The 70,640-nt window shown below is 46.5% G+C and overlaps 1 protein-coding gene, 10 non-coding genes and 1 pseudogene across 11 annotated transcripts; all 12 read left to right on the top strand.

Annotated features, from left to right (window-relative positions):
- The first annotated feature begins 4,332 nt into the window (after positions 1–4,332).
- LOC119733603 lies at positions 4,333–4,525 on the top strand. Its single transcript, XR_005271941.1, has one exon. It is a non-coding gene; the product is annotated as a U2 spliceosomal RNA (small nuclear RNA).
- Positions 4,526–10,285: 5,760 nt separating this feature from the next.
- LOC119733516 lies at positions 10,286–10,470 on the top strand. Its single transcript, XR_005271883.1, has one exon. It is a non-coding gene; the product is annotated as a U2 spliceosomal RNA (small nuclear RNA).
- A 5,759-nt stretch (positions 10,471–16,229) lies between these two features.
- LOC119733515 lies at positions 16,230–16,414 on the top strand. Its single transcript, XR_005271882.1, has one exon. It is a non-coding gene; the product is annotated as a U2 spliceosomal RNA (small nuclear RNA).
- A 5,757-nt stretch (positions 16,415–22,171) lies between these two features.
- LOC119733514 lies at positions 22,172–22,356 on the top strand. The gene has a single exon (XR_005271881.1). It is a non-coding gene; the product is annotated as a U2 spliceosomal RNA (small nuclear RNA).
- Positions 22,357–28,116: 5,760 nt separating this feature from the next.
- Positions 28,117–28,301, top strand: LOC119733513. Its single transcript, XR_005271880.1, has one exon. It is a non-coding gene; the product is annotated as a U2 spliceosomal RNA (small nuclear RNA).
- Positions 28,302–34,061: 5,760 nt separating this feature from the next.
- Positions 34,062–34,246, top strand: LOC119733512. Its single transcript, XR_005271879.1, has one exon. It is a non-coding gene; the product is annotated as a U2 spliceosomal RNA (small nuclear RNA).
- An 11,540-nt stretch (positions 34,247–45,786) lies between these two features.
- LOC119733602 lies at positions 45,787–45,979 on the top strand. The gene has a single exon (XR_005271940.1). It is a non-coding gene; the product is annotated as a U2 spliceosomal RNA (small nuclear RNA).
- A 5,762-nt stretch (positions 45,980–51,741) lies between these two features.
- LOC119733511 lies at positions 51,742–51,926 on the top strand. Its single transcript, XR_005271878.1, has one exon. It is a non-coding gene; the product is annotated as a U2 spliceosomal RNA (small nuclear RNA).
- A 5,760-nt stretch (positions 51,927–57,686) lies between these two features.
- Positions 57,687–57,871, top strand: LOC119733510. The gene has a single exon (XR_005271877.1). It is a non-coding gene; the product is annotated as a U2 spliceosomal RNA (small nuclear RNA).
- A 5,368-nt stretch (positions 57,872–63,239) lies between these two features.
- Positions 63,240–65,602, top strand: LOC119733384. Its single transcript, XM_038206964.1, has one exon. It carries the CDS (start codon positions 63,997–63,999, stop codon positions 65,518–65,520), a length of 1,524 nt encoding a protein of 507 aa, XP_038062892.1. The 5' UTR covers positions 63,240–63,996; the 3' UTR covers positions 65,521–65,602.
- LOC119733558 lies at positions 63,242–63,454 on the top strand (annotated as a pseudogene).
- Positions 65,603–69,913: 4,311 nt separating the features above from the next.
- Positions 69,914–70,098, top strand: LOC119733485. The gene has a single exon (XR_005271854.1). It is a non-coding gene; the product is annotated as a U2 spliceosomal RNA (small nuclear RNA).
- The last annotated feature ends 542 nt before the right edge of the window (positions 70,099–70,640 follow it).

Here is a 70,640-nt window from a genome sequence, read left to right as displayed (position 1 = left end):
AGGCGGCTGCAATAGATAGGGCGGTGGGTTTTTTACCCGTTAGAGGGAAGAGGAAGATGAAGAAGAGGGCTCGTCATCCCTCTTCTGGCTCCGATTCTCCCTCTTCGGGTGCAGTCCCCAAAAAAATCTCGGGGAAATGTCTCTCAGACTCATCCGAGTCTGAGATGAAAGTGGATGAGCCTACAAAGTCATCCAAAACTAGTGCTGTCCCCCGCACAACACCTTTGGGGGACACACAAACTAGCCGGTCCGAGCCCCAGGGCCCGGATACGGACAAGCGGGTGGGGGACAGTAGTTCTCCCCCCGCTGCCACTCTAGACTCGGGTGGTAAACCGAAAGGTGATCCACCCGAGTAATATGTTCACTTCAGCACACCATGGTCAATTTGCTTTCATTGAACGTCAATGGAATGCGTGACCCCGTGAAGAGGAGACGCGTTTTTAGTCTTTGCGGGAGTATGATATTTCCTGTCTTCAGGAGTGTCATATTTCTGGCAATGACGATTTAGTTTCTTGGCAGGCGGAGTGGAGGGGGAAGATTTTTGCCAGTTTTGGCACATCTTCTTCCTGCGGGACCGTCATCCTTCTGCCTGCCAAAAGTCCTTTTGAATTTTCTGATCTTTCCATCGATTCTGATGGAAGGATCGTTTCAGGAATTTTGCGCGGTCCGGGGGGAGGAAAGGGTGTGCGATTGTGCACAGTTTATGCCCCGACTGACCCCAGGTCGCGTCGTCTCTTCTTCACGGAGTTGTCTTGTTTCTTGACGGGTAGTTGTCCTGTTATTTTAGCAGGAGACTTCAACTGTGTCCTGGATTTAGAGCTTGACCGCCGTGGTTCAGATTCCACATCTTGTGGGATCGGCGCCGCGGAGCTCGGTCACCTCATTTCCGACTTTTCTTTTAAGGACTGCTGGCGGTCTTTCCATGGCGAAATGCGGCAAACACGATCACTAGCCGGCTGGATCGTATTTACACATCCAGTTCGGTGGGTGTCGTGTCTTGCGGGCATTCGCCATGCTATTTCAGTGACCATGACTGTGTTGATTTGAAATTTAATTTCCCGGAGATTGCCGGCGCCGGTCGGGGTTTTTGGAAATGTAATGTTTCCGTCCTGGCCGACGCTGGCTTTCAAACGGATTTTCGAAAGGCTTATGCGGGCTGGCGGACTCTCAAGGAGGGGTACGGAAACGAACTCCTCTGGTGGGAGGACGTCAAGTCCCGCATTAAGCGATTTATTATTTCCTTTTCTTGCCGCTTGGTAAGAAATAGACGACGGCGCAGGGAGTCACTTGTGGCTGCCCTGCGCTCAGTCGTTTCCGCCCTCAATTCCGGGCAATGTAACCCTGAGGTTCTTGCTCGGCACGAGGAAATTAGAAACGAGCTTGCTAAACTGGACGACTTTGAAGCGGAGGGGGCTCGGATCCGTGCGCGGGTTCGTGACCTCGAGGAAGGGGAGAAGCCGTCCAGGTATTTTTACCAGCTCGAAACCTCTCAGGCTCGGAAGAAAACTATTTCTTCCGTTTATAGTCCTGGAGGGGACATTGTTTCCTCTCCGGAAGAAATCTCGACAGTTTATAGAGATTTTTATCTCGATTTGTTTTCGGCCGAGCCTGTGGAGGTTGAATCGCAGTCTCCGTTTCTAGACTCTCTGTCCAATGTTTTGGACGAAGCGAGCCGCATTGACTTGGACAGCCCACTTGGGCTGCCTGAGCTCGATGTGGCTCTACGTAGTATGGCCAACGGTAAGACTCCTGGTGGGGACGGCCTGCCCAAGGAATTCTACGTGAAGTTCTGGGATTTGGTCGGTCCCGACCTTCTCGGGGTCTTCCGTTGTGCCTTTTCTTTAAATAGTCTAGGTGATTCCCAGCGATTGGGAATCATCACACTTTTAAAGAAGGGTGGGGATCCGCTTGATCCTAGGAACAAGCGTCCTATATCCCTTCTTAATGTTGACTACAAGATCCTGTCGAAGGCCTTGTGCCTCCGCCTTGGTCGGGTGTTGCCCGACATTGTCGGTCAGTTTCAAACTTGTGGCGTCAAGGGGAGGTCCATCCATGATAATATCAGACTCCTTCGGGATCTGGTAGCATTCGTGGATGGGAAGAACCTTGACTGCCTTGTTATTTCCCTAGACCAGCAGAAGGCCTTTGACAGGGTCAATTGGGATTTTCTTTTTAAAGTCCTCGACCGTTTTGGTTTTGGACCTAATTTTAGGCACTGGATAGAGCTGTTGTACACAAACATATCCAGTGCCGTTTTAACTAATGGTTCTCTTTCAGAACCCTTTTTAGTCACGAGGGGAGTGAGGCAGGGTTGCCCCCTCTCCCCTCTTTTATACGTGCTTTTTATCGAGCCTTTTGCTCAGACTGTCATTAAAGATAGCCGTCTTGCCGGTCTGACAATCCCTGGGGCCAGTGGCCTCGAATGCAGGGTTCTGCAGTACGCAGACGATACAACCTGCATAGTTCGGGATTTCAGATCGGTGAGGCGGTTGTTTGGCATCATCGATGCATTTTCTCGTGCGAGCGGGTCTCGCCTTAACTTCGCCAAGTCGAAAGGCTTGGTTTTTGGCTCATGGCCCGACTGCCTTCCCGACGAGGTCCCTATCCAGTGGACCAGAGACCCGATTAAAATCAACGGTGTCTGGGTTGGCGGTGGGGACATGGGCCCTATGAATTGGAGAGAGCGGATCCCCAATCTGCAGTCCACTTTGGACATGTGGAAAGGGAGAATGCTCTCTCTTTTAGGCAAGGTGTTGCTGGTCAACACCTTGATTTTAACTCCGTTGTTTTTCTTGGCCCCGGTTTATCCTCTGCCGGTTTCGGTAGAGAGGGTTATTAACCGGGCCATTTTTTCGTTTATTTGGTCTGGCAAGACTGAACTTGTAAAAAGGTCAGTCCTTGTCCAGACTTTAGCTAATGGTGGCCTTGGGGTCACCAATATTCGTCACAAATGTGACGCTTTCTTTGTCAGTGGGTTTAGGGTTTTGTTGAGTGACGATGGTCCTCCTTGGAGATTTTTTTCTCTGTACTGGGCGGCCTCGTCACTCCTTGGGGTTCTCCCCCGTAACATCTGGAGGAATGATACCCCACACGCCCTCCAACCCACTGGGTTTTATCGCCATTTTTGCAGGCTGGTCCTGCTTGTATCTACAATTTCGCCGGATATTGACTGGGGGCCAATTACGGTCCGACAACTGTATGACCTGTTGTCAGGTCAGCAGCCGGTCCAGTGTCCGGCGGTTAGGTGCGATGATTTTCTTCATCTTTTTAAATTGTGTCACTCCTCCAATTTGAGTAACCGCTTGCGCGACTTGAATTGGAGGGTGATATGGGGGGCCTTGAAAACTTCCCAACGTTTAGGCCATTGGGGCATTGGTGACGGCCAGTGTCCTCGGGTTGGCTGTGCCGCTCCCGAGTCACTGGGCCACGTTTTCTGGGACTGCCCTTTTGTTTACATTTTGTGGGCATGGGTCGAACACATTGGTGGTAAAGCCCTAGCCCGCTATTTTTCCCTGACCCGTTCCTGCGTTTTGTATGGGTCAGGGCTAGAGACCAGGCCAGACTCTCTTCTGGTCTGGTATTTGATTAGCACGGTGAAGTGGTTGGTTTGGTGTTCGCGCTGTGAGACATTGTATGATGGCTCACGGCCGGATGCCGACCACGTGCTTCACCGTGTCAAGGCTGCGGTCAAGAACCGCATTCGTTTAGACTTCGTCCGGCTGGACCGGGCCAAGTTCCGCACCATCTGGTGCGTGCGGGGAGCGGTATGTTTCATCAGAGACGACCAACTTGTCTTTAGGTTGTGATTTTGTTTTTTTGCACTATTACAGCCTTGAGACTTTCGCTCCTTGTTTATCTCGGGCCCCTTAGGTCCTTTTTTTGTGGGAGCCTTTTGCTCCTTGTTTTTTGGGACCCTTTAGGTCCCCTTTTTGTGGGAGTTCTTTTGCTCCTGGTTTTGGGGCCCCTTAGGCCTTTTTTTACTAAGCTTGGCTTTTTGCTGGCTTTTGTTGTTTAAGGACCGTTTCGGTTCCTTAGGTCGGACCTGTGAGCGTTTTCGCTCTGTTGGTTAGGACCCTTTAGGTCTTTTTAGTGCATGTTTGCTCGCATGAGCGTTGTTGAGTCCGGAAGTTTCATGGTATAGTTTTCTGTTTGTATATTTTCCTGCCAGTCAGTTAGGGTCGTACCCTACCATGGTAATGCGTGGGTAGCGTGGCTACACAGACTGCATGTCTTGTCTTTGTCAAGTGTCTGTTTGTTCTTGATAGTAGGTAAAAGGGTAGGGAGGCTCGTAGCCTCACTTACTAAGGTGTAGTGTGACTACCCTATCCTGGGATCTTCTTTAGGAGGATCCCGAAACCAAAAAATTAGTATCTGTTCTTTTCAGCTTAATATCTGAAACGCTGTTCATTGAACAGCCAGTATATTAAACTGATTTTTGGATTTGGGCCGTGGAATAGAGGCTTGCCTCGTCCCGGCCACGGGTTGGCCCGGTATAGCAGTACATCCGGGATTCGGCCCACTCCCTTCGGGGAACATAAATTAATACAAAAACAGGTTCTGACTACGGTGCCCCGTCGTTAAAGGTTCGTTTTCTTTTGACGTTTTGGTGACAGGGCTTTCACATTGAATTACGGTAAATATTAGTAAGTGTGTAAAGTCTTGTTAAATTATGATGTTGGCGTTTCCATTGATTTCCGTTCAAGGTGTAAAAAAAAAAAAAAAAAAAAAAAAGGCTTGGCCACGACCCCTCTGTGTCTGGTTATAAATGTATTGTTTGAGTCTCGTTGCAATATGTTTCTAGGCATCTTCTTCCTTTTCTTATTTGTTATCCCTTTTCCCCCTTGTTTTGCTTCTGATTTGTTTGTTTCCCAGGATGAGTGCTCCTGCCACGATTGGTCGCCAGAGGGCGCCGTAACAGTTGATGGCTTCGCATGCTCATATCGCGTCCGCGCATGTCCTATAAGTTGCCTCGCCGGGGCTGGGATGGCCATTGAATCATCTACAACCGACTGAGGAGACACAAACATGTCTGGCCGTGGCAAAGGAGGAAAGGGACTAGGCAAAGGGGGTGCCAAGCGACACCGCAAGGTTCTCCGAGATAACATCCAGGGAATCACTAAACCAGCCATTCGTCGGCTGGCCCGCCGCGGAGGAGTCAAGCGTATCTCCGGGCTCATCTACGAAGAAACCCGCGGAGTCCTCAAGGTTTTCCTGGAGAACGTTATCCGCGATGCAGTCACCTACTGCGAGCACGCCAAGAGGAAGACTGTCACTGCAATGGACGTGGTGTATGCGCTGAAGAGACAGGGACGCACGCTGTACGGCTTCGGCGGCTAGACACCATATTCAAAAATCAAACCGAACGGCTCTTTTCAGAGCCACCACTATTTCAAAAAAGAGATTGAATCTTGATTTTACTCGATTTCACTTGTCCTTGTCATGTGTGTTCTTAGAGTTGCTTTTCCCCTCCCTATTTCCACTGTAAAACATGTCTGGTCTCCATTTTTTGTCAAAGTCGATTAAGTAATAATTACTGGGTGCTCGTCTCAGGATATAGCGGGGAACGTATAGAGGGATCCGTGACATTTTGTTCGCGAATGGGTGTGTGTGATTATTGTCTTTATTACAAAACAAACATAAACAGCAGCCAGGGAAATCCGTATGTTTGTCACTTTTCTTTTAGGGGGTGGGGGAGGGGGTGTTTATTGGGGTTCAATTAATCCCAAGTAGGGGGTGGGAGAAATATTGTAGTCACAACGATCCCAAATGGATTCTGTTGCCGAGGGCTCATAATACTATAGGCTCGGAAAAGCAGCATTTTCGATTGAAATTTAACGTCTATACTTTTTCAACGTACGGAAATCGTGATCACTGAAGCGTCTCCGCTTGGCCCCCGAAGCACCCAATCGGAAGATAGCCCATTGTTAGGCTTCCAACCTAGGATGCTATGCGCCGGCCTTAAGAGGCGGGGTCCGTTCGCTCAATCTGCACTCAGTTGTGATCACCGTTCATCAAACCATACCCTTGACCATGGCGCGCACCAAGCAGACGGCAAGAAAGAGCACCGGGGGGAAAGCCCCCAGGAAGCAGTTGGCCACCAAGGCGGCCCGCAAGAGCGCACCGGCGACTGGCGGTGTCAAGAAACCCCATCGGTACCGACCGGGAACCGTCGCCCTCCGTGAGATTCGCCGCTACCAGAAGAGCACCGAACTGCTGATCCGAAAGCTGCCATTCCAGAGACTTGTGCGTGAAATTGCACAGGATTTCAAAACTGAACTGCGATTCCAGAGTTCTGCCGTCATGGCATTGCAAGAAGCGAGCGAAGCTTACCTCGTCGGCCTCTTCGAAGACACCAACCTGTGCGCCATTCACGCCAAGAGGGTCACCATCATGCCCAAGGACATCCAGTTGGCCCGCCGAATTCGGGGTGAACGAGCTTGAGCACGTTGTGTGCGCAAAAAGAAATAAAACTAACGGCTCTTTTCAGAGCCACTACTTCTTCAAAGAGAGATTAAGTCCAATCCCTGAGTTTTCCTTCAAATAAAGAATAAAGGGCCGTTGATTTTTTTCCGAATTATTATTGTTGATATTCTGTCCAAATACATTCCACTTTTTGGGTTCTATACGTATGCCTCATCCGAAACGTGTTCCAGGCAAAATTGAATTGTTATGGGCATGGTAATAATGATATATATTTCCTATCTGTTTTGACAATTACAGGTACTCGTTCTCTTATTTTCGTCGGTTTTGCGTTACATTGTATGATTCATTATAAATGGATGGTGCATAAGGGGGAAACAACATTTAAAGAAGTATTGGTGCACTACGACATATTAATTCGCCCTCCGCTGGAGATGACTTTATTATTTCCCAGAAATTCAGTAGACAATAATATTTAAGAAGGACACTTATACACGTGTCAGTCTGAGAAAAAGGCTAAAAATACCCTTGCCGGGGGGGGGGGGGGGGGGGGGGTCGTGCCGTGCGTGCATTGTATAACTATGCACGCATACCGCTTTCTTCACGCATGGGTTAGCGGTCACTGGCGGGAAAGTGGACGATGCATGGGTGGTCAGAATCCAAGCTGTGCACAATAAAAGCCGGCCAAGACGTGCTGGTCTTTCATTCGATCTCACGATCCGATACATTCCAAGTCCTCCAATATGGCTCCCAAAGTTAGCGGAAAAGGTCAGAAGAAGGCCGGAAATACTAAGGGTCCGGTTAGCGCAAACAAAAAGAGGCACCGGCGTCGCAAGGAGAGCTACGGCATCTACATCTACAAAGTGATGAAACAGGTGCACCCCGACACCGGAATCTCGAGCAAGGCAATGAGCATCATGAACAGCTTTGTCAACGACGTGTTTGAGCGCATCGCCAGCGAATCTTCTCGCCTCGCTCTCTACAACAAGAAGTCCACCATCACAAGCCGTGAAGTGCAGACAGCAGTACGCCTACTTCTTCCCGGGGAGCTTGCTAAGCATGCAGTCAGCGAAGGCACCAAGGCCGTCACCAAGTACACGACTTCAAAATAGAAATTTTGAAGGCTTCAAAACCAAACGGCTCTTTTCAGAGCCAACACAGTTTCCAAAAAGAGATTTGCCAGTCAGCTCAGTTCGCCCGATCAGCCCATTTCTTAGGTTTTACAACTAACCTTTTTTTATTCTGTTGTGTCCCTTTCACTCTCTCTCTTTTTTTTTAATATGCTTTTACCCTTCGTGAGGCGAGGGGAGGTAATGCGATTAAAGTTAATCCCTGAGTCTTGTCGTCGTCGTAAACACATAATTTAATTTATGCCACAGCCTTTTTCAATTGGTCATTTCTTTCAATCTCCGGACGAGTGCTTGCATTTTGTTGAGTGGGTTACTATTAAAAAATAAATTAGGATTTCGTCTGTGGGATGTTACAAATATCTAGCAAGAAACCGAGGCCAGTTTTAACCGCCGCGTGAGAGCAACGAATCACTGCCATTGTGCGGAGGCTGGTCGAAAGATCATGGGACTTCTTCGGCGGAATAACAATAAAACGTCTTAAAATGGAGGTAAGAATGTTGCATGTTTCTGTGTTTTATCTAGTGATTCCATTACTTTGAACGACGATGACACAGTTGTAATTTTTTGTTCCCTCGTCCCCCGCGTCCAAAATGGATGCGGTGCACCCAACCGTGCGACGGGCACGCCCGTGTCGCGTGATTGGCTACTTGGCACGCTTCAGCCAATCCACCAGAACGCTATAACTAGTGTTGTGTTTTCCAAGTGGGTTCATTCACACACCACCTTTACTGCAGAGTACATTCATCTTCTGTCACTATACTGTCAAGATGACTGGGCGAGGAAAGAGCGGCAAAGCAAGAAGCAAGGCCAAGAGCAGGTCCTCCAGGGCGGGACTCCAGTTCCCCGTGGGTCGTGTTCACAGATTTCTGCGTAAGGGCAACTACGCCCAGCGTGTCGGTGCCGGTGCACCGGTCTACCTTGCGGCAGTGATGGAGTACCTTACCGCGGAGATCTTGGAACTGGCCGGAAACGCTGCACGAGACAACAAGAAGACGAGAATTAATCCCCGCCATCTGCAGCTTGCTATACGCAACGACGAGGAGTTGAACAAGTTGATGAGCGGAGTTACCATCGCGCAGGGTGGTGTCCTTCCCAACATCCAGCAAGTTCTTCTGCCCAAGAAGACCGCCAAAGTGTCAAAGTAAAGAAAAGAACTTACTTTGCATCCACAAACCCAAAAGGCTCTTTTCAGAGCCACCACAACCTTCAAAAAAGAGATTTGTCGCTGCCTGTCTAACTCCACCTCTACCTTCACTCATAGCCGAAATCAATTTCTCTAATTTTTTTTATAAACAATAGAACACTGTTCCAGATAGAATTCCCACTGTGTCCTTTAACTTAATCATTATGCAAAATTTTACGCACTGCGTATGTGACCGGCCGGCCGGCTGAGTACATTAGCCATACATGTATGTATATGCATTGTCTTAAATGTTGCCTCATGTAGAATGTGAATGACTTATTCACCAAAGGTTACAAAAATGGACAAATAATGGTGCGTTGACATTTGTTTCCCGTTTGTTTCTTTTCTTTCTTTCTCTCTCTTCAATTAACTCCCCGCGGGACCGCATTGATATTGATACATAAGTATTATAAGCGCAAATGAAAACGGTATGACGAATGTTTTCTTTTCTTTCGAATTTTCTTCTTATAACTTCATGACGAAATAAACAATAAATCAATGAAATAAAATAGTAATTATTACAAAAAGGGGAAATAAGTAAGTGAAAAAATAACAAAACAAAACAATAACCAAGCAATTAAAGGAAAGCGGCAGGCTGGGACTCGAACCCACGGTCTATTACTTTCTACATGTGCTCTCTAACCACTCGGCCACGGAGCTTACTGACAAACTGAAGTATTTCCCCGCCCCTAATGTGGGACCCATTGGCAGGCCCTGAGAAATACCCAGATGGGAAACGCCGAGGCGCGATGACCGGGAGTGTTGAAGGGCGCCATCTATTGATATGCTTGTCCCGGTACATCGTACGTACGGCATTTAGTGCCGACGCTCTCGCTCACTGATGCATTGATCCCATTTTTTGTCTGGATTAATTTTTTCAACAAGATTTTGGGTGAAATATGATCGAGGTGTATGAAAATGCATGATAGAAATATTTTTAAGAATGTATATGTCTCTGTTAATCTGAGAAAGCCGGAGATTTCTTGCTCATCTCTCTCTCCCCTGGTTTCGTTGAGTTGCGGTGGACGCGCAGGAGTCTTTTTTTTTGTTTTCACACCAGGAAACAAAAAAAGGCAAAAATAAATAATAAGAAGAACAATAGCAAACAGTATTTCAAGACGAATAATCCCTTTCCGCGCTATTGTTTTAATATTAATCGTTATCGCTTCTCGGCCTTTTGGCTAAGATCATTGCACATCGGTCTTAGTCTCGGTCAGGAACATCAGGAGGTGGTCCAGACTCGGCATTGCACTTAGCCTTGAGTCTGTAAGGCTCCTCCCCCGAAGTGGTCCCCGGCTTGCGTAGTGACGGTCTTCCGTGTTCTGCCTCGCATGGGTGATTTTGTTTAGGCATGAAGTTGCCTTTGTTCAGGCATGAAGTTGCCTTAGTTTAGGCGTGAAGTCGCCTTTGTATCGGCGTGAAGTCGCCATTTTTTGTGTTATATGTGTAGGCGTGAAGTCGCCTTTGTATGTTGTCTTTGTCCCGGGCAGGAGGGTTCGCAACCCTACTAGCTTGGTCCGACGTGGTCGGCCTGCCCGGTCCCCCAAGCGTGGTCTTGTGGGGGGGCCATAAAAAATAAGTATCTGTTCTTTTCAGCTTAATATCTGAAACGCTGTTCATTGAACAGCCAGTATATTAAACTGATTTTTGGATTTGGGCCGTGGAATAGAGGCTTGCCTCGTCCCGGCCACGGGTTGGCCCGGTATAGCAGTACATCCGGGATTCGGCCCACTCCCTTCGGGGAACATAAATTAATACAAAAACAGGTTCTGACTACGGTGCCCCGTCGTTAAAGGTTCGTTTTCTTTTGACGTTTTGGTGACAGGGCTTTCACATTGAATTACGGTAAATATTAGTAAGTGTGTAAAGTCTTGTTAAATTATGATGTTGGCGTTTCCATTGATTTCCGTTCAAGGTGTAAAAAAAAAAAAAAAAAAAAAAAGGCTTGGCCACGACCCCTCTGTGTCTGGTTATAAATGTATTGTTTGAGTCTCGTTGCAATATGTTTCTAGGCATCTTCTTCCTTTTCTTATTTGTTATCCCTTTTCCCCCTTGTTTTGCTTCTGATTTGTTTGTTTCCCAGGATGAGTGCTCCTGCCACGATTGGTCGCCAGAGGGCGCCGTAACAGTTGATGGCTTCGCATGCTCATATCGCGTCCGCGCATGTCCTATAAGTTGCCTCGCCGGGGCTGGGATGGCCATTGAATCATCTACAACCGACTGAGGAGACACAAACATGTCTGGCCGTGGCAAAGGAGGAAAGGGACTAGGCAAAGGGGGTGCCAAGCGACACCGCAAGGTTCTCCGAGATAACATCCAGGGAATCACTAAACCAGCCATTCGTCGGCTGGCCCGCCGCGGAGGAGTCAAGCGTATCTCCGGGCTCATCTACGAAGAAACCCGCGGAGTCCTCAAGGTTTTCCTGGAGAACGTTATCCGCGATGCAGTCACCTACTGCGAGCACGCCAAGAGGAAGACTGTCACTGCAATGGACGTGGTGTATGCGCTGAAGAGACAGGGACGCACGCTGTACGGCTTCGGCGGCTAGACACCATATTCAAAAATCAAACCGAACGGCTCTTTTCAGAGCCACCACTATTTCAAAAAAGAGATTGAATCTTGATTTTACTCGATTTCACTTGTCCTTGTCATGTGTGTTCTTAGAGTTGCTTTTCCCCTCCCTATTTCCACTGTAAAACATGTCTGGTCTCCATTTTTTGTCAAAGTCGATTAAGTAATAATTACTGGGTGCTCGTCTCAGGATATAGCGGGGAACGTATAGAGGGATCCGTGACATTTTGTTCGCGAATGGGTGTGTGTGATTATTGTCTTTATTACAAAACAAACATAAACAGCAGCCAGGGAAATCCGTATGTTTGTCACTTTTCTTTTAGGGGGTGGGGGAGGGGGTGTTTATTGGGGTTCAATTAATCCCAAGTAGGGGGTGGGAGAAATATTGTAGTCACAACGATCCCAAATGGATTCTGTTGCCGAGGGCTCATAATACTATAGGCTCGGAAAAGCAGCATTTTCGATTGAAATTTAACGTCTATACTTTTTCAACGTACGGAAATCGTGATCACTGAAGCGTCTCCGCTTGGCCCCCGAAGCACCCAATCGGAAGATAGCCCATTGTTAGGCTTCCAACCTAGGATGCTATGCGCCGGCCTTAAGAGGCGGGGTCCGTTCGCTCAATCTGCACTCAGTTGTGATCACCGTTCATCAAACCATACCCTTGACCATGGCGCGCACCAAGCAGACGGCAAGAAAGAGCACCGGGGGGAAAGCCCCCAGGAAGCAGTTGGCCACCAAGGCGGCCCGCAAGAGCGCACCGGCGACTGGCGGTGTCAAGAAACCCCATCGGTACCGACCGGGAACCGTCGCCCTCCGTGAGATTCGCCGCTACCAGAAGAGCACCGAACTGCTGATCCGAAAGCTGCCATTCCAGAGACTTGTGCGTGAAATTGCACAGGATTTCAAAACTGAACTGCGATTCCAGAGTTCTGCCGTCATGGCATTGCAAGAAGCGAGCGAAGCTTACCTCGTCGGCCTCTTCGAAGACACCAACCTGTGCGCCATTCACGCCAAGAGGGTCACCATCATGCCCAAGGACATCCAGTTGGCCCGCCGAATTCGGGGTGAACGAGCTTGAGCACGTTGTGTGCGCAAAAAGAAATAAAACTAACGGCTCTTTTCAGAGCCACTACTTCTTCAAAGAGAGATTAAGTCCAATCCCTGAGTTTTCCTTCAAATAAAGAATAAAGGGCCGTTGATTTTTTTCCGAATTATTATTGTTGATATTCTGTCCAAATACATTCCACTTTTTGGGTTCTATACGTATGCCTCATCCGAAACGTGTTCCAGGCAAAATTGAATTGTTATGGGCATGGTAATAATGATATATATTTCCTATCTGTTTTGACAATTACAGGTACTCGTTCTCTTATTTTCGTCGGTTTTGCGTTACATTGTATGATTCATTATAAATGGATGGTGCATAAGGGGGAAACAACATTTAAAGAAGTATTGGTGCACTACGACATATTAATTCGCCCTCCGCTGGAGATGACTTTATTATTTCCCAGAAATTCAGTAGACAATAATATTTAAGAAGGACACTTATACACGTGTCAGTCTGAGAAAAAGGCTAAAAATACCCTTGCCGGGGAGGGGGGGGGGGGGGGGGTCGTGCCGTGCGTGCATTGTATAACTATGCACGCATACCGCTTTCTTCACGCATGGGTTAGCGGTCACTGGCGGGAAAGTGGACGATGCATGGGTGGTCAGAATCCAAGCTGTGCACAATAAAAGCCGGCCAAGACGTGCTGGTCTTTCATTCGATCTCACGATCCGATACATTCCAAGTCCTCCAATATGGCTCCCAAAGTTAGCGGAAAAGGTCAGAAGAAGGCCGGAAATACTAAGGGTCCGGTTAGCGCAAACAAAAAGAGGCACCGGCGTCGCAAGGAGAGCTACGGCATCTACATCTACAAAGTGATGAAACAGGTGCACCCCGACACCGGAATCTCGAGCAAGGCAATGAGCATCATGAACAGCTTTGTCAACGACGTGTTTGAGCGCATCGCCAGCGAATCTTCTCGCCTCGCTCTCTACAACAAGAAGTCCACCATCACAAGCCGTGAAGTGCAGACAGCAGTACGCCTACTTCTTCCCGGGGAGCTTGCTAAGCATGCAGTCAGCGAAGGCACCAAGGCCGTCACCAAGTACACGACTTCAAAATAGAAATTTTGAAGGCTTCAAAACCAAACGGCTCTTTTCAGAGCCAACACAGTTTCCAAAAAGAGATTTGCCAGTCAGCTCAGTTCGCCCGATCAGCCCATTTCTTAGGTTTTACAACTAACCTTTTTTTATTCTGTTGTGTCCCTTTCACTCTCTCTCTTTTTTTTTAATATGCTTTTACCCTTCGTGAGGCGAGGGGAGGTAATGCGATTAAAGTTAATCCCTGAGTCTTGTCGTCGTCGTAAACACATAATTTAATTTATGCCACAGCCTTTTTCAATTGGTCATTTCTTTCAATCTCCGGACGAGTGCTTGCATTTTGTTGAGTGGGTTACTATTAAAAAATAAATTAGGATTTCGTCTGTGGGATGTTACAAATATCTAGCAAGAAACCGAGGCCAGTTTTAACCGCCGCGTGAGAGCAACGAATCACTGCCATTGTGCGGAGGCTGGTCGAAAGATCATGGGACTTCTTCGGCGGAATAACAATAAAACGTCTTAAAATGGAGGTAAGAATGTTGCATGTTTCTGTGTTTTATCTAGTGATTCCATTACTTTGAACGACGATGACACAGTTGTAATTTTTTGTTCCCTCGTCCCCCGCGTCCAAAATGGATGCGGTGCACCCAACCGTGCGACGGGCACGCCCGTGTCGCGTGATTGGCTACTTGGCACGCTTCAGCCAATCCACCAGAACGCTATAACTAGTGTTGTGTTTTCCAAGTGGGTTCATTCACACACCACCTTTACTGCAGAGTACATTCATCTTCTGTCACTATACTGTCAAGATGACTGGGCGAGGAAAGAGCGGCAAAGCAAGAAGCAAGGCCAAGAGCAGGTCCTCCAGGGCGGGACTCCAGTTCCCCGTGGGTCGTGTTCACAGATTTCTGCGTAAGGGCAACTACGCCCAGCGTGTCGGTGCCGGTGCACCGGTCTACCTTGCGGCAGTGATGGAGTACCTTACCGCGGAGATCTTGGAACTGGCCGGAAACGCTGCACGAGACAACAAGAAGACGAGAATTAATCCCCGCCATCTGCAGCTTGCTATACGCAACGACGAGGAGTTGAACAAGTTGATGAGCGGAGTTACCATCGCGCAGGGTGGTGTCCTTCCCAACATCCAGCAAGTTCTTCTGCCCAAGAAGACCGCCAAAGTGTCAAAGTAAAGAAAAGAACTTACTTTGCATCCACAAACCCAAAAGGCTCTTTTCAGAGCCACCACAACCTTCAAAAAAGAGATTTGTCGCTGCCTGTCTAACTCCACCTCTACCTTCACTCATAGCCGAAATCAATTTCTCTAATTTTTTTTATAAACAATAGAACACTGTTCCAGATAGAATTCCCACTGTGTCCTTTAACTTAATCATTATGCAAAATTTTACGCACTGCGTATGTGACCGGCCGGCCGGCTGAGTACATTAGCCATACATGTATGTATATGCATTGTCTTAAATGTTGCCTCATGTAGAATGTGAATGACTTATTCACCAAAGGTTACAAAAATGGACAAATAATGGTGCGTTGACATTTGTTTCCCGTTTGTTTCTTTTCTTTCTTTCTCTCTCTTCAATTAACTCCCCGCGGGACCGCATTGATATTGATACATAAGTATTATAAGCGCAAATGAAAACGGTATGACGAATGTTTTCTTTTCTTTCGAATTTTCTTCTTATAACTTCATGACGAAATAAACAATAAATCAATGAAATAAAATAGTAATTATTACAAAAAGGGGAAATAAGTAAGTGAAAAAATAACAAAACAAAACAATAACCAAGCAATTAAAGGAAAGCGGCAGGCTGGGACTCGAACCCACGGTCTATTACTTTCTACATGTGCTCTCTAACCACTCGGCCACGGAGCTTACTGACAAACTGAAGTATTTCCCCGCCCCTAATGTGGGACCCATTGGCAGGCCCTGAGAAATACCCAGATGGGAAACGCCGAGGCGCGATGACCGGGAGTGTTGAAGGGCGCCATCTATTGATATGCTTGTCCCGGTACATCGTACGTACGGCATTTAGTGCCGACGCTCTCGCTCACTGATGCATTGATCCCATTTTTTGTCTGGATTAATTTTTTCAACAAGATTTTGGGTGAAATATGATCGAGGTGTATGAAAATGCATGATAGAAATATTTTTAAGAATGTATATGTCTCTGTTAATCTGAGAAAGCCGGAGATTTCTTGCTCATCTCTCTCTCCCCTGGTTTCGTTGAGTTGCGGTGGACGCGCAGGAGTCTTTTTTTTTGTTTTCACACCAGGAAACAAAAAAAGGCAAAAATAAATAATAAGAAGAACAATAGCAAACAGTATTTCAAGACGAATAATCCCTTTCCGCGCTATTGTTTTAATATTAATCGTTATCGCTTCTCGGCCTTTTGGCTAAGATCATTGCACATCGGTCTTAGTCTCGGTCAGGAACATCAGGAGGTGGTCCAGACTCGGCATTGCACTTAGCCTTGAGTCTGTAAGGCTCCTCCCCCGAAGTGGTCCCCGGCTTGCGTAGTGACGGTCTTCCGTGTTCTGCCTCGCATGGGTGATTTTGTTTAGGCATGAAGTTGCCTTTGTTCAGGCATGAAGTTGCCTTAGTTTAGGCGTGAAGTCGCCTTTGTATCGGCGTGAAGTCGCCATTTTTTGTGTTATATGTGTAGGCGTGAAGTCGCCTTTGTATGTTGTCTTTGTCCCGGGCAGGAGGGTTCGCAACCCTACTAGCTTGGTCCGACGTGGTCGGCCTGCCCGGTCCCCCAAGCGTGGTCTTGTGGGGGGGCCATAAAAAATAAGTATCTGTTCTTTTCAGCTTAATATCTGAAACGCTGTTCATTGAACAGCCAGTATATTAAACTGATTTTTGGATTTGGGCCGTGGAATAGAGGCTTGCCTCGTCCCGGCCACGGGTTGGCCCGGTATAGCAGTACATCCGGGATTCGGCCCACTCCCTTCGGGGAACATAAATTAATACAAAAACAGGTTCTGACTACGGTGCCCCGTCGTTAAAGGTTCGTTTTCTTTTGACGTTTTGGTGACAGGGCTTTCACATTGAATTACGGTAAATATTAGTAAGTGTGTAAAGTCTTGTTAAATTATGATGTTGGCGTTTCCATTGATTTCCGTTCAAGGTGTAAAAAAAAAAAAAAAAAAAAAAAGGCTTGGCCACGACCCCTCTGTGTCTGGTTATAAATGTATTGTTTGAGTCTCGTTGCAATATGTTTCTAGGCATCTTCTTCCTTTTCTTATTTGTTATCCCTTTTCCCCCTTGTTTTGCTTCTGATTTGTTTGTTTCCCAGGATGAGTGCTCCTGCCACGATTGGTCGCCAGAGGGCGCCGTAACAGTTGATGGCTTCGCATGCTCATATCGCGTCCGCGCATGTCCTATAAGTTGCCTCGCCGGGGCTGGGATGGCCATTGAATCATCTACAACCGACTGAGGAGACACAAACATGTCTGGCCGTGGCAAAGGAGGAAAGGGACTAGGCAAAGGGGGTGCCAAGCGACACCGCAAGGTTCTCCGAGATAACATCCAGGGAATCACTAAACCAGCCATTCGTCGGCTGGCCCGCCGCGGAGGAGTCAAGCGTATCTCCGGGCTCATCTACGAAGAAACCCGCGGAGTCCTCAAGGTTTTCCTGGAGAACGTTATCCGCGATGCAGTCACCTACTGCGAGCACGCCAAGAGGAAGACTGTCACTGCAATGGACGTGGTGTATGCGCTGAAGAGACAGGGACGCACGCTGTACGGCTTCGGCGGCTAGACACCATATTCAAAAATCAAACCGAACGGCTCTTTTCAGAGCCACCACTATTTCAAAAAAGAGATTGAATCTTGATTTTACTCGATTTCACTTGTCCTTGTCATGTGTGTTCTTAGAGTTGCTTTTCCCCTCCCTATTTCCACTGTAAAACATGTCTGGTCTCCATTTTTTGTCAAAGTCGATTAAGTAATAATTACTGGGTGCTCGTCTCAGGATATAGCGGGGAACGTATAGAGGGATCCGTGACATTTTGTTCGCGAATGGGTGTGTGTGATTATTGTCTTTATTACAAAACAAACATAAACAGCAGCCAGGGAAATCCGTATGTTTGTCACTTTTCTTTTAGGGGGTGGGGGAGGGGGTGTTTATTGGGGTTCAATTAATCCCAAGTAGGGGGTGGGAGAAATATTGTAGTCACAACGATCCCAAATGGATTCTGTTGCCGAGGGCTCATAATACTATAGGCTCGGAAAAGCAGCATTTTCGATTGAAATTTAACGTCTATACTTTTTCAACGTACGGAAATCGTGATCACTGAAGCGTCTCCGCTTGGCCCCCGAAGCACCCAATCGGAAGATAGCCCATTGTTAGGCTTCCAACCTAGGATGCTATGCGCCGGCCTTAAGAGGCGGGGTCCGTTCGCTCAATCTGCACTCAGTTGTGATCACCGTTCATCAAACCATACCCTTGACCATGGCGCGCACCAAGCAGACGGCAAGAAAGAGCACCGGGGGGAAAGCCCCCAGGAAGCAGTTGGCCACCAAGGCGGCCCGCAAGAGCGCACCGGCGACTGGCGGTGTCAAGAAACCCCATCGGTACCGACCGGGAACCGTCGCCCTCCGTGAGATTCGCCGCTACCAGAAGAGCACCGAACTGCTGATCCGAAAGCTGCCATTCCAGAGACTTGTGCGTGAAATTGCACAGGATTTCAAAACTGAACTGCGATTCCAGAGTTCTGCCGTCATGGCATTGCAAGAAGCGAGCGAAGCTTACCTCGTCGGCCTCTTCGAAGACACCAACCTGTGCGCCATTCACGCCAAGAGGGTCACCATCATGCCCAAGGACATCCAGTTGGCCCGCCGAATTCGGGGTGAACGAGCTTGAGCACGTTGTGTGCGCAAAAAGAAATAAAACTAACGGCTCTTTTCAGAGCCACTACTTCTTCAAAGAGAGATTAAGTCCAATCCCTGAGTTTTCCTTCAAATAAAGAATAAAGGGCCGTTGATTTTTTTCCGAATTATTATTGTTGATATTCTGTCCAAATACATTCCACTTTTTGGGTTCTATACGTATGCCTCATCCGAAACGTGTTCCAGGCAAAATTGAATTGTTATGGGCATGGTAATAATGATATATATTTCCTATCTGTTTTGACAATTACAGGTACTCGTTCTCTTATTTTCGTCGGTTTTGCGTTACATTGTATGATTCATTATAAATGGATGGTGCATAAGGGGGAAACAACATTTAAAGAAGTATTGGTGCACTACGACATATTAATTCGCCCTCCGCTGGAGATGACTTTATTATTTCCCAGAAATTCAGTAGACAATAATATTTAAGAAGGACACTTATACACGTGTCAGTCTGAGAAAAAGGCTAAAAATACCCTTGCCGGGGAGGGGGGGGGGGGGGGTCGTGCCGTGCGTGCATTGTATAACTATGCACGCATACCGCTTTCTTCACGCATGGGTTAGCGGTCACTGGCGGGAAAGTGGACGATGCATGGGTGGTCAGAATCCAAGCTGTGCACAATAAAAGCCGGCCAAGACGTGCTGGTCTTTCATTCGATCTCACGATCCGATACATTCCAAGTCCTCCAATATGGCTCCCAAAGTTAGCGGAAAAGGTCAGAAGAAGGCCGGAAATACTAAGGGTCCGGTTAGCGCAAACAAAAAGAGGCACCGGCGTCGCAAGGAGAGCTACGGCATCTACATCTACAAAGTGATGAAACAGGTGCACCCCGACACCGGAATCTCGAGCAAGGCAATGAGCATCATGAACAGCTTTGTCAACGACGTGTTTGAGCGCATCGCCAGCGAATCTTCTCGCCTCGCTCTCTACAACAAGAAGTCCACCATCACAAGCCGTGAAGTGCAGACAGCAGTACGCCTACTTCTTCCCGGGGAGCTTGCTAAGCATGCAGTCAGCGAAGGCACCAAGGCCGTCACCAAGTACACGACTTCAAAATAGAAATTTTGAAGGCTTCAAAACCAAACGGCTCTTTTCAGAGCCAACACAGTTTCCAAAAAGAGATTTGCCAGTCAGCTCAGTTCGCCCGATCAGCCCATTTCTTAGGTTTTACAACTAACCTTTTTTTATTCTGTTGTGTCCCTTTCACTCTCTCTCTTTTTTTTTAATATGCTTTTACCCTTCGTGAGGCGAGGGGAGGTAATGCGATTAAAGTTAATCCCTGAGTCTTGTCGTCGTCGTAAACACATAATTTAATTTATGCCACAGCCTTTTTCAATTGGTCATTTCTTTCAATCTCCGGACGAGTGCTTGCATTTTGTTGAGTGGGTTACTATTAAAAAATAAATTAGGATTTCGTCTGTGGGATGTTACAAATATCTAGCAAGAAACCGAGGCCAGTTTTAACCGCCGCGTGAGAGCAACGAATCACTGCCATTGTGCGGAGGCTGGTCGAAAGATCATGGGACTTCTTCGGCGGAATAACAATAAAACGTCTTAAAATGGAGGTAAGAATGTTGCATGTTTCTGTGTTTTATCTAGTGATTCCATTACTTTGAACGACGATGACACAGTTGTAATTTTTTGTTCCCTCGTCCCCCGCGTCCAAAATGGATGCGGTGCACCCAACCGTGCGACGGGCACGCCCGTGTCGCGTGATTGGCTACTTGGCACGCTTCAGCCAATCCACCAGAACGCTATAACTAGTGTTGTGTTTTCCAAGTGGGTTCATTCACACACCACCTTTACTGCAGAGTACATTCATCTTCTGTCACTATACTGTCAAGATGACTGGGCGAGGAAAGAGCGGCAAAGCAAGAAGCAAGGCCAAGAGCAGGTCCTCCAGGGCGGGACTCCAGTTCCCCGTGGGTCGTGTTCACAGATTTCTGCGTAAGGGCAACTACGCCCAGCGTGTCGGTGCCGGTGCACCGGTCTACCTTGCGGCAGTGATGGAGTACCTTACCGCGGAGATCTTGGAACTGGCCGGAAACGCTGCACGAGACAACAAGAAGACGAGAATTAATCCCCGCCATCTGCAGCTTGCTATACGCAACGACGAGGAGTTGAACAAGTTGATGAGCGGAGTTACCATCGCGCAGGGTGGTGTCCTTCCCAACATCCAGCAAGTTCTTCTGCCCAAGAAGACCGCCAAAGTGTCAAAGTAAAGAAAAGAACTTACTTTGCATCCACAAACCCAAAAGGCTCTTTTCAGAGCCACCACAACCTTCAAAAAAGAGATTTGTCGCTGCCTGTCTAACTCCACCTCTACCTTCACTCATAGCCGAAATCAATTTCTCTAATTTTTTTTATAAACAATAGAACACTGTTCCAGATAGAATTCCCACTGTGTCCTTTAACTTAATCATTATGCAAAATTTTACGCACTGCGTATGTGACCGGCCGGCCGGCTGAGTACATTAGCCATACATGTATGTATATGCATTGTCTTAAATGTTGCCTCATGTAGAATGTGAATGACTTATTCACCAAAGGTTACAAAAATGGACAAATAATGGTGCGTTGACATTTGTTTCCCGTTTGTTTCTTTTCTTTCTTTCTCTCTCTTCAATTAACTCCCCGCGGGACCGCATTGATATTGATACATAAGTATTATAAGCGCAAATGAAAACGGTATGACGAATGTTTTCTTTTCTTTCGAATTTTCTTCTTATAACTTCATGACGAAATAAACAATAAATCAATGAAATAAAATAGTAATTATTACAAAAAGGGGAAATAAGTAAGTGAAAAAATAACAAAACAAAACAATAACCAAGCAATTAAAGGAAAGCGGCAGGCTGGGACTCGAACCCACGGTCTATTACTTTCTACATGTGCTCTCTAACCACTCGGCCACGGAGCTTACTGACAAACTGAAGTATTTCCCCGCCCCTAATGTGGGACCCATTGGCAGGCCCTGAGAAATACCCAGATGGGAAACGCCGAGGCGCGATGACCGGGAGTGTTGAAGGGCGCCATCTATTGATATGCTTGTCCCGGTACATCGTACGTACGGCATTTAGTGCCGACGCTCTCGCTCACTGATGCATTGATCCCATTTTTTGTCTGGATTAATTTTTTCAACAAGATTTTGGGTGAAATATGATCGAGGTGTATGAAAATGCATGATAGAAATATTTTTAAGAATGTATATGTCTCTGTTAATCTGAGAAAGCCGGAGATTTCTTGCTCATCTCTCTCTCCCCTGGTTTCGTTGAGTTGCGGTGGACGCGCAGGAGTCTTTTTTTTTGTTTTCACACCAGGAAACAAAAAAAGGCAAAAATAAATAATAAGAAGAACAATAGCAAACAGTATTTCAAGACGAATAATCCCTTTCCGCGCTATTGTTTTAATATTAATCGTTATCGCTTCTCGGCCTTTTGGCTAAGATCATTGCACATCGGTCTTAGTCTCGGTCAGGAACATCAGGAGGTGGTCCAGACTCGGCATTGCACTTAGCCTTGAGTCTGTAAGGCTCCTCCCCCGAAGTGGTCCCCGGCTTGCGTAGTGACGGTCTTCCGTGTTCTGCCTCGCATGGGTGATTTTGTTTAGGCATGAAGTTGCCTTTGTTCAGGCATGAAGTTGCCTTAGTTTAGGCGTGAAGTCGCCTTTGTATCGGCGTGAAGTCGCCATTTTTTGTGTTATATGTGTAGGCGTGAAGTCGCCTTTGTATGTTGTCTTTGTCCCGGGCAGGAGGGTTCGCAACCCTACTAGCTTGGTCCGACGTGGTCGGCCTGCCCGGTCCCCCAAGCGTGGTCTTGTGGGGGGGCCATAAAAAATAAGTATCTGTTCTTTTCAGCTTAATATCTGAAACGCTGTTCATTGAACAGCCAGTATATTAAACTGATTTTTGGATTTGGGCCGTGGAATAGAGGCTTGCCTCGTCCCGGCCACGGGTTGGCCCGGTATAGCAGTACATCCGGGATTCGGCCCACTCCCTTCGGGGAACATAAATTAATACAAAAACAGGTTCTGACTACGGTGCCCCGTCGTTAAAGGTTCGTTTTCTTTTGACGTTTTGGTGACAGGGCTTTCACATTGAATTACGGTAAATATTAGTAAGTGTGTAAAGTCTTGTTAAATTATGATGTTGGCGTTTCCATTGATTTCCGTTCAAGGTGTAAAAAAAAAAAAAAAAAAAAAAAGGCTTGGCCACGACCCCTCTGTGTCTGGTTATAAATGTATTGTTTGAGTCTCGTTGCAATATGTTTCTAGGCATCTTCTTCCTTTTCTTATTTGTTATCCCTTTTCCCCCTTGTTTTGCTTCTGATTTGTTTGTTTCCCAGGATGAGTGCTCCTGCCACGATTGGTCGCCAGAGGGCGCCGTAACAGTTGATGGCTTCGCATGCTCATATCGCGTCCGCGCATGTCCTATAAGTTGCCTCGCCGGGGCTGGGATGGCCATTGAATCATCTACAACCGACTGAGGAGACACAAACATGTCTGGCCGTGGCAAAGGAGGAAAGGGACTAGGCAAAGGGGGTGCCAAGCGACACCGCAAGGTTCTCCGAGATAACATCCAGGGAATCACTAAACCAGCCATTCGTCGGCTGGCCCGCCGCGGAGGAGTCAAGCGTATCTCCGGGCTCATCTACGAAGAAACCCGCGGAGTCCTCAAGGTTTTCCTGGAGAACGTTATCCGCGATGCAGTCACCTACTGCGAGCACGCCAAGAGGAAGACTGTCACTGCAATGGACGTGGTGTATGCGCTGAAGAGACAGGGACGCACGCTGTACGGCTTCGGCGGCTAGACACCATATTCAAAAATCAAACCGAACGGCTCTTTTCAGAGCCACCACTATTTCAAAAAAGAGATTGAATCTTGATTTTACTCGATTTCACTTGTCCTTGTCATGTGTGTTCTTAGAGTTGCTTTTCCCCTCCCTATTTCCACTGTAAAACATGTCTGGTCTCCATTTTTTGTCAAAGTCGATTAAGTAATAATTACTGGGTGCTCGTCTCAGGATATAGCGGGGAACGTATAGAGGGATCCGTGACATTTTGTTCGCGAATGGGTGTGTGTGATTATTGTCTTTATTACAAAACAAACATAAACAGCAGCCAGGGAAATCCGTATGTTTGTCACTTTTCTTTTAGGGGGTGGGGGAGGGGGTGTTTATTGGGGTTCAATTAATCCCAAGTAGGGGGTGGGAGAAATATTGTAGTCACAACGATCCCAAATGGATTCTGTTGCCGAGGGCTCATAATACTATAGGCTCGGAAAAGCAGCATTTTCGATTGAAATTTAACGTCTATACTTTTTCAACGTACGGAAATCGTGATCACTGAAGCGTCTCCGCTTGGCCCCCGAAGCACCCAATCGGAAGATAGCCCATTGTTAGGCTTCCAACCTAGGATGCTATGCGCCGGCCTTAAGAGGCGGGGTCCGTTCGCTCAATCTGCACTCAGTTGTGATCACCGTTCATCAAACCATACCCTTGACCATGGCGCGCACCAAGCAGACGGCAAGAAAGAGCACCGGGGGGAAAGCCCCCAGGAAGCAGTTGGCCACCAAGGCGGCCCGCAAGAGCGCACCGGCGACTGGCGGTGTCAAGAAACCCCATCGGTACCGACCGGGAACCGTCGCCCTCCGTGAGATTCGCCGCTACCAGAAGAGCACCGAACTGCTGATCCGAAAGCTGCCATTCCAGAGACTTGTGCGTGAAATTGCACAGGATTTCAAAACTGAACTGCGATTCCAGAGTTCTGCCGTCATGGCATTGCAAGAAGCGAGCGAAGCTTACCTCGTCGGCCTCTTCGAAGACACCAACCTGTGCGCCATTCACGCCAAGAGGGTCACCATCATGCCCAAGGACATCCAGTTGGCCCGCCGAATTCGGGGTGAACGAGCTTGAGCACGTTGTGTGCGCAAAAAGAAATAAAACTAACGGCTCTTTTCAGAGCCACTACTTCTTCAAAGAGAGATTAAGTCCAATCCCTGAGTTTTCCTTCAAATAAAGAATAAAGGGCCGTTGATTTTTTTCCGAATTATTATTGTTGATATTCTGTCCAAATACATTCCACTTTTTGGGTTCTATACGTATGCCTCATCCGAAACGTGTTCCAGGCAAAATTGAATTGTTATGGGCATGGTAATAATGATATATATTTCCTATCTGTTTTGACAATTACAGGTACTCGTTCTCTTATTTTCGTCGGTTTTGCGTTACATTGTATGATTCATTATAAATGGATGGTGCATAAGGGGGAAACAACATTTAAAGAAGTATTGGTGCACTACGACATATTAATTCGCCCTCCGCTGGAGATGACTTTATTATTTCCCAGAAATTCAGTAGACAATAATATTTAAGAAGGACACTTATACACGTGTCAGTCTGAGAAAAAGGCTAAAAATACCCTTGCCGGGGAGGGGGGGGGGGGGGGGGGTCGTGCCGTGCGTGCATTGTATAACTATGCACGCATACCGCTTTCTTCACGCATGGGTTAGCGGTCACTGGCGGGAAAGTGGACGATGCATGGGTGGTCAGAATCCAAGCTGTGCACAATAAAAGCCGGCCAAGACGTGCTGGTCTTTCATTCGATCTCACGATCCGATACATTCCAAGTCCTCCAATATGGCTCCCAAAGTTAGCGGAAAAGGTCAGAAGAAGGCCGGAAATACTAAGGGTCCGGTTAGCGCAAACAAAAAGAGGCACCGGCGTCGCAAGGAGAGCTACGGCATCTACATCTACAAAGTGATGAAACAGGTGCACCCCGACACCGGAATCTCGAGCAAGGCAATGAGCATCATGAACAGCTTTGTCAACGACGTGTTTGAGCGCATCGCCAGCGAATCTTCTCGCCTCGCTCTCTACAACAAGAAGTCCACCATCACAAGCCGTGAAGTGCAGACAGCAGTACGCCTACTTCTTCCCGGGGAGCTTGCTAAGCATGCAGTCAGCGAAGGCACCAAGGCCGTCACCAAGTACACGACTTCAAAATAGAAATTTTGAAGGCTTCAAAACCAAACGGCTCTTTTCAGAGCCAACACAGTTTCCAAAAAGAGATTTGCCAGTCAGCTCAGTTCGCCCGATCAGCCCATTTCTTAGGTTTTACAACTAACCTTTTTTTATTCTGTTGTGTCCCTTTCACTCTCTCTCTTTTTTTTTAATATGCTTTTACCCTTCGTGAGGCGAGGGGAGGTAATGCGATTAAAGTTAATCCCTGAGTCTTGTCGTCGTCGTAAACACATAATTTAATTTATGCCACAGCCTTTTTCAATTGGTCATTTCTTTCAATCTCCGGACGAGTGCTTGCATTTTGTTGAGTGGGTTACTATTAAAAAATAAATTAGGATTTCGTCTGTGGGATGTTACAAATATCTAGCAAGAAACCGAGGCCAGTTTTAACCGCCGCGTGAGAGCAACGAATCACTGCCATTGTGCGGAGGCTGGTCGAAAGATCATGGGACTTCTTCGGCGGAATAACAATAAAACGTCTTAAAATGGAGGTAAGAATGTTGCATGTTTCTGTGTTTTATCTAGTGATTCCATTACTTTGAACGACGATGACACAGTTGTAATTTTTTGTTCCCTCGTCCCCCGCGTCCAAAATGGATGCGGTGCACCCAACCGTGCGACGGGCACGCCCGTGTCGCGTGATTGGCTACTTGGCACGCTTCAGCCAATCCACCAGAACGCTATAACTAGTGTTGTGTTTTCCAAGTGGGTTCATTCACACACCACCTTTACTGCAGAGTACATTCATCTTCTGTCACTATACTGTCAAGATGACTGGGCGAGGAAAGAGCGGCAAAGCAAGAAGCAAGGCCAAGAGCAGGTCCTCCAGGGCGGGACTCCAGTTCCCCGTGGGTCGTGTTCACAGATTTCTGCGTAAGGGCAACTACGCCCAGCGTGTCGGTGCCGGTGCACCGGTCTACCTTGCGGCAGTGATGGAGTACCTTACCGCGGAGATCTTGGAACTGGCCGGAAACGCTGCACGAGACAACAAGAAGACGAGAATTAATCCCCGCCATCTGCAGCTTGCTATACGCAACGACGAGGAGTTGAACAAGTTGATGAGCGGAGTTACCATCGCGCAGGGTGGTGTCCTTCCCAACATCCAGCAAGTTCTTCTGCCCAAGAAGACCGCCAAAGTGTCAAAGTAAAGAAAAGAACTTACTTTGCATCCACAAACCCAAAAGGCTCTTTTCAGAGCCACCACAACCTTCAAAAAAGAGATTTGTCGCTGCCTGTCTAACTCCACCTCTACCTTCACTCATAGCCGAAATCAATTTCTCTAATTTTTTTTATAAACAATAGAACACTGTTCCAGATAGAATTCCCACTGTGTCCTTTAACTTAATCATTATGCAAAATTTTACGCACTGCGTATGTGACCGGCCGGCCGGCTGAGTACATTAGCCATACATGTATGTATATGCATTGTCTTAAATGTTGCCTCATGTAGAATGTGAATGACTTATTCACCAAAGGTTACAAAAATGGACAAATAATGGTGCGTTGACATTTGTTTCCCGTTTGTTTCTTTTCTTTCTTTCTCTCTCTTCAATTAACTCCCCGCGGGACCGCATTGATATTGATACATAAGTATTATAAGCGCAAATGAAAACGGTATGACGAATGTTTTCTTTTCTTTCGAATTTTCTTCTTATAACTTCATGACGAAATAAACAATAAATCAATGAAATAAAATAGTAATTATTACAAAAAGGGGAAATAAGTAAGTGAAAAAATAACAAAACAAAACAATAACCAAGCAATTAAAGGAAAGCGGCAGGCTGGGACTCGAACCCACGGTCTATTACTTTCTACATGTGCTCTCTAACCACTCGGCCACGGAGCTTACTGACAAACTGAAGTATTTCCCCGCCCCTAATGTGGGACCCATTGGCAGGCCCTGAGAAATACCCAGATGGGAAACGCCGAGGCGCGATGACCGGGAGTGTTGAAGGGCGCCATCTATTGATATGCTTGTCCCGGTACATCGTACGTACGGCATTTAGTGCCGACGCTCTCGCTCACTGATGCATTGATCCCATTTTTTGTCTGGATTAATTTTTTCAACAAGATTTTGGGTGAAATATGATCGAGGTGTATGAAAATGCATGATAGAAATATTTTTAAGAATGTATATGTCTCTGTTAATCTGAGAAAGCCGGAGATTTCTTGCTCATCTCTCTCTCCCCTGGTTTCGTTGAGTTGCGGTGGACGCGCAGGAGTCTTTTTTTTTGTTTTCACACCAGGAAACAAAAAAAGGCAAAAATAAATAATAAGAAGAACAATAGCAAACAGTATTTCAAGACGAATAATCCCTTTCCGCGCTATTGTTTTAATATTAATCGTTATCGCTTCTCGGCCTTTTGGCTAAGATCATTGCACATCGGTCTTAGTCTCGGTCAGGAACATCAGGAGGTGGTCCAGACTCGGCATTGCACTTAGCCTTGAGTCTGTAAGGCTCCTCCCCCGAAGTGGTCCCCGGCTTGCGTAGTGACGGTCTTCCGTGTTCTGCCTCGCATGGGTGATTTTGTTTAGGCATGAAGTTGCCTTTGTTCAGGCATGAAGTTGCCTTAGTTTAGGCGTGAAGTCGCCTTTGTATCGGCGTGAAGTCGCCATTTTTTGTGTTATATGTGTAGGCGTGAAGTCGCCTTTGTATGTTGTCTTTGTCCCGGGCAGGAGGGTTCGCAACCCTACTAGCTTGGTCCGACGTGGTCGGCCTGCCCGGTCCCCCAAGCGTGGTCTTGTGGGGGGGCCATAAAAAATAAGTATCTGTTCTTTTCAGCTTAATATCTGAAACGCTGTTCATTGAACAGCCAGTATATTAAACTGATTTTTGGATTTGGGCCGTGGAATAGAGGCTTGCCTCGTCCCGGCCACGGGTTGGCCCGGTATAGCAGTACATCCGGGATTCGGCCCACTCCCTTCGGGGAACATAAATTAATACAAAAACAGGTTCTGACTACGGTGCCCCGTCGTTAAAGGTTCGTTTTCTTTTGACGTTTTGGTGACAGGGCTTTCACATTGAATTACGGTAAATATTAGTAAGTGTGTAAAGTCTTGTTAAATTATGATGTTGGCGTTTCCATTGATTTCCGTTCAAGGTGTAAAAAAAAAAAAAAAAAAAAAAAGGCTTGGCCACGACCCCTCTGTGTCTGGTTATAAATGTATTGTTTGAGTCTCGTTGCAATATGTTTCTAGGCATCTTCTTCCTTTTCTTATTTGTTATCCCTTTTCCCCCTTGTTTTGCTTCTGATTTGTTTGTTTCCCAGGATGAGTGCTCCTGCCACGATTGGTCGCCAGAGGGCGCCGTAACAGTTGATGGCTTCGCATGCTCATATCGCGTCCGCGCATGTCCTATAAGTTGCCTCGCCGGGGCTGGGATGGCCATTGAATCATCTACAACCGACTGAGGAGACACAAACATGTCTGGCCGTGGCAAAGGAGGAAAGGGACTAGGCAAAGGGGGTGCCAAGCGACACCGCAAGGTTCTCCGAGATAACATCCAGGGAATCACTAAACCAGCCATTCGTCGGCTGGCCCGCCGCGGAGGAGTCAAGCGTATCTCCGGGCTCATCTACGAAGAAACCCGCGGAGTCCTCAAGGTTTTCCTGGAGAACGTTATCCGCGATGCAGTCACCTACTGCGAGCACGCCAAGAGGAAGACTGTCACTGCAATGGACGTGGTGTATGCGCTGAAGAGACAGGGACGCACGCTGTACGGCTTCGGCGGCTAGACACCATATTCAAAAATCAAACCGAACGGCTCTTTTCAGAGCCACCACTATTTCAAAAAAGAGATTGAATCTTGATTTTACTCGATTTCACTTGTCCTTGTCATGTGTGTTCTTAGAGTTGCTTTTCCCCTCCCTATTTCCACTGTAAAACATGTCTGGTCTCCATTTTTTGTCAAAGTCGATTAAGTAATAATTACTGGGTGCTCGTCTCAGGATATAGCGGGGAACGTATAGAGGGATCCGTGACATTTTGTTCGCGAATGGGTGTGTGTGATTATTGTCTTTATTACAAAACAAACATAAACAGCAGCCAGGGAAATCCGTATGTTTGTCACTTTTCTTTTAGGGGGTGGGGGAGGGGGTGTTTATTGGGGTTCAATTAATCCCAAGTAGGGGGTGGGAGAAATATTGTAGTCACAACGATCCCAAATGGATTCTGTTGCCGAGGGCTCATAATACTATAGGCTCGGAAAAGCAGCATTTTCGATTGAAATTTAACGTCTATACTTTTTCAACGTACGGAAATCGTGATCACTGAAGCGTCTCCGCTTGGCCCCCGAAGCACCCAATCGGAAGATAGCCCATTGTTAGGCTTCCAACCTAGGATGCTATGCGCCGGCCTTAAGAGGCGGGGTCCGTTCGCTCAATCTGCACTCAGTTGTGATCACCGTTCATCAAACCATACCCTTGACCATGGCGCGCACCAAGCAGACGGCAAGAAAGAGCACCGGGGGGAAAGCCCCCAGGAAGCAGTTGGCCACCAAGGCGGCCCGCAAGAGCGCACCGGCGACTGGCGGTGTCAAGAAACCCCATCGGTACCGACCGGGAACCGTCGCCCTCCGTGAGATTCGCCGCTACCAGAAGAGCACCGAACTGCTGATCCGAAAGCTGCCATTCCAGAGACTTGTGCGTGAAATTGCACAGGATTTCAAAACTGAACTGCGATTCCAGAGTTCTGCCGTCATGGCATTGCAAGAAGCGAGCGAAGCTTACCTCGTCGGCCTCTTCGAAGACACCAACCTGTGCGCCATTCACGCCAAGAGGGTCACCATCATGCCCAAGGACATCCAGTTGGCCCGCCGAATTCGGGGTGAACGAGCTTGAGCACGTTGTGTGCGCAAAAAGAAATAAAACTAACGGCTCTTTTCAGAGCCACTACTTCTTCAAAGAGAGATTAAGTCCAATCCCTGAGTTTTCCTTCAAATAAAGAATAAAGGGCCGTTGATTTTTTTCCGAATTATTATTGTTGATATTCTGTCCAAATACATTCCACTTTTTGGGTTCTATACGTATGCCTCATCCGAAACGTGTTCCAGGCAAAATTGAATTGTTATGGGCATGGTAATAATGATATATATTTCCTATCTGTTTTGACAATTACAGGTACTCGTTCTCTTATTTTCGTCGGTTTTGCGTTACATTGTATGATTCATTATAAATGGATGGTGCATAAGGGGGAAACAACATTTAAAGAAGTATTGGTGCACTACGACATATTAATTCGCCCTCCGCTGGAGATGACTTTATTATTTCCCAGAAATTCAGTAGACAATAATATTTAAGAAGGACACTTATACACGTGTCAGTCTGAGAAAAAGGCTAAAAATACCCTTGCCGGGGAGGGGGGGGGGGGGGGGGGTCGTGCCGTGCGTGCATTGTATAACTATGCACGCATACCGCTTTCTTCACGCATGGGTTAGCGGTCACTGGCGGGAAAGTGGACGATGCATGGGTGGTCAGAATCCAAGCTGTGCACAATAAAAGCCGGCCAAGACGTGCTGGTCTTTCATTCGATCTCACGATCCGATACATTCCAAGTCCTCCAATATGGCTCCCAAAGTTAGCGGAAAAGGTCAGAAGAAGGCCGGAAATACTAAGGGTCCGGTTAGCGCAAACAAAAAGAGGCACCGGCGTCGCAAGGAGAGCTACGGCATCTACATCTACAAAGTGATGAAACAGGTGCACCCCGACACCGGAATCTCGAGCAAGGCAATGAGCATCATGAACAGCTTTGTCAACGACGTGTTTGAGCGCATCGCCAGCGAATCTTCTCGCCTCGCTCTCTACAACAAGAAGTCCACCATCACAAGCCGTGAAGTGCAGACAGCAGTACGCCTACTTCTTCCCGGGGAGCTTGCTAAGCATGCAGTCAGCGAAGGCACCAAGGCCGTCACCAAGTACACGACTTCAAAATAGAAATTTTGAAGGCTTCAAAACCAAACGGCTCTTTTCAGAGCCAACACAGTTTCCAAAAAGAGATTTGCCAGTCAGCTCAGTTCGCCCGATCAGCCCATTTCTTAGGTTTTACAACTAACCTTTTTTTATTCTGTTGTGTCCCTTTCACTCTCTCTCTTTTTTTTTAATATGCTTTTACCCTTCGTGAGGCGAGGGGAGGTAATGCGATTAAAGTTAATCCCTGAGTCTTGTCGTCGTCGTAAACACATAATTTAATTTATGCCACAGCCTTTTTCAATTGGTCATTTCTTTCAATCTCCGGACGAGTGCTTGCATTTTGTTGAGTGGGTTACTATTAAAAAATAAATTAGGATTTCGTCTGTGGGATGTTACAAATATCTAGCAAGAAACCGAGGCCAGTTTTAACCGCCGCGTGAGAGCAACGAATCACTGCCATTGTGCGGAGGCTGGTCGAAAGATCATGGGACTTCTTCGGCGGAATAACAATAAAACGTCTTAAAATGGAGGTAAGAATGTTGCATGTTTCTGTGTTTTATCTAGTGATTCCATTACTTTGAACGACGATGACACAGTTGTAATTTTTTGTTCCCTCGTCCCCCGCGTCCAAAATGGATGCGGTGCACCCAACCGTGCGACGGGCACGCCCGTGTCGCGTGATTGGCTACTTGGCACGCTTCAGCCAATCCACCAGAACGCTATAACTAGTGTTGTGTTTTCCAAGTGGGTTCATTCACACACCACCTTTACTGCAGAGTACATTCATCTTCTGTCACTATACTGTCAAGATGACTGGGCGAGGAAAGAGCGGCAAAGCAAGAAGCAAGGCCAAGAGCAGGTCCTCCAGGGCGGGACTCCAGTTCCCCGTGGGTCGTGTTCACAGATTTCTGCGTAAGGGCAACTACGCCCAGCGTGTCGGTGCCGGTGCACCGGTCTACCTTGCGGCAGTGATGGAGTACCTTACCGCGGAGATCTTGGAACTGGCCGGAAACGCTGCACGAGACAACAAGAAGACGAGAATTAATCCCCGCCATCTGCAGCTTGCTATACGCAACGACGAGGAGTTGAACAAGTTGATGAGCGGAGTTACCATCGCGCAGGGTGGTGTCCTTCCCAACATCCAGCAAGTTCTTCTGCCCAAGAAGACCGCCAAAGTGTCAAAGTAAAGAAAAGAACTTACTTTGCATCCACAAACCCAAAAGGCTCTTTTCAGAGCCACCACAACCTTCAAAAAAGAGATTTGTCGCTGCCTGTCTAACTCCACCTCTACCTTCACTCATAGCCGAAATCAATTTCTCTAATTTTTTTTATAAACAATAGAACACTGTTCCAGATAGAATTCCCACTGTGTCCTTTAACTTAATCATTATGCAAAATTTTACGCACTGCGTATGTGACCGGCCGGCCGGCTGAGTACATTAGCCATACATGTATGTATATGCATTGTCTTAAATGTTGCCTCATGTAGAATGTGAATGACTTATTCACCAAAGGTTACAAAAATGGACAAATAATGGTGCGTTGACATTTGTTTCCCGTTTGTTTCTTTTCTTTCTTTCTCTCTCTTCAATTAACTCCCCGCGGGACCGCATTGATATTGATACATAAGTATTATAAGCGCAAATGAAAACGGTATGACGAATGTTTTCTTTTCTTTCGAATTTTCTTCTTATAACTTCATGACGAAATAAACAATAAATCAATGAAATAAAATAGTAATTATTACAAAAAGGGGAAATAAGTAAGTGAAAAAATAACAAAACAAAACAATAACCAAGCAATTAAAGGAAAGCGGCAGGCTGGGACTCGAACCCACGGTCTATTACTTTCTACATGTGCTCTCTAACCACTCGGCCACGGAGCTTACTGACAAACTGAAGTATTTCCCCGCCCCTAATGTGGGACCCATTGGCAGGCCCTGAGAAATACCCAGATGGGAAACGCCGAGGCGCGATGACCGGGAGTGTTGAAGGGCGCCATCTATTGATATGCTTGTCCCGGTACATCGTACGTACGGCATTTAGTGCCGACGCTCTCGCTCACTGATGCATTGATCCCATTTTTTGTCTGGATTAATTTTTTCAACAAGATTTTGGGTGAAATATGATCGAGGTGTATGAAAATGCATGATAGAAATATTTTTAAGAATGTATATGTCTCTGTTAATCTGAGAAAGCCGGAGATTTCTTGCTCATCTCTCTCTCCCCTGGTTTCGTTGAGTTGCGGTGGACGCGCAGGAGTCTTTTTTTTTGTTTTCACACCAGGAAACAAAAAAAGGCAAAAATAAATAATAAGAAGAACAATAGCAAACAGTATTTCAAGACGAATAATCCCTTTCCGCGCTATTGTTTTAATATTAATCGTTATCGCTTCTCGGCCTTTTGGCTAAGATCATTGCACATCGGTCTTAGTCTCGGTCAGGAACATCAGGAGGTGGTCCAGACTCGGCATTGCACTTAGCCTTGAGTCTGTAAGGCTCCTCCCCCGAAGTGGTCCCCGGCTTGCGTAGTGACGGTCTTCCGTGTTCTGCCTCGCATGGGTGATTTTGTTTAGGCATGAAGTTGCCTTTGTTCAGGCATGAAGTTGCCTTAGTTTAGGCGTGAAGTCGCCTTTGTATCGGCGTGAAGTCGCCATTTTTTGTGTTATATGTGTAGGCGTGAAGTCGCCTTTGTATGTTGTCTTTGTCCCGGGCAGGAGGGTTCGCAACCCTACTAGCTTGGTCCGACGTGGTCGGCCTGCCCGGTCCCCCAAGCGTGGTCTTGTGGGGGGGCCATAAAAAATAAGTATCTGTTCTTTTCAGCTTAATATCTGAAACGCTGTTCATTGAACAGCCAGTATATTAAACTGATTTTTGGATTTGGGCCGTGGAATAGAGGCTTGCCTCGTCCCGGCCACGGGTTGGCCCGGTATAGCAGTACATCCGGGATTCGGCCCACTCCCTTCGGGGAACATAAATTAATACAAAAACAGGTTCTGACTACGGTGCCCCGTCGTTAAAGGTTCGTTTTCTTTTGACGTTTTGGTGACAGGGCTTTCACATTGAATTACGGTAAATATTAGTAAGTGTGTAAAGTCTTGTTAAATTATGATGTTGGCGTTTCCATTGATTTCCGTTCAAGGTGTAAAAAAAAAAAAAAAAAAAAAAAAGGCTTGGCCACGACCCCTCTGTGTCTGGTTATAAATGTATTGTTTGAGTCTCGTTGCAATATGTTTCTAGGCATCTTCTTCCTTTTCTTATTTGTTATCCCTTTTCCCCCTTGTTTTGCTTCTGATTTGTTTGTTTCCCAGGATGAGTGCTCCTGCCACGATTGGTCGCCAGAGGGCGCCGTAACAGTTGATGGCTTCGCATGCTCATATCGCGTCCGCGCATGTCCTATAAGTTGCCTCGCCGGGGCTGGGATGGCCATTGAATCATCTACAACCGACTGAGGAGACACAAACATGTCTGGCCGTGGCAAAGGAGGAAAGGGACTAGGCAAAGGGGGTGCCAAGCGACACCGCAAGGTTCTCCGAGATAACATCCAGGGAATCACTAAACCAGCCATTCGTCGGCTGGCCCGCCGCGGAGGAGTCAAGCGTATCTCCGGGCTCATCTACGAAGAAACCCGCGGAGTCCTCAAGGTTTTCCTGGAGAACGTTATCCGCGATGCAGTCACCTACTGCGAGCACGCCAAGAGGAAGACTGTCACTGCAATGGACGTGGTGTATGCGCTGAAGAGACAGGGACGCACGCTGTACGGCTTCGGCGGCTAGACACCATATTCAAAAATCAAACCGAACGGCTCTTTTCAGAGCCACCACTATTTCAAAAAAGAGATTGAATCTTGATTTTACTCGATTTCACTTGTCCTTGTCATGTGTGTTCTTAGAGTTGCTTTTCCCCTCCCTATTTCCACTGTAAAACATGTCTGGTCTCCATTTTTTGTCAAAGTCGATTAAGTAATAATTACTGGGTGCTCGTCTCAGGATATAGCGGGGAACGTATAGAGGGATCCGTGACATTTTGTTCGCGAATGGGTGTGTGTGATTATTGTCTTTATTACAAAACAAACATAAACAGCAGCCAGGGAAATCCGTATGTTTGTCACTTTTCTTTTAGGGGGTGGGGGAGGGGGTGTTTATTGGGGTTCAATTAATCCCAAGTAGGGGGTGGGAGAAATATTGTAGTCACAACGATCCCAAATGGATTCTGTTGCCGAGGGCTCATAATACTATAGGCTCGGAAAAGCAGCATTTTCGATTGAAATTTAACGTCTATACTTTTTCAACGTACGGAAATCGTGATCACTGAAGCGTCTCCGCTTGGCCCCCGAAGCACCCAATCGGAAGATAGCCCATTGTTAGGCTTCCAACCTAGGATGCTATGCGCCGGCCTTAAGAGGCGGGGTCCGTTCGCTCAATCTGCACTCAGTTGTGATCACCGTTCATCAAACCATACCCTTGACCATGGCGCGCACCAAGCAGACGGCAAGAAAGAGCACCGGGGGGAAAGCCCCCAGGAAGCAGTTGGCCACCAAGGCGGCCCGCAAGAGCGCACCGGCGACTGGCGGTGTCAAGAAACCCCATCGGTACCGACCGGGAACCGTCGCCCTCCGTGAGATTCGCCGCTACCAGAAGAGCACCGAACTGCTGATCCGAAAGCTGCCATTCCAGAGACTTGTGCGTGAAATTGCACAGGATTTCAAAACTGAACTGCGATTCCAGAGTTCTGCCGTCATGGCATTGCAAGAAGCGAGCGAAGCTTACCTCGTCGGCCTCTTCGAAGACACCAACCTGTGCGCCATTCACGCCAAGAGGGTCACCATCATGCCCAAGGACATCCAGTTGGCCCGCCGAATTCGGGGTGAACGAGCTTGAGCACGTTGTGTGCGCAAAAAGAAATAAAACTAACGGCTCTTTTCAGAGCCACTACTTCTTCAAAGAGAGATTAAGTCCAATCCCTGAGTTTTCCTTCAAATAAAGAATAAAGGGCCGTTGATTTTTTTCCGAATTATTATTGTTGATATTCTGTCCAAATACATTCCACTTTTTGGGTTCTATACGTATGCCTCATCCGAAACGTGTTCCAGGCAAAATTGAATTGTTATGGGCATGGTAATAATGATATATATTTCCTATCTGTTTTGACAATTACAGGTACTCGTTCTCTTATTTTCGTCGGTTTTGCGTTACATTGTATGATTCATTATAAATGGATGGTGCATAAGGGGGAAACAACATTTAAAGAAGTATTGGTGCACTACGACATATTAATTCGCCCTCCGCTGGAGATGACTTTATTATTTCCCAGAAATTCAGTAGACAATAATATTTAAGAAGGACACTTATACACGTGTCAGTCTGAGAAAAAGGCTAAAAATACCCTTGCCGGGGAGGGGGGGGGGGGGGGGGTCGTGCCGTGCGTGCATTGTATAACTATGCACGCATACCGCTTTCTTCACGCATGGGTTAGCGGTCACTGGCGGGAAAGTGGACGATGCATGGGTGGTCAGAATCCAAGCTGTGCACAATAAAAGCCGGCCAAGACGTGCTGGTCTTTCATTCGATCTCACGATCCGATACATTCCAAGTCCTCCAATATGGCTCCCAAAGTTAGCGGAAAAGGTCAGAAGAAGGCCGGAAATACTAAGGGTCCGGTTAGCGCAAACAAAAAGAGGCACCGGCGTCGCAAGGAGAGCTACGGCATCTACATCTACAAAGTGATGAAACAGGTGCACCCCGACACCGGAATCTCGAGCAAGGCAATGAGCATCATGAACAGCTTTGTCAACGACGTGTTTGAGCGCATCGCCAGCGAATCTTCTCGCCTCGCTCTCTACAACAAGAAGTCCACCATCACAAGCCGTGAAGTGCAGACAGCAGTACGCCTACTTCTTCCCGGGGAGCTTGCTAAGCATGCAGTCAGCGAAGGCACCAAGGCCGTCACCAAGTACACGACTTCAAAATAGAAATTTTGAAGGCTTCAAAACCAAACGGCTCTTTTCAGAGCCAACACAGTTTCCAAAAAGAGATTTGCCAGTCAGCTCAGTTCGCCCGATCAGCCCATTTCTTAGGTTTTACAACTAACCTTTTTTTATTCTGTTGTGTCCCTTTCACTCTCTCTCTTTTTTTTTAATATGCTTTTACCCTTCGTGAGGCGAGGGGAGGTAATGCGATTAAAGTTAATCCCTGAGTCTTGTCGTCGTCGTAAACACATAATTTAATTTATGCCACAGCCTTTTTCAATTGGTCATTTCTTTCAATCTCCGGACGAGTGCTTGCATTTTGTTGAGTGGGTTACTATTAAAAAATAAATTAGGATTTCGTCTGTGGGATGTTACAAATATCTAGCAAGAAACCGAGGCCAGTTTTAACCGCCGCGTGAGAGCAACGAATCACTGCCATTGTGCGGAGGCTGGTCGAAAGATCATGGGACTTCTTCGGCGGAATAACAATAAAACGTCTTAAAATGGAGGTAAGAATGTTGCATGTTTCTGTGTTTTATCTAGTGATTCCATTACTTTGAACGACGATGACACAGTTGTAATTTTTTGTTCCCTCGTCCCCCGCGTCCAAAATGGATGCGGTGCACCCAACCGTGCGACGGGCACGCCCGTGTCGCGTGATTGGCTACTTGGCACGCTTCAGCCAATCCACCAGAACGCTATAACTAGTGTTGTGTTTTCCAAGTGGGTTCATTCACACACCACCTTTACTGCAGAGTACATTCATCTTCTGTCACTATACTGTCAAGATGACTGGGCGAGGAAAGAGCGGCAAAGCAAGAAGCAAGGCCAAGAGCAGGTCCTCCAGGGCGGGACTCCAGTTCCCCGTGGGTCGTGTTCACAGATTTCTGCGTAAGGGCAACTACGCCCAGCGTGTCGGTGCCGGTGCACCGGTCTACCTTGCGGCAGTGATGGAGTACCTTACCGCGGAGATCTTGGAACTGGCCGGAAACGCTGCACGAGACAACAAGAAGACGAGAATTAATCCCCGCCATCTGCAGCTTGCTATACGCAACGACGAGGAGTTGAACAAGTTGATGAGCGGAGTTACCATCGCGCAGGGTGGTGTCCTTCCCAACATCCAGCAAGTTCTTCTGCCCAAGAAGACCGCCAAAGTGTCAAAGTAAAGAAAAGAACTTACTTTGCATCCACAAACCCAAAAGGCTCTTTTCAGAGCCACCACAACCTTCAAAAAAGAGATTTGTCGCTGCCTGTCTAACTCCACCTCTACCTTCACTCATAGCCGAAATCAATTTCTCTAATTTTTTTTATAAACAATAGAACACTGTTCCAGATAGAATTCCCACTGTGTCCTTTAACTTAATCATTATGCAAAATTTTACGCACTGCGTATGTGACCGGCCGGCCGGCTGAGTACATTAGCCATACATGTATGTATATGCATTGTCTTAAATGTTGCCTCATGTAGAATGTGAATGACTTATTCACCAAAGGTTACAAAAATGGACAAATAATGGTGCGTTGACATTTGTTTCCCGTTTGTTTCTTTTCTTTCTTTCTCTCTCTTCAATTAACTCCCCGCGGGACCGCATTGATATTGATACATAAGTATTATAAGCGCAAATGAAAACGGTATGACGAATGTTTTCTTTTCTTTCGAATTTTCTTCTTATAACTTCATGACGAAATAAACAATAAATCAATGAAATAAAATAGTAATTATTACAAAAAGGGGAAATAAGTAAGTGAAAAAATAACAAAACAAAACAATAACCAAGCAATTAAAGGAAAGCGGCAGGCTGGGACTCGAACCCACGGTCTATTACTTTCTACATGTGCTCTCTAACCACTCGGCCACGGAGCTTACTGACAAACTGAAGTATTTCCCCGCCCCTAATGTGGGACCCATTGGCAGGCCCTGAGAAATACCCAGATGGGAAACGCCGAGGCGCGATGACCGGGAGTGTTGAAGGGCGCCATCTATTGATATGCTTGTCCCGGTACATCGTACGTACGGCATTTAGTGCCGACGCTCTCGCTCACTGATGCATTGATCCCATTTTTTGTCTGGATTAATTTTTTCAACAAGATTTTGGGTGAAATATGATCGAGGTGTATGAAAATGCATGATAGAAATATTTTTAAGAATGTATATGTCTCTGTTAATCTGAGAAAGCCGGAGATTTCTTGCTCATCTCTCTCTCCCCTGGTTTCGTTGAGTTGCGGTGGACGCGCAGGAGTCTTTTTTTTTGTTTTCACACCAGGAAACAAAAAAAGGCAAAAATAAATAATAAGAAGAACAATAGCAAACAGTATTTCAAGACGAATAATCCCTTTCCGCGCTATTGTTTTAATATTAATCGTTATCGCTTCTCGCCCTTTTGGCTAAGATCATCACGACTTCCCGAAGCTCCGTGTTTTCTTGAAGCGTAGTAAATCTTCAGAGCTTTTCTAAAGTTAAATTTTTTACCAGGGGTTTTGGTTATTTCATAGACGAAGTCTGTCTACTTTTCGTTTGAAATTTGTTGGATTTTGGGTGTATTTTTGAGGGTTTTGGGGGTGGGTTTTTGTAGCTGGCTGAACACACAGTACAGTATTAGCCAGTGTATTCCTTTGTTCAGCTCTTCTTTTGTTCACGCCGGGCAGTGCACGGCCTTTCCTTTCTTCTGATTCAGTTACCCGTGGTGTTGCGTAACAGCATTCGTGTGCGTAACTCTACGGGATTTTGTGTTCTTGTTGTTTTTTGTCTAAGCGTAAAGGCAAAAAGCCTTGCCTTTTACGCCATTTTGTATATATAGGCTCTGTGCATTTTGCACTTGTATATTTAAATACCTCACTGATCAGCAATTTGCTGACCGTCCCTTTTTTCTTTTTGCTGCAGGGTGGCAGTTGCATCCTGCAGTAATCATTTTGGTAACTGGTCGGTGTTTTACCAGGAGTATTTACCGGCCTGTGCATTGGTTTTCCTTCGTTTTTTGTTTCCTTGTCGGAGATAGGCAAGATGCCATCTCTCCGATATAAAGAGTGCGCCGTCGAGCTGCGGTTCGGCGGCGAAGTTACGCCGAAACTAGTTTTTTCGGAATTTAGTAAGTTGGGAATTGTGGCCAAGGACCACCTGTCGGCTGTCCAGCCTTTGCCAGGGCATCGATTCGATGTTGTGTTCAAGACGCCAGAACTGGCGAAGACGTATCAACCGTCCCTGACATCCATCCCCGGATGTCAGGTGATTGCTTTTGATGGCATTGCCATTGTGACGATGCACTATGTTTGTCTTAGCATCGACGACAATATTGTTCGTCGTTTGCTGAGTGCCTATGGCGAGGTTCTCCAGGGTCGGTTTTGTACCCACGCTGGAGAGCCTACGATCTTCAACGGTACTAGGCAGTACCGTATGAGGATCAAGAAAAACATACCGTCCGTTATGCGGATTGGTAATAGAAATGCCTGGGTGTCCTACATTGGACAGCCCAGGACTTGTGCAAAGTGTGGCCAGCAGGGCCATTTTGCTAATTCCTGTAAGCAGGAAAAGTGCTATAAGTGCCTTGGTGTGGGGCACGTGGCTTCCTCGTGCCCCAACCGAGTTGTCTGTACTGTTTGCGGGGAGGAGGGGCACAACTTTAAGATGTGCCCTAACTCCTTTGCAAACAAAGTAGTTCCTAAACGCACCTGGGCTCAGGTGGTGCGGGAGGAGACGACTTCGTCGACTCCTGCCGAGCCTGAGTCCCAGGCTGCTGCCTCTGATGCATCTCCATCTAGCTCGTCAACCGTAGGGGAGACCCCACCCACTAAGCTTAACAGCACCGCGCCGGAGGACGGCTTGTCTAGCCGTCCGAAGGTGCGGTGTAGTTCCTGCAATACGCAGGTTGGACCCTACGGGGTTGATGCTTTATGTATTTCCTGTGACTGCCCCATCGGTCACAGGAAAATCACTGTTCTTTCTTGTGCTGATTGCACTAATGTTAACGGCCCGCCGCAAATTGTTTGCAGTGAGCCTGAGTGCAACACTTTTCTGCTGGAACGCCAGCGAAAAATCCCAAAGGTTCCTGCTGGTTCCAGCAGGAAAAGACCAAGTAACAGAAAGAGGCGTGTAATTTCTTCCTCATCTTCGGATGAGGAAGTACAACACAAAAAAAGTTCTCCTCCTTCACTGACGCCCGTGCTCCGCATTGCTTCCGAGAAGGAACTTTCCGGCTCGGGCTCTGAGGGCATGGAAACATGTAGCGAGACCCCTGATGCCCCACAAGAGGTTCTTAAAGGACCTACCGTTGCCGTAGTAAGGAAAGCCAGACTTAAACTTAAAAGTCTTAAGCTTCCTGGGATCCAAGAAAATTTGATCCCTTGCAGCGTTCCTGCTTGCAAGGAGGTTTTCCAGGCTTGGTCTGAGCTTAATAGCCACAGGGTGACAGTCCATCAGGATAAGTCCCCTGTGGAATTCAAGTGTCCCCGCTGTGACAAGACCACCCGGTCTTCTTATGACTGGTTTAGCCACCTGATCCAGGAACATGCACATTTCGTTTTGGATGCCGGATCGGCGGACCTTAGGTCCTATTTGAAGTATTGAGTATTTTTTTCTAGGCAAAATGACGCCTTCATCAGTCTGTTTCTTTTCCTTTCTTGTATTTATTTCAATGATTTCCATTATTTCATTGAATGTTAATGGAATGCGTGATTCCCTGAAAAGAAAACGCATTTTTCAGTTTTGTCATCATTATGACATATCCTGCCTGCAGGAATGTCATATCACCCCTGCAGATTTGGCTTTATGGAGTGCAGAATGGAGGGGAGAGATGTTTGCCAGTTTTGGCACATCTTTCTCCTCTGGTACTGTAATTCTTATTCCTAGGCGTAGTCCTTTACGTTTTTTCGATTCTTCAGTGGATACTGAGGGTCGTATTATTAGCGGTACCCTCCAGGGTCACGGGAGTAGTGTTAATCTCTGTGTAGTTTACGCTCCCACGGACCCTGGAGCCCGTCGTCTTTTCTTTTCTAATCTGGCCTCTCATTTGAGAGGCAATCATCCAATTATTTTGTGTGGCGATTTTAATTGTGTTTTGGACATCCATTTGGACCGTCGCGGTTCTGCTGCTACTTCGTGTGGTTTGGGAGCCGCGGAGTTGCGGCAGCTTTTGTCCACTTTTTCCCTAAAAGACTGTTGGAGAGATCGTTTTCCTAATGTTCATTCTTTTACCTGGCGAAATGCGGCGAACTCCGCCTCCAGTAGGCTGGACCGTTTTTACGTGTCCCGTCTGCTGGATGTGGAGTCTTGTTCGCACTCGCCCTGTTATTTGTCTGATCATGATGCTATTACTTTGAAATTTACCTTCCCCTCTTCTCCCGGCATCGGGAGCGGTTACTGGAAGTGTAATGTCTCCATCCTTTCTGATGCCGTTTTTAGAGAAGAGTTTACGCAAGCTTATTTAGGTTGGCGTTCGCTCAAGGAGGGGTTTGATAATGAACTCCTCTGGTGGGAGGACGTCAAATTGCGTTCCAAGCAAATGTTGGTCAGCTTTTCTAGCCGCTTAGCCAGGAAACGACGGAAGAAAAGGGAGGACTTAATGTCTTCTCTTAAATCTGTTCTTCTTGATTTGAATAGTGGGGATTCTAACCCCGCGCTTCTAGCCCAGTATGACTCTTTGAAATGGAGATTGGAGACATTGGATGACTTTGAAGCTGAGGGGGCTCGAATACGTTCTCGTGTCCGTGTCCTCAATGATGCGGAGAAGCCATCCAAGTTTTTCTTTCGGCTGGAGTCCGAGCAAGCCAGAAAAAAGTTTATTTCTTCTGTCCGCGGTGCCGACGACGTTGTTGTCGAGACTTCGGCAGAAATTGCCTCTGTTTATCGGTCCTTTTATTCCGATTTGTTTAGCGAGGAGCCGGTAGAGGAGGATCTCCAGTCTCCCTTTCTAGACTCGTTAACCTCCAGAGTCCCTCATGACCTTTTTTTGGATTTCGAGAGTCCACTTGAACTCTCGGAGTTGACCGATGCACTGAAGGGGATGGCCAACTGTAGGACCCCTGGTGGGGACGGACTTCCCAGGGAATTTTACATTTCCTTCTGGGAGTTGTTAGGTCCAGACCTGCTGGGGGTTTTTCGTTGTGCTTATAAGTTGAATTGTTTAGCTGTTTCTCAGCGGTCGGGCATTCTAACTCTATTAGAAAAGCCCGGTGACCCGTTAGATCCCCGTAATAAACGGCCAATTTCTTTGCTGAATGTTGACTACAAAATTTTGTCGAAGGCCTTATGCTTACGTATCAGCAAAGTGCTGCCAGACATCATCAGTCCTTTCCAGACTTGCGGCGTCAAGGGGAGGTCCATCCACGACAACATCAGACTCCTACGGGATCTGGTGGCGTATGTGGATGGAAAGAACCTTGACTGCCTTGTAATCTCTTTAGATCAACAGAAGGCTTTCGACAGAGTTAACTGGAATTTTTTGTTTAAAGTCATGAGTCGTTTTGGGTTCGGCCCTAACTTTTTGCACTGGGTCAAACTTTTGTACACCGACATTTCTAGTCAAGTTTTAGTTAATGGTGTTCTTTCTGATCCGTTTGGTTTGTCGAGGGGAGTGAGGCAGGGATGTCCCCTATCTCCTCTCCTCTACGTTCTTTTTATTGAGCCGTTTGCGGCTACAGTTATCCGTGACGGTCGCATCGGTGGCCTGGTGGTTCCAGGCAGCAGTGGTTTGCAGTGCAAAGTCGTTCAGTACGCTGACGACACCACTTGCATTGTCAGGGATCGCTTGTCGCTGGTGCGACTGTTCGGTATCATTAAACAGTATGAGTTAGCGAGCGGTTCTCGCCTGAATATGGCCAAATCTCAGGGCCTCATTTTCGGGGCCTGGCCTGATGATATGTCTTCTCTGGTTGACATTAAGTGGACCAGAACTCCCATTAAAATTAATGGTATTTTTGTTGGTAAGGGAAACATGGGTGAGAAGAGCTGGAAGGAACGAATTCCAGCTCTGCTCACTTGTCTTACTAAATGGAAAGGGAGAAATCTTTCTCTTCTTGGTAAAGTTTTGGTTGTTAATTCAGTTATTCTTTCGCCTCTGTATTATCTAGCGCCTATTTACCCCCTCCCCGCCTCGGTGGAGAAGGTGGTGAACAAGGCTATTTTTGGTTTCATTTGGTCTAATAAGACCGAGTTGGTTTCGCGCCCAGTCCTTTTTCAACCTGTTGATCAGGGTGGGCTGGGCGTAGTTAATATCAGACATAAATGTGATAGTCTTTTTGTTCGGGGTTTGAGGAGCGTGTTGGATGTTGATGGTCCTCCTTGGAGGTTTTTTGCCCTTTATTGGGTAACATTTTCGTTGCGTAGTATCCTGCCTGTTGGGTTTTGGTCTAACAGCAGGCCGCACGCCTTGAACCTCACTTCTTGGTATGGGTATTTTTGCAAGCTGGTCTTGCTTGTTTTTAAGCTGGCTCCGAATTTTGCCTGGGAAGCGGGTACCTCCCGCCAATTATACCTGATTTTTTTCGGCCAAGATCCTGTTAGGAAACCGGTCTTAGTCCTCCAAGACTTAGCCTTGGTTTTTAAATTTGCTAACTGCTCCGTTTTGGATCACCGTCTCCGGGATCTGAACTGGAGAATCATTTGGCGGGCCGTGAAAACGGCCCAAAAAGTTCTTAATTGGGGTTATGGGGCCGGCAAGTGCCCCCGCGCCGGTTGTGGCCAACCGGAAACTATTAACCATGTTTTTTGGGATTGTGCCTTTGTTTCTATTCCTTGGGGTTGGGTTGAACATGTGGGTGGGAGGATCTTGGGGGAACATTTCTCCCTGACCGCACCTTGTGTATTGTATGCTGATGGTTTGAATAACCGTGCAGATTGTGTTTTGGTTTGGTACTTGATCTGCGTTGTCAAGTGGCTTATTTGGTCTTCGCGTTGCGAGACCTTGTTCGATAAGTCTACTGCCAGCGCAGATATTGTTCTCCATCGGATTAAGCGCGCGGTCAGGGATAGAATTCGTGCTGATTTTGCTAGGCTGACCGAAGACGGCTTCCGTGCTACGTGGTGCGTGCGGGGAATTCTCTGCACAGTCGTCGGAGGTCAGCTAATTCTTCGCCTTTAGGTTTTTGAAACCCTTGGTGTTTGCTGTTTAGACCCTTTAGGTCTCTTCTGTGTGGGAGAATTTTTGCTCCTGGTTTACTGGGACCCTTTTGGTCCCTTTTGTGTGGGAGCTTTCAGCTCCTGGTTTTGGGGCCCTTTAGGCCCTTTTTTAGTAGAATCATGGCATCTCTTTAGAGCCTTGTGTCGAACCTGTGAGAGTCTTCGCTCTCATGTTTTAGACCCTTTAGGTCTTTTTTATCGAAGTTTGGAAGTTTCGTCTGGATGTGTATAGTATGCATTTTGTTTGAATATGGTTTTCGGCAGACAGTTAGGGTCGTACCCTACCATGGTAACGCGTGGGTAGCGTGGCTACACAGTTTGTTTGTCTTGTCCGTGTTAAGTGTTTGTCAGTTTAATTATTAGGCAAAGGGTAGGGAGGCTCGTAGCCTCACTTACTAAGGTGTAGTGTGACTACCCTATCCTGGGATCTTCTTTAGGAGGATCCCGAAACCAAAAAATTAGTATCTGTTCTTTTCAGCTTAATATCTGAAACGCTGTTCATTGAACAGCCAGTATATTAAACTGATTTTTGGATTTGGGCCGTGGAATAGAGGCTTGCCTCGTCCCGGCCACGGGTTGGCCCGGTATAGCAGTACATCCGGGATTCGGCCCACTCCCTTCGGGGAACATAAATTAATACAAAAACAGGTTCTGACTACGGTGCCCCGTCGTTAAAGGTTCGTTTTCTTTTGACGTTTTGGTGACAGGGCTTTCACATTGAATTACGGTAAATATTAGTAAGTGTGTAAAGTCTTGTTAAATTATGATGTTGGCGTTTCCATTGATTTCCGTTCAAGGTGTAAAAAAAAAAAAAAAAAAAAAAAGGCTTGGCCACGACCCCTCTGTGTCTGGTTATAAATGTATTGTTTGAGTCTCGTTGCAATATGTTTCTAGGCATCTTCTTCCTTTTCTTATTTGTTATCCCTTTTCCCCCTTGTTTTGCTTCTGATTTGTTTGTTTCCCAGGATGAGTGCTCCTGCCACGATTGGTCGCCAGAGGGCGCCGTAACAGTTGATGGCTTCGCATGCTCATATCGCGTCCGCGCATGTCCTATAAGTTGCCTCGCCGGGGCTGGGATGGCCATTGAATCATCTACAACCGACTGAGGAGACACAAACATGTCTGGCCGTGGCAAAGGAGGAAAGGGACTAGGCAAAGGGGGTGCCAAGCGACACCGCAAGGTTCTCCGAGATAACATCCAGGGAATCACTAAACCAGCCATTCGTCGGCTGGCCCGCCGCGGAGGAGTCAAGCGTATCTCCGGGCTCATCTACGAAGAAACCCGCGGAGTCCTCAAGGTTTTCCTGGAGAACGTTATCCGCGATGCAGTCACCTACTGCGAGCACGCCAAGAGGAAGACTGTCACTGCAATGGACGTGGTGTATGCGCTGAAGAGACAGGGACGCACGCTGTACGGCTTCGGCGGCTAGACACCATATTCAAAAATCAAACCGAACGGCTCTTTTCAGAGCCACCACTATTTCAAAAAAGAGATTGAATCTTGATTTTACTCGATTTCACTTGTCCTTGTCATGTGTGTTCTTAGAGTTGCTTTTCCCCTCCCTATTTCCACTGTAAAACATGTCTGGTCTCCATTTTTTGTCAAAGTCGATTAAGTAATAATTACTGGGTGCTCGTCTCAGGATATAGCGGGGAACGTATAGAGGGATCCGTGACATTTTGTTCGCGAATGGGTGTGTGTGATTATTGTCTTTATTACAAAACAAACATAAACAGCAGCCAGGGAAATCCGTATGTTTGTCACTTTTCTTTTAGGGGGTGGGGGAGGGGGTGTTTATTGGGGTTCAATTAATCCCAAGTAGGGGGTGGGAGAAATATTGTAGTCACAACGATCCCAAATGGATTCTGTTGCCGAGGGCTCATAATACTATAGGCTCGGAAAAGCAGCATTTTCGATTGAAATTTAACGTCTATACTTTTTCAACGTACGGAAATCGTGATCACTGAAGCGTCTCCGCTTGGCCCCCGAAGCACCCAATCGGAAGATAGCCCATTGTTAGGCTTCCAACCTAGGATGCTATGCGCCGGCCTTAAGAGGCGGGGTCCGTTCGCTCAATCTGCACTCAGTTGTGATCACCGTTCATCAAACCATACCCTTGACCATGGCGCGCACCAAGCAGACGGCAAGAAAGAGCACCGGGGGGAAAGCCCCCAGGAAGCAGTTGGCCACCAAGGCGGCCCGCAAGAGCGCACCGGCGACTGGCGGTGTCAAGAAACCCCATCGGTACCGACCGGGAACCGTCGCCCTCCGTGAGATTCGCCGCTACCAGAAGAGCACCGAACTGCTGATCCGAAAGCTGCCATTCCAGAGACTTGTGCGTGAAATTGCACAGGATTTCAAAACTGAACTGCGATTCCAGAGTTCTGCCGTCATGGCATTGCAAGAAGCGAGCGAAGCTTACCTCGTCGGCCTCTTCGAAGACACCAACCTGTGCGCCATTCACGCCAAGAGGGTCACCATCATGCCCAAGGACATCCAGTTGGCCCGCCGAATTCGGGGTGAACGAGCTTGAGCACGTTGTGTGCGCAAAAAGAAATAAAACTAACGGCTCTTTTCAGAGCCACTACTTCTTCAAAGAGAGATTAAGTCCAATCCCTGAGTTTTCCTTCAAATAAAGAATAAAGGGCCGTTGATTTTTTTCCGAATTATTATTGTTGATATTCTGTCCAAATACATTCCACTTTTTGGGTTCTATACGTATGCCTCATCCGAAACGTGTTCCAGGCAAAATTGAATTGTTATGGGCATGGTAATAATGATATATATTTCCTATCTGTTTTGACAATTACAGGTACTCGTTCTCTTATTTTCGTCGGTTTTGCGTTACATTGTATGATTCATTATAAATGGATGGTGCATAAGGGGGAAACAACATTTAAAGAAGTATTGGTGCACTACGACATATTAATTCGCCCTCCGCTGGAGATGACTTTATTATTTCCCAGAAATTCAGTAGACAATAATATTTAAGAAGGACACTTATACACGTGTCAGTCTGAGAAAAAGGCTAAAAATACCCTTGCCGGGGAGGGGGGGGGGGGGGGGGGGGTCGTGCCGTGCGTGCATTGTATAACTATGCACGCATACCGCTTTCTTCACGCATGGGTTAGCGGTCACTGGCGGGAAAGTGGACGATGCATGGGTGGTCAGAATCCAAGCTGTGCACAATAAAAGCCGGCCAAGACGTGCTGGTCTTTCATTCGATCTCACGATCCGATACATTCCAAGTCCTCCAATATGGCTCCCAAAGTTAGCGGAAAAGGTCAGAAGAAGGCCGGAAATACTAAGGGTCCGGTTAGCGCAAACAAAAAGAGGCACCGGCGTCGCAAGGAGAGCTACGGCATCTACATCTACAAAGTGATGAAACAGGTGCACCCCGACACCGGAATCTCGAGCAAGGCAATGAGCATCATGAACAGCTTTGTCAACGACGTGTTTGAGCGCATCGCCAGCGAATCTTCTCGCCTCGCTCTCTACAACAAGAAGTCCACCATCACAAGCCGTGAAGTGCAGACAGCAGTACGCCTACTTCTTCCCGGGGAGCTTGCTAAGCATGCAGTCAGCGAAGGCACCAAGGCCGTCACCAAGTACACGACTTCAAAATAGAAATTTTGAAGGCTTCAAAACCAAACGGCTCTTTTCAGAGCCAACACAGTTTCCAAAAAGAGATTTGCCAGTCAGCTCAGTTCGCCCGATCAGCCCATTTCTTAGGTTTTACAACTAACCTTTTTTTATTCTGTTGTGTCCCTTTCACTCTCTCTCTTTTTTTTTAATATGCTTTTACCCTTCGTGAGGCGAGGGGAGGTAATGCGATTAAAGTTAATCCCTGAGTCTTGTCGTCGTCGTAAACACATAATTTAATTTATGCCACAGCCTTTTTCAATTGGTCATTTCTTTCAATCTCCGGACGAGTGCTTGCATTTTGTTGAGTGGGTTACTATTAAAAAATAAATTAGGATTTCGTCTGTGGGATGTTACAAATATCTAGCAAGAAACCGAGGCCAGTTTTAACCGCCGCGTGAGAGCAACGAATCACTGCCATTGTGCGGAGGCTGGTCGAAAGATCATGGGACTTCTTCGGCGGAATAACAATAAAACGTCTTAAAATGGAGGTAAGAATGTTGCATGTTTCTGTGTTTTATCTAGTGATTCCATTACTTTGAACGACGATGACACAGTTGTAATTTTTTGTTCCCTCGTCCCCCGCGTCCAAAATGGATGCGGTGCACCCAACCGTGCGACGGGCACGCCCGTGTCGCGTGATTGGCTACTTGGCACGCTTCAGCCAATCCACCAGAACGCTATAACTAGTGTTGTGTTTTCCAAGTGGGTTCATTCACACACCACCTTTACTGCAGAGTACATTCATCTTCTGTCACTATACTGTCAAGATGACTGGGCGAGGAAAGAGCGGCAAAGCAAGAAGCAAGGCCAAGAGCAGGTCCTCCAGGGCGGGACTCCAGTTCCCCGTGGGTCGTGTTCACAGATTTCTGCGTAAGGGCAACTACGCCCAGCGTGTCGGTGCCGGTGCACCGGTCTACCTTGCGGCAGTGATGGAGTACCTTACCGCGGAGATCTTGGAACTGGCCGGAAACGCTGCACGAGACAACAAGAAGACGAGAATTAATCCCCGCCATCTGCAGCTTGCTATACGCAACGACGAGGAGTTGAACAAGTTGATGAGCGGAGTTACCATCGCGCAGGGTGGTGTCCTTCCCAACATCCAGCAAGTTCTTCTGCCCAAGAAGACCGCCAAAGTGTCAAAGTAAAGAAAAGAACTTACTTTGCATCCACAAACCCAAAAGGCTCTTTTCAGAGCCACCACAACCTTCAAAAAAGAGATTTGTCGCTGCCTGTCTAACTCCACCTCTACCTTCACTCATAGCCGAAATCAATTTCTCTAATTTTTTTTATAAACAATAGAACACTGTTCCAGATAGAATTCCCACTGTGTCCTTTAACTTAATCATTATGCAAAATTTTACGCACTGCGTATGTGACCGGCCGGCCGGCTGAGTACATTAGCCATACATGTATGTATATGCATTGTCTTAAATGTTGCCTCATGTAGAATGTGAATGACTTATTCACCAAAGGTTACAAAAATGGACAAATAATGGTGCGTTGACATTTGTTTCCCGTTTGTTTCTTTTCTTTCTTTCTCTCTCTTCAATTAACTCCCCGCGGGACCGCATTGATATTGATACATAAGTATTATAAGCGCAAATGAAAACGGTATGACGAATGTTTTCTTTTCTTTCGAATTTTCTTCTTATAACTTCATGACGAAATAAACAATAAATCAATGAAATAAAATAGTAATTATTACAAAAAGGGGAAATAAGTAAGTGAAAAAATAACAAAACAAAACAATAACCAAGCAATTAAAGGAAAGCGGCAGGCTGGGACTCGAACCCACGGTCTATTACTTTCTACATGTGCTCTCTAACCACTCGGCCACGGAGCTTACTGACAAACTGAAGTATTTCCCCGCCCCTAATGTGGGACCCATTGGCAGGCCCTGAGAAATACCCAGATGGGAAACGCCGAGGCGCGATGACCGGGAGTGTTGAAGGGCGCCATCTATTGATATGCTTGTCCCGGTACATCGTACGTACGGCATTTAGTGCCGACGCTCTCGCTCACTGATGCATTGATCCCATTTTTTGTCTGGATTAATTTTTTCAACAAGATTTTGGGTGAAATATGATCGAGGTGTATGAAAATGCATGATAGAAATATTTTTAAGAATGTATATGTCTCTGTTAATCTGAGAAAGCCGGAGATTTCTTGCTCATCTCTCTCTCCCCTGGTTTCGTTGAGTTGCGGTGGACGCGCAGGAGTCTTTTTTTTTGTTTTCACACCAGGAAACAAAAAAAGGCAAAAATAAATAATAAGAAGAACAATAGCAAACAGTATTTCAAGACGAATAATCCCTTTCCGCGCTATTGTTTTAATATTAATCGTTATCGCTTCTCGGCCTTTTGGCTAAGATCATTGCACATCGGTCTTAGTCTCGGTCAGGAACATCAGGAGGTGGTCCAGACTCGGCATTGCACTTAGCCTTGAGTCTGTAAGGCTCCTCCCCCGAAGTGGTCCCCGGCTTGCGTAGTGACGGTCTTCCGTGTTCTGCCTCGCATGGGTGATTTTGTTTAGGCATGAAGTTGCCTTTGTTCAGGCATGAAGTTGCCTTAGTTTAGGCGTGAAGTCGCCTTTGTATCGGCGTGAAGTCGCCATTTTTTGTGTTATATGTGTAGGCGTGAAGTCGCCTTTGTATGTTGTCTTTGTCCCGGGCAGGAGGGTTCGCAACCCTACTAGCTTGGTCCGACGTGGTCGGCCTGCCCGGTCCCCCAAGCGTGGTCTTGTGGGGGGGCCATAAAAAATAAGTATCTGTTCTTTTCAGCTTAATATCTGAAACGCTGTTCATTGAACAGCCAGTATATTAAACTGATTTTTGGATTTGGGCCGTGGAATAGAGGCTTGCCTCGTCCCGGCCACGGGTTGGCCCGGTATAGCAGTACATCCGGGATTCGGCCCACTCCCTTCGGGGAACATAAATTAATACAAAAACAGGTTCTGACTACGGTGCCCCGTCGTTAAAGGTTCGTTTTCTTTTGACGTTTTGGTGACAGGGCTTTCACATTGAATTACGGTAAATATTAGTAAGTGTGTAAAGTCTTGTTAAATTATGATGTTGGCGTTTCCATTGATTTCCGTTCAAGGTGTAAAAAAAAAAAAAAAAAAAAAAAGGCTTGGCCACGACCCCTCTGTGTCTGGTTATAAATGTATTGTTTGAGTCTCGTTGCAATATGTTTCTAGGCATCTTCTTCCTTTTCTTATTTGTTATCCCTTTTCCCCCTTGTTTTGCTTCTGATTTGTTTGTTTCCCAGGATGAGTGCTCCTGCCACGATTGGTCGCCAGAGGGCGCCGTAACAGTTGATGGCTTCGCATGCTCATATCGCGTCCGCGCATGTCCTATAAGTTGCCTCGCCGGGGCTGGGATGGCCATTGAATCATCTACAACCGACTGAGGAGACACAAACATGTCTGGCCGTGGCAAAGGAGGAAAGGGACTAGGCAAAGGGGGTGCCAAGCGACACCGCAAGGTTCTCCGAGATAACATCCAGGGAATCACTAAACCAGCCATTCGTCGGCTGGCCCGCCGCGGAGGAGTCAAGCGTATCTCCGGGCTCATCTACGAAGAAACCCGCGGAGTCCTCAAGGTTTTCCTGGAGAACGTTATCCGCGATGCAGTCACCTACTGCGAGCACGCCAAGAGGAAGACTGTCACTGCAATGGACGTGGTGTATGCGCTGAAGAGACAGGGACGCACGCTGTACGGCTTCGGCGGCTAGACACCATATTCAAAAATCAAACCGAACGGCTCTTTTCAGAGCCACCACTATTTCAAAAAAGAGATTGAATCTTGATTTTACTCGATTTCACTTGTCCTTGTCATGTGTGTTCTTAGAGTTGCTTTTCCCCTCCCTATTTCCACTGTAAAACATGTCTGGTCTCCATTTTTTGTCAAAGTCGATTAAGTAATAATTACTGGGTGCTCGTCTCAGGATATAGCGGGGAACGTATAGAGGGATCCGTGACATTTTGTTCGCGAATGGGTGTGTGTGATTATTGTCTTTATTACAAAACAAACATAAACAGCAGCCAGGGAAATCCGTATGTTTGTCACTTTTCTTTTAGGGGGTGGGGGAGGGGGTGTTTATTGGGGTTCAATTAATCCCAAGTAGGGGGTGGGAGAAATATTGTAGTCACAACGATCCCAAATGGATTCTGTTGCCGAGGGCTCATAATACTATAGGCTCGGAAAAGCAGCATTTTCGATTGAAATTTAACGTCTATACTTTTTCAACGTACGGAAATCGTGATCACTGAAGCGTCTCCGCTTGGCCCCCGAAGCACCCAATCGGAAGATAGCCCATTGTTAGGCTTCCAACCTAGGATGCTATGCGCCGGCCTTAAGAGGCGGGGTCCGTTCGCTCAATCTGCACTCAGTTGTGATCACCGTTCATCAAACCATACCCTTGACCATGGCGCGCACCAAGCAGACGGCAAGAAAGAGCACCGGGGGGAAAGCCCCCAGGAAGCAGTTGGCCACCAAGGCGGCCCGCAAGAGCGCACCGGCGACTGGCGGTGTCAAGAAACCCCATCGGTACCGACCGGGAACCGTCGCCCTCCGTGAGATTCGCCGCTACCAGAAGAGCACCGAACTGCTGATCCGAAAGCTGCCATTCCAGAGACTTGTGCGTGAAATTGCACAGGATTTCAAAACTGAACTGCGATTCCAGAGTTCTGCCGTCATGGCATTGCAAGAAGCGAGCGAAGCTTACCTCGTCGGCCTCTTCGAAGACACCAACCTGTGCGCCATTCACGCCAAGAGGGTCACCATCATGCCCAAGGACATCCAGTTGGCCCGCCGAATTCGGGGTGAACGAGCTTGAGCACGTTGTGTGCGCAAAAAGAAATAAAACTAACGGCTCTTTTCAGAGCCACTACTTCTTCAAAGAGAGATTAAGTCCAATCCCTGAGTTTTCCTTCAAATAAAGAATAAAGGGCCGTTGATTTTTTTCCGAATTATTATTGTTGATATTCTGTCCAAATACATTCCACTTTTTGGGTTCTATACGTATGCCTCATCCGAAACGTGTTCCAGGCAAAATTGAATTGTTATGGGCATGGTAATAATGATATATATTTCCTATCTGTTTTGACAATTACAGGTACTCGTTCTCTTATTTTCGTCGGTTTTGCGTTACATTGTATGATTCATTATAAATGGATGGTGCATAAGGGGGAAACAACATTTAAAGAAGTATTGGTGCACTACGACATATTAATTCGCCCTCCGCTGGAGATGACTTTATTATTTCCCAGAAATTCAGTAGACAATAATATTTAAGAAGGACACTTATACACGTGTCAGTCTGAGAAAAAGGCTAAAAATACCCTTGCCGGGGAGGGGGGGGGGGGGGGGGGTCGTGCCGTGCGTGCATTGTATAACTATGCACGCATACCGCTTTCTTCACGCATGGGTTAGCGGTCACTGGCGGGAAAGTGGACGATGCATGGGTGGTCAGAATCCAAGCTGTGCACAATAAAAGCCGGCCAAGACGTGCTGGTCTTTCATTCGATCTCACGATCCGATACATTCCAAGTCCTCCAATATGGCTCCCAAAGTTAGCGGAAAAGGTCAGAAGAAGGCCGGAAATACTAAGGGTCCGGTTAGCGCAAACAAAAAGAGGCACCGGCGTCGCAAGGAGAGCTACGGCATCTACATCTACAAAGTGATGAAACAGGTGCACCCCGACACCGGAATCTCGAGCAAGGCAATGAGCATCATGAACAGCTTTGTCAACGACGTGTTTGAGCGCATCGCCAGCGAATCTTCTCGCCTCGCTCTCTACAACAAGAAGTCCACCATCACAAGCCGTGAAGTGCAGACAGCAGTACGCCTACTTCTTCCCGGGGAGCTTGCTAAGCATGCAGTCAGCGAAGGCACCAAGGCCGTCACCAAGTACACGACTTCAAAATAGAAATTTTGAAGGCTTCAAAACCAAACGGCTCTTTTCAGAGCCAACACAGTTTCCAAAAAGAGATTTGCCAGTCAGCTCAGTTCGCCCGATCAGCCCATTTCTTAGGTTTTACAACTAACCTTTTTTTATTCTGTTGTGTCCCTTTCACTCTCTCTCTTTTTTTTTAATATGCTTTTACCCTTCGTGAGGCGAGGGGAGGTAATGCGATTAAAGTTAATCCCTGAGTCTTGTCGTCGTCGTAAACACATAATTTAATTTATGCCACAGCCTTTTTCAATTGGTCATTTCTTTCAATCTCCGGACGAGTGCTTGCATTTTGTTGAGTGGGTTACTATTAAAAAATAAATTAGGATTTCGTCTGTGGGATGTTACAAATATCTAGCAAGAAACCGAGGCCAGTTTTAACCGCCGCGTGAGAGCAACGAATCACTGCCATTGTGCGGAGGCTGGTCGAAAGATCATGGGACTTCTTCGGCGGAATAACAATAAAACGTCTTAAAATGGAGGTAAGAATGTTGCATGTTTCTGTGTTTTATCTAGTGATTCCATTACTTTGAACGACGATGACACAGTTGTAATTTTTTGTTCCCTCGTCCCCCGCGTCCAAAATGGATGCGGTGCACCCAACCGTGCGACGGGCACGCCCGTGTCGCGTGATTGGCTACTTGGCACGCTTCAGCCAATCCACCAGAACGCTATAACTAGTGTTGTGTTTTCCAAGTGGGTTCATTCACACACCACCTTTACTGCAGAGTACATTCATCTTCTGTCACTATACTGTCAAGATGACTGGGCGAGGAAAGAGCGGCAAAGCAAGAAGCAAGGCCAAGAGCAGGTCCTCCAGGGCGGGACTCCAGTTCCCCGTGGGTCGTGTTCACAGATTTCTGCGTAAGGGCAACTACGCCCAGCGTGTCGGTGCCGGTGCACCGGTCTACCTTGCGGCAGTGATGGAGTACCTTACCGCGGAGATCTTGGAACTGGCCGGAAACGCTGCACGAGACAACAAGAAGACGAGAATTAATCCCCGCCATCTGCAGCTTGCTATACGCAACGACGAGGAGTTGAACAAGTTGATGAGCGGAGTTACCATCGCGCAGGGTGGTGTCCTTCCCAACATCCAGCAAGTTCTTCTGCCCAAGAAGACCGCCAAAGTGTCAAAGTAAAGAAAAGAACTTACTTTGCATCCACAAACCCAAAAGGCTCTTTTCAGAGCCACCACAACCTTCAAAAAAGAGATTTGTCGCTGCCTGTCTAACTCCACCTCTACCTTCACTCATAGCCGAAATCAATTTCTCTAATTTTTTTTATAAACAATAGAACACTGTTCCAGATAGAATTCCCACTGTGTCCTTTAACTTAATCATTATGCAAAATTTTACGCACTGCGTATGTGACCGGCCGGCCGGCTGAGTACATTAGCCATACATGTATGTATATGCATTGTCTTAAATGTTGCCTCATGTAGAATGTGAATGACTTATTCACCAAAGGTTACAAAAATGGACAAATAATGGTGCGTTGACATTTGTTTCCCGTTTGTTTCTTTTCTTTCTTTCTCTCTCTTCAATTAACTCCCCGCGGGACCGCATTGATATTGATACATAAGTATTATAAGCGCAAATGAAAACGGTATGACGAATGTTTTCTTTTCTTTCGAATTTTCTTCTTATAACTTCATGACGAAATAAACAATAAATCAATGAAATAAAATAGTAATTATTACAAAAAGGGGAAATAAGTAAGTGAAAAAATAACAAAACAAAACAATAACCAAGCAATTAAAGGAAAGCGGCAGGCTGGGACTCGAACCCACGGTCTATTACTTTCTACATGTGCTCTCTAACCACTCGGCCACGGAGCTTACTGACAAACTGAAGTATTTCCCCGCCCCTAATGTGGGACCCATTGGCAGGCCCTGAGAAATACCCAGATGGGAAACGCCGAGGCGCGATGACCGGGAGTGTTGAAGGGCGCCATCTATTGATATGCTTGTCCCGGTACATCGTACGTACGGCATTTAGTGCCGACGCTCTCGCTCACTGATGCATTGATCCCATTTTTTGTCTGGATTAATTTTTTCAACAAGATTTTGGGTGAAATATGATCGAGGTGTATGAAAATGCATGATAGAAATATTTTTAAGAATGTATATGTCTCTGTTAATCTGAGAAAGCCGGAGATTTCTTGCTCATCTCTCTCTCCCCTGGTTTCGTTGAGTTGCGGTGGACGCGCAGGAGTCTTTTTTTTTGTTTTCACACCAGGAAACAAAAAAAGGCAAAAATAAATAATAAGAAGAACAATAGCAAACAGTATTTCAAGACGAATAATCCCTTTCCGCGCTATTGTTTTAATATTAATCGTTATCGCTTCTCGGCCTTTTGGCTAAGATCATTGCACATCGGTCTTAGTCTCGGTCAGGAACATCAGGAGGTGGTCCAGACTCGGCATTGCACTTAGCCTTGAGTCTGTAAGGCTCCTCCCCCGAAGTGGTCCCCGGCTTGCGTAGTGACGGTCTTCCGTGTTCTGCCTCGCATGGGTGATTTTGTTTAGGCATGAAGTTGCCTTTGTTCAGGCATGAAGTTGCCTTAGTTTAGGCGTGAAGTCGCCTTTGTATCGGCGTGAAGTCGCCATTTTTTGTGTTATATGTGTAGGCGTGAAGTCGCCTTTGTATGTTGTCTTTGTCCCGGGCAGGAGGGTTCGCAACCCTACTAGCTTGGTCCGACGTGGTCGGCCTGCCCGGTCCCCCAAGCGTGGTCTTGTGGGGGGGCCATAAAAAATAAGTATCTGTTCTTTTCAGCTTAATATCTGAAACGCTGTTCATTGAACAGCCAGTATATTAAACTGATTTTTGGATTTGGGCCGTGGAATAGAGGCTTGCCTCGTCCCGGCCACGGGTTGGCCCGGTATAGCAGTACATCCGGGATTCGGCCCACTCCCTTCGGGGAACATAAATTAATACAAAAACAGGTTCTGACTACGGTGCCCCGTCGTTAAAGGTTCGTTTTCTTTTGACGTTTTGGTGACAGGGCTTTCACATTGAATTACGGTAAATATTAGTAAGTGTGTAAAGTCTTGTTAAATTATGATGTTGGCGTTTCCATTGATTTCCGTTCAAGGTGTAAAAAAAAAAAAAAAAAAAAAAGGCTTGGCCACGACCCCTCTGTGTCTGGTTATAAATGTATTGTTTGAGTCTCGTTGCAATATGTTTCTAGGCATCTTCTTCCTTTTCTTATTTGTTATCCCTTTTCCCCCTTGTTTTGCTTCTGATTTGTTTGTTTCCCAGGATGAGTGCTCCTGCCACGATTGGTCGCCAGAGGGCGCCGTAACAGTTGATGGCTTCGCATGCTCATATCGCGTCCGCGCATGTCCTATAAGTTGCCTCGCCGGGGCTGGGATGGCCATTGAATCATCTACAACCGACTGAGGAGACACAAACATGTCTGGCCGTGGCAAAGGAGGAAAGGGACTAGGCAAAGGGGGTGCCAAGCGACACCGCAAGGTTCTCCGAGATAACATCCAGGGAATCACTAAACCAGCCATTCGTCGGCTGGCCCGCCGCGGAGGAGTCAAGCGTATCTCCGGGCTCATCTACGAAGAAACCCGCGGAGTCCTCAAGGTTTTCCTGGAGAACGTTATCCGCGATGCAGTCACCTACTGCGAGCACGCCAAGAGGAAGACTGTCACTGCAATGGACGTGGTGTATGCGCTGAAGAGACAGGGACGCACGCTGTACGGCTTCGGCGGCTAGACACCATATTCAAAAATCAAACCGAACGGCTCTTTTCAGAGCCACCACTATTTCAAAAAAGAGATTGAATCTTGATTTTACTCGATTTCACTTGTCCTTGTCATGTGTGTTCTTAGAGTTGCTTTTCCCCTCCCTATTTCCACTGTAAAACATGTCTGGTCTCCATTTTTTGTCAAAGTCGATTAAGTAATAATTACTGGGTGCTCGTCTCAGGATATAGCGGGGAACGTATAGAGGGATCCGTGACATTTTGTTCGCGAATGGGTGTGTGTGATTATTGTCTTTATTACAAAACAAACATAAACAGCAGCCAGGGAAATCCGTATGTTTGTCACTTTTCTTTTAGGGGGTGGGGGAGGGGGTGTTTATTGGGGTTCAATTAATCCCAAGTAGGGGGTGGGAGAAATATTGTAGTCACAACGATCCCAAATGGATTCTGTTGCCGAGGGCTCATAATACTATAGGCTCGGAAAAGCAGCATTTTCGATTGAAATTTAACGTCTATACTTTTTCAACGTACGGAAATCGTGATCACTGAAGCGTCTCCGCTTGGCCCCCGAAGCACCCAATCGGAAGATAGCCCATTGTTAGGCTTCCAACCTAGGATGCTATGCGCCGGCCTTAAGAGGCGGGGTCCGTTCGCTCAATCTGCACTCAGTTGTGATCACCGTTCATCAAACCATACCCTTGACCATGGCGCGCACCAAGCAGACGGCAAGAAAGAGCACCGGGGGGAAAGCCCCCAGGAAGCAGTTGGCCACCAAGGCGGCCCGCAAGAGCGCACCGGCGACTGGCGGTGTCAAGAAACCCCATCGGTACCGACCGGGAACCGTCGCCCTCCGTGAGATTCGCCGCTACCAGAAGAGCACCGAACTGCTGATCCGAAAGCTGCCATTCCAGAGACTTGTGCGTGAAATTGCACAGGATTTCAAAACTGAACTGCGATTCCAGAGTTCTGCCGTCATGGCATTGCAAGAAGCGAGCGAAGCTTACCTCGTCGGCCTCTTCGAAGACACCAACCTGTGCGCCATTCACGCCAAGAGGGTCACCATCATGCCCAAGGACATCCAGTTGGCCCGCCGAATTCGGGGTGAACGAGCTTGAGCACGTTGTGTGCGCAAAAAGAAATAAAACTAACGGCTCTTTTCAGAGCCACTACTTCTTCAAAGAGAGATTAAGTCCAATCCCTGAGTTTTCCTTCAAATAAAGAATAAAGGGCCGTTGATTTTTTTCCGAATTATTATTGTTGATATTCTGTCCAAATACATTCCACTTTTTGGGTTCTATACGTATGCCTCATCCGAAACGTGTTCCAGGCAAAATTGAATTGTTATGGGCATGGTAATAATGATATATATTTCCTATCTGTTTTGACAATTACAGGTACTCGTTCTCTTATTTTCGTCGGTTTTGCGTTACATTGTATGATTCATTATAAATGGATGGTGCATAAGGGGGAAACAACATTTAAAGAAGTATTGGTGCACTACGACATATTAATTCGCCCTCCGCTGGAGATGACTTTATTATTTCCCAGAAATTCAGTAGACAATAATATTTAAGAAGGACACTTATACACGTGTCAGTCTGAGAAAAAGGCTAAAAATACCCTTGCCGGGGAGGGGGGGGGGGGGGGGGGGGTCGTGCCGTGCGTGCATTGTATAACTATGCACGCATACCGCTTTCTTCACGCATGGGTTAGCGGTCACTGGCGGGAAAGTGGACGATGCATGGGTGGTCAGAATCCAAGCTGTGCACAATAAAAGCCGGCCAAGACGTGCTGGTCTTTCATTCGATCTCACGATCCGATACATTCCAAGTCCTCCAATATGGCTCCCAAAGTTAGCGGAAAAGGTCAGAAGAAGGCCGGAAATACTAAGGGTCCGGTTAGCGCAAACAAAAAGAGGCACCGGCGTCGCAAGGAGAGCTACGGCATCTACATCTACAAAGTGATGAAACAGGTGCACCCCGACACCGGAATCTCGAGCAAGGCAATGAGCATCATGAACAGCTTTGTCAACGACGTGTTTGAGCGCATCGCCAGCGAATCTTCTCGCCTCGCTCTCTACAACAAGAAGTCCACCATCACAAGCCGTGAAGTGCAGACAGCAGTACGCCTACTTCTTCCCGGGGAGCTTGCTAAGCATGCAGTCAGCGAAGGCACCAAGGCCGTCACCAAGTACACGACTTCAAAATAGAAATTTTGAAGGCTTCAAAACCAAACGGCTCTTTTCAGAGCCAACACAGTTTCCAAAAAGAGATTTGCCAGTCAGCTCAGTTCGCCCGATCAGCCCATTTCTTAGGTTTTACAACTAACCTTTTTTTATTCTGTTGTGTCCCTTTCACTCTCTCTCTTTTTTTTTAATATGCTTTTACCCTTCGTGAGGCGAGGGGAGGTAATGCGATTAAAGTTAATCCCTGAGTCTTGTCGTCGTCGTAAACACATAATTTAATTTATGCCACAGCCTTTTTCAATTGGTCATTTCTTTCAATCTCCGGACGAGTGCTTGCATTTTGTTGAGTGGGTTACTATTAAAAAATAAATTAGGATTTCGTCTGTGGGATGTTACAAATATCTAGCAAGAAACCGAGGCCAGTTTTAACCGCCGCGTGAGAGCAACGAATCACTGCCATTGTGCGGAGGCTGGTCGAAAGATCATGGGACTTCTTCGGCGGAATAACAATAAAACGTCTTAAAATGGAGGTAAGAATGTTGCATGTTTCTGTGTTTTATCTAGTGATTCCATTACTTTGAACGACGATGACACAGTTGTAATTTTTTGTTCCCTCGTCCCCCGCGTCCAAAATGGATGCGGTGCACCCAACCGTGCGACGGGCACGCCCGTGTCGCGTGATTGGCTACTTGGCACGCTTCAGCCAATCCACCAGAACGCTATAACTAGTGTTGTGTTTTCCAAGTGGGTTCATTCACACACCACCTTTACTGCAGAGTACATTCATCTTCTGTCACTATACTGTCAAGATGACTGGGCGAGGAAAGAGCGGCAAAGCAAGAAGCAAGGCCAAGAGCAGGTCCTCCAGGGCGGGACTCCAGTTCCCCGTGGGTCGTGTTCACAGATTTCTGCGTAAGGGCAACTACGCCCAGCGTGTCGGTGCCGGTGCACCGGTCTACCTTGCGGCAGTGATGGAGTACCTTACCGCGGAGATCTTGGAACTGGCCGGAAACGCTGCACGAGACAACAAGAAGACGAGAATTAATCCCCGCCATCTGCAGCTTGCTATACGCAACGACGAGGAGTTGAACAAGTTGATGAGCGGAGTTACCATCGCGCAGGGTGGTGTCCTTCCCAACATCCAGCAAGTTCTTCTGCCCAAGAAGACCGCCAAAGTGTCAAAGTAAAGAAAAGAACTTACTTTGCATCCACAAACCCAAAAGGCTCTTTTCAGAGCCACCACAACCTTCAAAAAAGAGATTTGTCGCTGCCTGTCTAACTCCACCTCTACCTTCACTCATAGCCGAAATCAATTTCTCTAATTTTTTTTATAAACAATAGAACACTGTTCCAGATAGAATTCCCACTGTGTCCTTTAACTTAATCATTATGCAAAATTTTACGCACTGCGTATGTGACCGGCCGGCCGGCTGAGTACATTAGCCATACATGTATGTATATGCATTGTCTTAAATGTTGCCTCATGTAGAATGTGAATGACTTATTCACCAAAGGTTACAAAAATGGACAAATAATGGTGCGTTGACATTTGTTTCCCGTTTGTTTCTTTTCTTTCTTTCTCTCTCTTCAATTAACTCCCCGCGGGACCGCATTGATATTGATACATAAGTATTATAAGCGCAAATGAAAACGGTATGACGAATGTTTTCTTTTCTTTCGAATTTTCTTCTTATAACTTCATGACGAAATAAACAATAAATCAATGAAATAAAATAGTAATTATTACAAAAAGGGGAAATAAGTAAGTGAAAAAATAACAAAACAAAACAATAACCAAGCAATTAAAGGAAAGCGGCAGGCTGGGACTCGAACCCACGGTCTATTACTTTCTACATGTGCTCTCTAACCACTCGGCCACGGAGCTTACTGACAAACTGAAGTATTTCCCCGCCCCTAATGTGGGACCCATTGGCAGGCCCTGAGAAATACCCAGATGGGAAACGCCGAGGCGCGATGACCGGGAGTGTTGAAGGGCGCCATCTATTGATATGCTTGTCCCGGTACATCGTACGTACGGCATTTAGTGCCGACGCTCTCGCTCACTGATGCATTGATCCCATTTTTTGTCTGGATTAATTTTTTCAACAAGATTTTGGGTGAAATATGATCGAGGTGTATGAAAATGCATGATAGAAATATTTTTAAGAATGTATATGTCTCTGTTAATCTGAGAAAGCCGGAGATTTCTTGCTCATCTCTCTCTCCCCTGGTTTCGTTGAGTTGCGGTGGACGCGCAGGAGTCTTTTTTTTTGTTTTCACACCAGGAAACAAAAAAAGGCAAAAATAAATAATAAGAAGAACAATAGCAAACAGTATTTCAAGACGAATAATCCCTTTCCGCGCTATTGTTTTAATATTAATCGTTATCGCTTCTCGGCCTTTTGGCTAAGATCATGTGTAGTATCTGTTCTTCCAGAACGCCTTTTTTGCAGCTCCGTGATCTATCTTCAAAAACTGGAGAGTGGAGGTCCCACCTGAGACCAAACCTACACCAACTGTTAGATAAGTGAACATAGATTATTGTAGTCATCTTTATTTTTTCATATTTTGCATTTTGAGAGACATTTGAAGGGTTTTTAGTTCCATTTTTTGCTGCCTCGTGTGTGCGGAGTACGCCACACGACAGCACCTTCTTTTATTGCAGTTCTCTTTTGTTCTAGTCTTTTGTTCGGAGCCGTAGCAGCGTGCGGCTCCCATACCGTAGCTTTACGTGGGGCTGTGGCAGTGCGTAGCCCCGTGTAATTCTTATATAGTAGTCTATAGGCCATTTTGTTTGAGGACCGTAGTATAGGCTTTCTTTTTTTGTACATTTCCGTCCCATCTGAGCAAGTTGCTCAGATATATATATAGTCCCTGTAGCCCCCATTCTGTATATTACTCCATTTAATTCTTTCCTGAGCAGGTAGCTCAGGGAGCATTTTTTTTTGGGTAAATTTTATAGTAGTAGCGAGTAGCTACGCCCCTTATTCCAGGTGTATATACATAACGTCCTTTCCCCGCGCAGATAGCCCGGGAGCTTAATTTTTGTTACTTCTTTCGTCAGTCAGCAGCTGTGACTGACGCCTTATATTTTTCTCTGTTTTTCCATTTTACTATTAGAAGAGAGTATCCTAGATCACCATGGCCGACGTCTGGCATAAAGACAAGGCCTTGGAGGTTAGGTTTGAAGATGTTACGTCAGCGAAGTCGGTCTTTGACAAGTTCAAAGGAATAGGCATTGAGGCAGCTCAACACTTGTCGGCGATGCAGCCCTTACAAGGGAATAAATTTGAAGTTGTTTTTAAGACCGCTCAGGTTTGTAAGGAATTTTATCCTAAAGTAGCAGACATAGATGGGTGCACTGTCACCAAGTTTAATGACATTGTCATTGTTACAGTTCATTATGTCAGTATGGCCATCCATGACAGCATTGTTAGAAACATCCTAGGCAAGTTTGGCCAAGTTCTCGCAGGGAGATTCACCACGTATGGGGACAACCCCACTGTATTTAATGGTACCAGGCAGTACAGGATGAAGGTGACCTCCGCCATTCCAACAGTAATTAGGATAGGGGATCGTAATGCCTGGATTTCCTATCCCGGGCAAGTCCGAACTTGTGCCCGTTGTGGCCAACAAGGACATTATGCCCGAGATTGCAATAACATAAAGTGTTTTAAATGCTTGCAGGTCGGCCATGTGGCAAATGAGTGCCCAAATAGTACAAAATGCACCATCTGCGAGGAGGAGGGGCATGGCTTTCGGGCCTGCCCCAAATCCTTCGCCAGAAAAGTACAACCGGAGAGAGGATGGAGTAAATCAACTACGGCTCCACCTCCTCCTCCTCCACCACAGCCAGCAGGGGAGAGACTTAGCGTGAGTGAGGCGGATGAACAACAACTTCCCGCCAAAGAATGTCCCAAGTGTAAGAAAATGTCCGGGCCTTTTCACTCTAGCATTGTTTGTTTTTCATGCAAAGGTTCTCTTCTTCCTGAATCTTTCAGAGTTCTCGAGTGCGCCCTTTGTAAGGGCACAAATGGTCCACCCTCCCTCGTATGTGACAGGAACATTTGCAGACAAGTGGTAGCCCCTGCTCAGGACGACGGGTTTCGAGTTGTTCGGAAGAGAAAGGGTTCCGCAAAACGGACCCGATCACCGCCGGACGCTCCTGCCAGCAAAAAACCTGCTCCTTCTGCTTCGGATCTCTTTGGCTCCAGCGACTCGTCAATGGAGCAAGATCAGGTAAAACCAAAAGGGAAAAAAGCAGTATCTTCTTCTGGTTCTTCCTACTCCTCCTCCTCCTCCTCTGGCTCGTCATCTGACTCGTCGGATGTCGAGTCCGAGGGCGATTCCACCGCCAACGAGGTCGATGGAGTGGACCCTGTGAAGACAGAAAAATGTACAAAACATATTAGCTCGCTGAATCTCCCTGGTATCAGCAAGCCAGCAAGATGCAAAGTTTCGTCCTGTTCTTTTACCTGTCCCGCATGGTCTGGCCTAGTCAGACATGCCTCATCGGTGCACAAGGACACCACACTTACTCAACTTAAGTGTCCCTGGTGCAAGTTCAAAGCATATACGCCAGGCAGGTGGAGCCGGCACATTTGCCGGAGACACGCTGCTGACGCCATCTTGAAACAGGCGGGTTTCTTCAAGAAATTCATATAAATTTTTCCCTTAATTAAATGGCATTTCTCCAGGCATTCTTCCTTTTTAACCTAATGATTACTATTTTTACCCTTAATGTAAATGGCATGCGTGAATTTCACAAGCGCCACCAAGTTTTTCACCTTTGTCTTGATTATGACGTTTGTTTTTTGCAGGAGTGCCATATAACTGGCCCCGAAGATCTGCAACTCTGGAAATCGGAGTGGAAAGGGGACATTTTAGCCAGTTACGGTACTTCTTCTTCTTGTGGCACTGCCATTCTTTTAAATCCACGTTCTTCTTTTAAACTGTCAGATTTTAAAAGTGATTTGCAAGGGAGAATTGCTAGCTGTTTTTTAGATGGGTCAGGTGGTCGCTTTAGACTGATTTCAGTCTATGCTCCTAATGACCCCCTTCATAAAAAGAATTTTTTCAATAATCTTTCCCAGTACTTTACTGGGAATTGTCCATTCATCTTGGCGGGTGATTTTAATTGTGTACTTAATTCTGCTCTGGACAGAATAGGTACATCTTCTGTCACCTGCGACATCGGTCACCAGGAACTTCGTTCAATGTGTGACGATTTTAATCTGATGGATCCTTGGAGGACCACCTATCCTGATGATAGATATTTTACTTGGAGAAATGCCTCAAATACCATTCGCAGTCGGCTGGACCGATTTTATATTACTAATTCCTTGAAGTTTATTACCATTTCGCATGTACCTGTCTACTTCTCAGACCATGATGGTGTTGTTTTTAACTTTAACCCTTCCTCTCTTCCTAAGAGAGGAAGAGGATATTGGAAATGTAATACTTCCATTTTAACAGATGTGATCTTTCAAGAAGCTTTTAGGACAGCCTATTTAGGATGGCGAACGCTCAAAGAAGGTTTTGATAACGAGTTGGATTGGTGGGAGGATGTGAAGCTTCGTAGCAAACATTTAATTATAGCCCACTCTTGCCGTCTTTCTCAGACCAGAAAAAAGGAGAAAGATCGTCTTCTTTCTCATCTTGAGCGGATCACTTCCCTTCTGAACCAAGGGAGCAAGGATGAGAACCTTCTTGCTGAATATAACAAAGTTAAACTTTCTCTTTCTGAATTAGATGATTTTTTAGCCGAAGGAGCGAGGGTGCGATCCCGCATTCATCGTCTGAATGAGGGAGAGCACCCCTCCAGCCAGTTCTTCAAGACAGATTTTAATCATAAAAAAGCTTCTTCTATCTCTTCAGTTAAGCGCCCTGACGGGACTGTCTCTTCTTCGCCCTCAGAAATTGTAGATATTTATAAAGATTTTTATGCTTCTTTGTTCTCGAGGGATGAAACTGTTGACAGTTTCCAATCCTTCTTTTTAGATCAGATCTCTGATACTCTTTCCGAAGAGAATATTAATAATCTTGAAGTTCCTCTTTTGTCTAGTGAACTCGACGCTGCTGTGCGGGGTATGCAGAACGGCAAATCCCCCGGCAGCGACGGTTTGCCTAAAGAATTTTATTTCACCTTCTGGGACCTCATTGGTCCAGATTTGCTTAGTGTTTTTAACACTTCTTTTGATTTACAGATTTTGGCTAATTCACAGAGAACAGGCATTATCACCCTCTTGGACAAGTCAGGTGATCCCGCCTTGCCTCAAAACAAAAGGCCTATTTCTCTGCTCAATGTGGATTATAAAATTCTAGCTAAATCTCTTTGTAACCGTCTTTCTTCAGTTCTATCTTCTATCATTAGCCCTTTTCAGACCTGCGGGGTCAAAGGGCGCTCCATTCACGATAATTCCCGGCTTTTACGGGACCTTGTTTTTTACGCAGACGAGAGGAAATTAAATTCACTTTTTATTTCTCTTGACCAGCAAAAAGCTTTCGACCGTGTAAACTGGTCTTTTCTTTACCAAGTTCTTCACAAGTTTGGTTTTGGGCCTAATTTCATCAGATGGCTCAAAATATTATACACTGACATCTTCAGCCAAGTTCTTGCTAACGGTTTTCTTTCCGAGTCCTTTTCTTTACAGAAAGGTGTTAGACAGGGCTGTCCCCTGTCTCCTCTTCTTTATGTTATTTTCATCGAACCCTTCGCTGCGGCTGTCCGTAACGATAGGGGCATCCAAGGTATTTTTATCCCTGGCAGTAACAATTTGCAGTGCAAAATTTTACAATATGCGGACGATACAACTTGTATTGTTCGCAATATTTCCTCGCTTCATAGACTTTTTAGCATTATAGGTTTGTTTCAAGGTGCAAGTGGCTCAAGACTTAACGTCACCAAATCTCAAGGTTTTGTTTTAGGTGAATGGCGAGAGAAACTCGGGGATCTTTACCCCATTTCTTGGACAACAGATCCCATTAAAATTAATGGCTTCTGGGTCGGCAAAGGAGACATGGCCGTCAGAAATTGGGAAGACCGCCTAGTAAAACTCCAGTCTTCAGTAGAAAACTGGAATAAACGCCACTTGTCACTAATTGGCAAAGTGACTGTAATTAACACAGTCCTTTTATCTTACCTTTTGTATGTAGCTCCTGTCTACCCGCTGCCGGTCACCGTGGAGAAGAGGATCAACAAGATCATCTTTTCTTTTCTATGGTCCGGTAAGACGGAACTAGTACGCCGGTCCACTGTTTGTCAGTCTGTCGACAGCGGTGGCCTAGGTGTTTTTAATATTAGATTTAAAGCTGATGCTCTTTTTATTAAGGGTTTCAGCTCGCTTTGTAGTCATGTAGCTCCGCCTTGGAGTTTTTTAGCTCTTTTCTGGTGTTCCATTTCTCTTCGTAACTTTCTTCCGACTGGTCTCTTCTCTAATAGCCGTCCTCATTCCTCGACGGTCCCTCGCATTTATGTCAAGTTCTGTCATCTCATCCTTTCTCTCCCTAATGTACTGTCTATTAACTGGAACACCGTCACTGTAAATAATCTTTACAATGTGTTTTTAAATCAAGTGTCAGTGGCGCTTCCGCGCACAGACATCAATTATGCCGTCCTGCATTGTTCATTTATTGTGAACAACTCTTTAGATCATTTCCTGCGGGACTTAAACTGGCGCATTGTTTGGAGCGCCGTGAAGACGGCTCAGCGCCTTTGTTCGTGGGGCATTGGCCGGGGTAAGTGCCCTCGGCCTAATTGTAACAGCAATGAGTCCCTTCTGCATTTGCTATGGGATTGTTCCTTTGTTACCGTGCTGTGGGATTGGGCCACGTACATGGGTGTACGTGTTTGCGGGCCCACTTTTTCCATCTCCCCAGCAGTGGTATTTTTCGCAGAGGGTTTTAACCCCACGAACAAGACACACCGTTTCGTCTGGTTTTTGATTTCCGTTTTGAAGTGGCAAATTTGGAAGTCCCGCTGCCAAGCCTTGTTCGACGGCAACTACGTTGACCGTCTGACCGTTCTCCGTTCTACTAAGTCTTTTATTCATAAGCGCATAGAGGCGGATTTTTTGCGTTTAGATCGAAACAAGTTTTTTCTTTTGTGGAACGTCGGCGGCTCTGTTGTTTCTATCAGAGACGACCGCGTTCTCATCAATTTCTAGTCTTGCCCGCAACGGCTTTATTCTCCCCCCTCCTAGATATTTAAGTAAGTTTGTGTAGTTTGATGCTAAGTCTGTCAGGGTTAATTTTAGTTTTTTCCCCCCTTTTTTCAGGTTAAGGAGTAGAGGCGCCTGTCCCCTGGAAAGATCGAGACTTCACCGATGCTGCGGGTCTCCTGCAGCGGGACAGGCGTATCCCCATACTGAGGTTTGGGAGACGGACTTAGTATCCTTTATTGTTTATTGCCGTTGTTTTGTTTATTCTTCATCCGCCTCTTTGTCTGCTTTTGTTTTGTTTTTTCTTTTTTCACGGTTCGTCAGGTTCTTTCCTTGCTGGCGGGCGAGTCGCGCCATTGGGCCTGTTCCGTGCCGGCGGGCGGGTATTGCAATTGTGATGCCTGTTCGTCGGGGCGGGCAGGTGCGGTGATGGCTGGCATAACCGGCTTGGAGGGGACGCGACGTTTTTTTCTCATCTGCCTCTTTTTCTGCTTCTGTTTGGCGCGTTTTGTCTAACTGTTTTTCTTCTTTTGCAGCGGGACTTCCCCGAAGAATAATTTTTTTTTGCTGTAGACAGCCTCGTCTTCGGTTTTTCGATAAATATTATCGAATTAAAGTTTACTTGGTGTTTTTAAAGTAGTAGAATACCTGTTTGTAACGTATTTTTAGCTTTTTAACTGCTAGTCTTTTTATCACTGTTTTCTGTGTATCCTTTTTAGAAATTCTTGATATAAGATTGGGACATTTTTCGTCGTTTGTGACATTTTCGTCGTCCGGTGACTTTTCCGTTCTCAGGTGTTTGTCCTTTTGGGTGTTTGTGTTTTTTCTGGTTTAGGGCAGGGGGGCTCGAGACCCCAGCACACTGTACTTCGGCGAACTGGTAAGTCGACCTGCCCGGGACCTTCTTTGTCCCAAATCAAAAAACAGTATCTGTTCTTTTCAGCTTAATATCTGAAACGCTGTTCATTGAACAGCCAGTATATTAAACTGATTTTTGGATTTGGGCCGTGGAATAGAGGCTTGCCTCGTCCCGGCCACGGGTTGGCCCGGTATAGCAGTACATCCGGGATTCGGCCCACTCCCTTCGGGGAACATAAATTAATACAAAAACAGGTTCTGACTACGGTGCCCCGTCGTTAAAGGTTCGTTTTCTTTTGACGTTTTGGTGACAGGGCTTTCACATTGAATTACGGTAAATATTAGTAAGTGTGTAAAGTCTTGTTAAATTATGATGTTGGCGTTTCCATTGATTTCCGTTCAAGGTGTAAAAAAAAAAAAAAAAAAAAAAGGCTTGGCCACGACCCCTCTGTGTCTGGTTATAAATGTATTGTTTGAGTCTCGTTGCAATATGTTTCTAGGCATCTTCTTCCTTTTCTTATTTGTTATCCCTTTTCCCCCTTGTTTTGCTTCTGATTTGTTTGTTTCCCAGGATGAGTGCTCCTGCCACGATTGGTCGCCAGAGGGCGCCGTAACAGTTGATGGCTTCGCATGCTCATATCGCGTCCGCGCATGTCCTATAAGTTGCCTCGCCGGGGCTGGGATGGCCATTGAATCATCTACAACCGACTGAGGAGACACAAACATGTCTGGCCGTGGCAAAGGAGGAAAGGGACTAGGCAAAGGGGG

Source organism: Patiria miniata, unplaced genomic scaffold, assembly GCF_015706575.1.
Source record: "Patiria miniata isolate m_02_andy unplaced genomic scaffold, ASM1570657v1 HiC_scaffold_25, whole genome shotgun sequence".
NCBI lineage: Eukaryota > Metazoa > Echinodermata > Asteroidea > Valvatida > Asterinidae > Patiria > Patiria miniata.
The sequence above is the reverse complement of the archived record's forward strand: the minus strand, read 5'-3'. Positions and strand labels throughout refer to the sequence as shown.

What these genes read in the sequence shown, in the direction of transcription:
- LOC119733384 (XM_038206964.1), top strand. Translation starts at nt 63,997, where the DNA reads ATGGCCGACGTCTGGCATAAAGACAAGGCCTTGGAGGTTAGGTTTGAA.